At 43.4% G+C, this 72,089-nt stretch overlaps 3 protein-coding genes across 3 annotated transcripts; 1 reads left to right on the top strand and 2 right to left on the bottom strand.

Annotated features, from left to right (window-relative positions):
- Window positions 1–17,575: 17,575 nt before the first annotated feature.
- Window positions 17,576–18,374, bottom strand: LOC145804369 (uncharacterized). Its single transcript, XM_082898052.1, has 3 exons — window positions 18,058–18,374; window positions 17,875–17,967; window positions 17,576–17,782 (listed from the first exon to the last, which is right to left on the bottom strand). Exons 1-3 carry the CDS (start codon window positions 18,238–18,240, stop codon window positions 17,576–17,578), a joined length of 483 nt encoding a protein of 160 aa, XP_082754178.1. The 5' UTR covers window positions 18,241–18,374.
- Window positions 18,375–19,594: 1,220 nt separating this feature from the next.
- LOC145804370 (alpha-galactosidase 3-like) lies at window positions 19,595–21,484 on the top strand. The gene is made up of 4 exons (XM_082898053.1): window positions 19,595–19,670; window positions 19,755–19,885; window positions 20,137–20,196; window positions 21,341–21,484. Exons 1-4 carry the CDS (start codon window positions 19,595–19,597, stop codon window positions 21,482–21,484), a joined length of 411 nt encoding a protein of 136 aa, XP_082754179.1.
- An 843-nt stretch (window positions 21,485–22,327) lies between these two features.
- On the bottom strand, window positions 22,328–25,984 carry LOC145804371 (uncharacterized). The gene is made up of 4 exons (XM_082898054.1): window positions 23,658–25,984; window positions 23,306–23,563; window positions 23,106–23,211; window positions 22,328–23,011 (listed from the first exon to the last, which is right to left on the bottom strand). Exons 1-4 carry the CDS (start codon window positions 25,982–25,984, stop codon window positions 22,328–22,330), a joined length of 3,375 nt encoding a protein of 1,124 aa, XP_082754180.1.
- Window positions 25,985–72,089: the final 46,105 nt, after the last annotated feature.

Consider the following 72,089-nt stretch of genomic DNA (forward strand, 5'->3'; position numbering starts at 1 on the left):
CGAACACCTATATAGATTCTCCTGCACAGTGGCAGATATGTAAATACGAGGTTTAGATACCATTTCTTGCGCAATACGGTTCGAACACTCGAACAGCTATACGGATTCTCCTGCACAGTGGCAGATATGTAAATACGGGGTTTACATACCATTTCTTGCGCATTACGGTTCTAACACTCGAACACCTATACGGATTGTCCTGCACAGTGGCAGATATGTAAATACGGGGTTTCCGTACCATTTCTTGCGCAATACGGTTCGAACACTCGAACACCTATACGGATTCTCCTGCACAGTGGCAGATATGTAAATACGGGGTTTAGATACCATTTCTTGCGCATTACGGTTCGAACACTCGAACACCTATACGGATTCTCCTGCACAGTGGCAGATATGTAAATACGGGGTTTCCGTACCATTTCTTGCGCATTACGGTTCGAACACTCGAACACCGATACGGATTCCCCTGCACAGTGGCAGATATGTAAATACGGGGTTTCCGTACCATTTCTTGCGCAATACGGTTCGAACACTCGAACACCTATACGGATTCTCCTGCACAGTGGCAGATATGTAAATACGGGGTTTACATACCATTTCTTGCGCATTACGGTTCGAACACTCGAACACCTATACGAATTCCCCTGCACAGTGGCAGATATGTAAATACGGGGTTTCCGTACCATTTCTTGCGCAATACGGTTCGAACACTCGAACACCTATACGGATTCTCCTGCGCAGTGGCAGATATGTAAATACGGGGTTTACATACCATTTCTTGCGCATTACGGTTCGAACACTCGAACACCTATACGGATTCTCCTGCACAGTGGCAGATATGTAAATACGGGGTTTCCGTACCATTTCTTGCGCATTACGGTTCGAACACTCGAACACCTATACGGATTCTCCTGCACAGTGGCAGATATGTAAATACGGGGTTTCCGTACCATTTCTTGCGCAATACGGTTCGAACACTCGAACAGCTATACGGATTCTCCTGCACAGTGGCAGATATATAAATACGGGGTTTACATACCATTTCTTGCGCATTACGGTTCTAACACTCGAACACCTATACGGATTCTCCTGCACAGTGGCAGATATGTAAATACGGGGTTTCCGTACCATTTCTTGCGCATTACGGTTCGAACACTCGAACACCTATAAGGATTCTCCTGCACAGTGGGAGATATGTAAATACGGGGTTTACATACCATTTCTTGCGCATTACGGTTCTAACACTCGAACACCTATACGGATTGTCCTGCACAGTGGCAGATATGTAAATACGGGGTTTCCGTACCATTTCTTGCGCATTACGGTTCGAACACTAGAACACCTATACGGATTCTCCTGCACAGTGGCAGATATGTAAATACGGGGTTTACATACCATTTCTTGCGCATTACGGTTCGAACACTCGAACACCTATACGGATTCTCTTGCACAGGGGCAGATATGTAAATACGGGGTTTCCGTACCATTTCTTGCGCATTACGGTTCGAACACTCGAACACCTATACCGATTCTCCTGCACAGTGGCAGATATGTAAATACGGGGTTTAGATACCATTTCTTGCGCATTACGGTTCGAACACTCGAACACCTATACGGATTCTCCTGCACAGTGGCAGATATGTAAATACGGGGTTTCCGTACCATTTCTTGCGCATTACGGTTCGAACACTCGAACACCTATACGGATTCCCCTGCACAGTGGCAGATATGTAAATACGGGGTTTCCGTACCATTTCTTGCGCATTACGGTTCGAACACTCGAACACCTATACGGATTGTCCTGCACAGTGGCAGATATATAAATACGGGGTTTACATACCATTTCTTGCGCATTACGGTTCGAACACTCGAACACCTATACGGATTCTCCTGCATAGTGACAGATATGTAAATACGGGGTTTCGGGACCATTTCTTGCACATTACGGTTCGAATAATCGAACACCTATAAGGATTCTCCTGCACAGTGGCAGATATGTAAATACGGGGTTTAGATACCATTTCTTGCGCATTACGGTTCGAACACTCGAACACCTATACGGATTCTCCTGCACAGTGGCAGATATGTAAATACGGGGTTTCCGTACCATTTCTTGCGCATTACGGTTCGAACACTCGAACACCGATACGGATTCCCCTGCACAGTGGCAGATATGTAAATACGGGGTTTCCGTACCATTTCTTGCGCAATACGGTTCGAACACTCGAACACCTATACGGATTCTCCTGCACAGTGGCAGATATGTAAATACGGGGTTTACATACCATTTCTTGCGCATTACGGTTCGAACACTCGAACACCTATACGAATTCCCCTGCACAGTGGCAGATATGTAAATACGGGGTTTCCGTACCATTTCTTGCGCAATACGGTTCGAACACTCGAACACCTATACGGATTCTCCTGCACAGTGGCAGATATGTAAATACGGGGTTTACATACCATTTCTTGCGCATTACGGTTCGAACACTCGAACACCTATACGGATTCTCCTGCACAGTGGCAGATATGTAAATACGGGGTTTCCGTACCATTTCTTGCGCATTACGGTTCGAACACTCGAACACCTATACGGATTCTCCTACACAGTGGCAGATATGTAAATACGGGGTTTCCGTACCATTTCTTGCGCAATACGGTTCGAACACTCGAACAGCTATACGGATTCTCCTGCACAGTGGCAGATATGTAAATACGGGGTTTACATACCATTTCTTGCGCATTACGGTTCGAACACTCGAACACCTATAAGGATTCTCCTGCACAGTGGCAGATATGTAAATACGGGGTTTACATACCATTTCTTGCGCATTACGGTTCTAACACTCGAACACCTATACGGATTCTCCTGCACAGTGGCAGATATGTAAATACGGGGTTTTCGTACCATTTCTTGCGCATTACGGTTCGAACACTAGAACACCTATACGGATTCTCCTGCACAGTGGCAGATATGTAAATACGGGGTTTACATACCATTTCTTGCGCATTACGGTTCGAACACTCGAACACCTATACGGATTCTCCTGCACAGTGGCAGATATGTAAATACGGGGTTTACATTCCATTTCTTGCGCATTACGGTTCGAACACTCGAACACCTATTCGGATTCTCCTGCACAGTGGCAGATATGTAAATACGGGGTTTCCGTACCATTTCTTGCGCATTACGGTTCGAACACTCGAACACCTATACGGATTGTCCTGCACAGTGGCAGATATGTAAATACGGGGTTTCCGTACCATTTCTTGCGCAATACGGTTCGAACACTCGAACACCTATACGGATTCTCCTGCACAGTGGCAGATATGTAAATACGGGGTTTACATACCATTTCTTGCGCATTACGGTTCTAACACTCGAACACCTATACGGATTCTCCTGCACAGTGGCAGATATGTAAATATGGGGTTTCCGTACCATTTCTTGCGCATTACGGTTCGAACACTCGAACACCTATAAGGATTCTCCTGCACAGTGGGAGATATGTAAATACGGGGTTTACATACCATTTCTTGCGCATTACGGTTCTAACACTCGAACACCTATACGGATTGTCCTGCACAGTGGCAGATATGTAAATACGGGGTTTCCGTACCATTTCTTGCGCATTACGGTTCGAACACTAGAACACCTATACGGATTCTCCTGCACAGTGGCAGATATGTAAATACGGGGTTTACATACCATTTCTTGCGCATTACGGTTCGAACACTCGAACACCTATACGGATTCTCTTGCACAGGGGCAGATATGTAAATACGGGGTTTCCGTACCATTTCTTGCGCATTACGGTTCGAACACTCGAACACCTATACCGATTCTCCTGCACAGTGGCAGATATGTAAATACGGGGTTTAGATACCATTTCTTGCGCATTACGGTTCGAACACTCGAACACCTATACGGATTCTCCTGCACAGTGGCAGATATGTAAATACGGGGTTTCCGTACCATTTCTTGCGCATTACGGTTCGAACACTCGAACACCTATACGGATTCCCCTGCATAGTGGCAGATATGTAAATACGGGGTTTCCGTACCATTTCTTGCGCATTACGGTTCGAACACTCGAACACCTATACGGATTGTCCTGCACAGTGGCAGATATATAAATACGGGGTTTACATACCATTTCTTGCGCATTACGGTTCGAACACTCGAACACCTATACGGATTCTCCTGCATAGTGACAGATATGTAAATACGGGGTTTCGGGACCATTTCTTGCACATTACGGTTCGAATAATCGAACACCTATAAGGATTCTCCTGCACAGTGGCAGATATGTAAATACGGGGTTTAGATACCATTTCTTGCGCATTACGGTTCGAACACTCGAACACCTATACGGATTCTCCTGCACAGTGGCAGATATGTAAATACGGGGTTTCCGTACCATTTCTTGCGCATTACGGTTCGAACACTCGAACACCTATACGGATTGTCCTGCACAGTGGCAGATATGTAAATACGGGGTTTCCGTACCATTTCTTGCGCAATACGGTTCGAACACTCGAACACCTATACGGATTCTCCTGCACAGTGGCAGATATGTAAATACGGGGTTTACATACCATTTCTTGCGCATTACGGTTCGAACACTCGAACACCTATACGGATTCTCCTGCACAGTGGCAGATATGTAAATACGGGGTTTCCGTACCATTTCTTGCGCATTACGGTTCGAACACTCGAACACCTATACGGATTCTCCTGCACAGTGGCAGATATGTAAATACGGGGTTTCCGTACCATTTCTTGCGCAATACGGTTCGAACACTCGAACAGCTATACGGATTCTCCTGCACAGTGGCAGATATGTAAATACGGGGTTTACATACCATTTCTTGCGCATTACGGTTCGAACACTCGAACACCTATAAGGATTCTCCTGCACAGTGGCAGATATGTAAATACGGGGTTTACATACCATTTCTTGCGCATTACGGTTCTAACACTCGAACACCTATACGGATTCTCCTGCACAGTGGCAGATATGTAAATACGGGGTTTTCGTACCATTTCTTGCGCATTACGGTTCGAACACTAGAACACCTATACGGATTCTCCTGCACAGTGGCAGATATGTAAATACGGGGTTTACATACCATTTCTTGCGCATTACGGTTCGAACACTCGAACACCTATACGGATTCTCCTGCACAGTGGCAGATATGTAAATACGGGGTTTACATTCCATTTCTTGCGCATTACGGTTCGAACACTCGAACACCTATTCGGATTCTCCTGCACAGTGGCAGATATGTAAATACGGGGTTTCCGTACCATTTCTTGCGCATTACGGTTCGAACACTCGAACACCTATACGGATTGTCCTGCACAGTGGCAGATATGTAAATACGGGGTTTCCGTACCATTTCTTGCGCAATACGGTTCGAACACTCGAACACCTATACGGATTCTCCTGCACAGTGGCAGATATGTAAATACGGGGTTTACATACCATTTCTTGCGCATTACGGTTCTAACACTCGAACACCTATACGGATTCTCCTGCACAGTGGCAGATATGTAAATACGGGGTTTCCGTACCATTTCTTGCGCATTACGGTTCGAACACTCGAACACCTATAAGGATTCTCCTGCACAGTGGGAGATATGTAAATACGGGGTTTACATACCATTTCTTGCGCATTACGGTTCTAACACTCGAACACCTATACGGATTGTCCTGCACAGTGGCAGATATGTAAATACGGGGTTTCCGTACCATTTCTTGCGCATTACGGTTCGAACACTAGAACACCTATACGGATTCTCCTGCACAGTGGCAGATATGTAAATACGGGGTTTACATACCATTTCTTGCGCATTACGGTTCGAACACTCGAACACCTATACGGATTCTCTTGCACAGGGGCAGATATGTAAATACGGGGTTTCCGTACCATTTCTTGCGCATTACGGTTCGAACACTCGAACACCTATACCGATTCTCCTGCACAGTGGCAGATATGTAAATACGGGGTTTAGATACCATTTCTTGCGCATTACGGTTCGAACACTCGAACACCTATACGGATTCTCCTGCACAGTGGCAGATATGTAAATACGGGGTTTCCGTACCATTTCTTGCGTATTACGGTTCGAACACTCGAAGACCTATACGGATTCCCCTGCACAGTGGCAGATATGTAAATACGGGGTTTCCGTACCATTTCTTGCGCATTACGGTTCGAACACTCGAACACCTATACGGATTGTCCTGCACAGTGGCAGATATATAAATACGGGGTTTACATACCATTTCTTGCGCATTACGGTTCGAACACTCGAACACCTATACGGATTCTCCTGCATAGTGACAGATATGTAAATACGGGGTTTCGGGACCATTTCTTGCACATTACGGTTCGAATAATCGAACACCTATAAGGATTCTCCTGCACAGTGGCAGATATGTAAATACGGGGTTTAGATACCATTTCTTGCGCATTACGGTTCGAACACTCGAACACCTATACGGATTCTCCTGCACAGTGGCAGATATGTAAATACGGGGTTTCCGTACCATTTCTTGCGCATTACGGTTCGAACACTCGAACACCTATACGGATTGTCCTGCACAGTGGCAGATATGTAAATACGGGGTTTCCGTACCATTTCTTGCGCAATACGGTTCGAACACTCGAACACCTATACGGATTCTCCTGCACAGTGGCAGATATGTAAATACGGGGTTTACATACCATTTCTTGCGCATTACGGTTCGAACACTCGAACACCTATACGGATTCTCCTGCACAGTGGCAGATATGTAAATACGGGGTTTCCGTACCATTTCTTGCGCATTACGGTTCGAACACTCGAACACCTATACGGATTCTCCTGCACAGTGGCAGATATGTAAATACGGGGTTTACATACCATTTCTTGCGCATTACGGTTCGAACACTCGAACACCTATACAGATTCTCCTGCACAGTGGCAGATATGTAAATACGGGGTTTCGGGACCATTTCTTGCACATTACGGTTCGAACACTCGAACACCTATATGGATTCTCCTGCACAGTGGCAGATATGTAAATACGGGGTTTACATACCATTTCTTGCGCATTACGGTTCGAACACTCGAACACCTATACGGATTCCCCTGCACAGTGGCAGATATATAAATACGGGGTTTCCGTACCATTTCTTGCGCATTACGGTTCAAACACTCGAACACCTATACGGATTGTCCTGCACAGTGGCAGAAATTGTAAATATAGGGTTTCCGTACCATTTCTTGCGCAATACGGTTCGAACACTCGAACACCTATACGGATTCTCCTGCACAGTGGCAGATATGTAAATACGGGGTTTACATACCATTTCTTGCGCATTACGGTTCTAACACTTGAACACCTGTACGGATTCTCCTGCACAGTGGCAGATATGTAAATACGGGGTTTCCGTACCATTTCTTACGCATTACGGTTCGAACACTCGAACACCTATACGGATTCTCCTGCACAGTGGCAGATATGTAAATACGGGGTTTACATACCATTTCTTGCGCATTACGGTTCGAACACTCGAACACCTATACGGATTCTCCTGCAGAGTGGCAGATATGTAAATACGGGGTTTCCGTACCATTTCTTGCGCAATACGGTTTGAACACTCGAACACCTATACGGATTCTCCTGCACAGTGGCAGATATGTAAATACGGGGTTTAGATACCATTTCTTGCGCATTACGGTTCGAACACTCGAACACCTATACGGATTCTCCTGCACTGTGGCAGATATGTAAATACGGGGTTTCCGTGCCATTTCTTGCGCAATACGGTTCGAACACTCGAACACCTATACGGATTCTCCTGCACAGTGGCAGATATGTAAATACGGGATTTACATACCATTTCTTGCGCAATACGGTTCGAACACTCGAACACCTATACGGATTCTCCTGCACAGTGGCAGATATGTAAATACGGGGTTTCCGTACCATTTCTTGCGCATTACGGTTCGAACACTCGAACACCTATACGGATTCTCCTGCACAGTGGCAGATATGTAAATACGGGGTTTCCGTACCATTTCTTGCGCAATACGGTTCGAACACTCGAACACCTATAAGGATTCTCCTGCACAGTGGCAGATATGTAAATACGGGGTTTACATACCATTTCTTGCGCATTACGGTTCGAACACTCGAACACCTATACGGATTCCCCTGCACAGTGGCAGATATGTAAATACGGGGTTTCCGTACCATTTCTTGCGCAATACGGTTCGAACACTCGAACAGCTATACGGATTCTCCTGCACAGTGGCAGATATGTAAATACGGGGTTTACATACCATTTCTTGCGCATTACGGTTCGAACACTCGAACACCTATACGGATTCCCCTGCACAGTGGCAGATATGTAAATACGGGGTTTCCGTACCATTTCTTGCGCAATACGGTTCGAACACTCGAACACCTATACGGATTCTCCTGCATAGTGACAGATATGTAAATACGGGGTTTCGGGACCATTTCTTGCACATTACGGTTCGAATAATCGAACACCTATAAGGATTCTCCTGCACAGTGGCAGATATGTAAATACGGGGTTTAGATACCATTTCTTGCGCATTACGGTTCGAACACTCGAACACCTATACGGATTCTCCTGCACAGTGGCAGATATGTAAATACGGGGTTTCCGTACCATTTCTTGCGCATTACGGTTCGAACACTCGAACACCTATACGGATTGTCCTGCACAGTGGCAGATATGTAAATACGGGGTTTCCGTACCATTTCTTGCGCAATACGGTTCGAACACTCGAACACCTATACGGATTCTCCTGCACAGTGGCAGATATGTAAATACGGGGTTTACATACCATTTCTTGCGCATTACGGTTCGAACACTCGAACACCTATACGGATTCTCCTGCACAGTGGCAGATATGTAAATACGGGGTTTCCGTACCATTTCTTGCGCATTACGGTTCGAACACTCGAACACCTATACGGATTCTCCTGCACAGTGGCAGATATGTAAATACGGGGTTTACATACCATTTCTTGCGCATTACGGTTCGAACACTCGAACACCTATACAGATTCTCCTGCACAGTGGCAGATATGTAAATACGGGGTTTCGGGACCATTTCTTGCACATTACGGTTCGAACACTCGAACACCTATATGGATTCTCCTGCACAGTGGCAGATATGTAAATACGGGGTTTACATACCATTTCTTGCGCATTACGGTTCGAACACTCGAACACCTATACGGATTCCCCTGCACAGTGGCAGATATATAAATACGGGGTTTCCGTACCATTTCTTGCGCATTACGGTTCAAACACTCGAACACCTATACGGATTGTCCTGCACAGTGGCAGAAATTGTAAATATAGGGTTTCCGTACCATTTCTTGCGCAATACGGTTCGAACACTCGAACACCTATACGGATTCTCCTGCACAGTGGCAGATATGTAAATACGGGGTTTACATACCATTTCTTGCGCATTACGGTTCTAACACTTGAACACCTGTACGGATTCTCCTGCACAGTGGCAGATATGTAAATACGGGGTTTCCGTACCATTTCTTACGCATTACGGTTCGAACACTCGAACACCTATACGGATTCTCCTGCACAGTGGCAGATATGTAAATACGGGGTTTACATACCATTTCTTGCGCATTACGGTTCGAACACTCGAACACCTATACGGATTCTCCTGCAGAGTGGCAGATATGTAAATACGGGGTTTCCGTACCATTTCTTGCGCAATACGGTTTGAACACTCGAACACCTATACGGATTCTCCTGCACAGTGGCAGATATGTAAATACGGGGTTTAGATACCATTTCTTGCGCATTACGGTTCGAACACTCGAACACCTATACGGATTCTCCTGCACTGTGGCAGATATGTAAATACGGGGTTTCCGTGCCATTTCTTGCGCAATACGGTTCGAACACTCGAACACCTATACGGATTCTCCTGCACAGTGGCAGATATGTAAATACGGGATTTACATACCATTTCTTGCGCAATACGGTTCGAACACTCGAACACCTATACGGATTCTCCTGCACAGTGGCAGATATGTAAATACGGGGTTTCCGTACCATTTCTTGCGCATTACAGTTCGAACACTCGAACACCTATACGGATTCTCCTGCACAGTGGCAGATATGTAAATACGGGGTTTCCGTACCATTTCTTGCGCAATACGGTTCGAACACTCGAACACCTATAAGGATTCTCCTGCACAGTGGCAGATATGTAAATACGGGGTTTACATACCATTTCTTGCGCATTACGGTTCGAACACTCGAACACCTATACGGATTCCCCTGCACAGTGGCAGATATGTAAATACGGGGTTTCCGTACCATTTCTTGCGCAATACGGTTCGAACACTCGAACAGCTATACGGATTCTCCTGCACAGTGGCAGATATGTAAATACGGGGTTTACATACCATTTCTTGCGCATTACGGTTCGAACACTCGAACACCTATACGGATTCCCCTGCACAGTGGCAGATATGTAAATACGGGGTTTCCGTACCATTTCTTGCGCAATACGGTTCGAACACTCGAACACCTATACGGATTCTCCTGCATAGTGACAGATATGTAAATACGGGGTTTCGGGACCATTTCTTGCACATTACGGTTCGAATAATCGAACACCTATAAGGATTCTCCTGCACAGTGGCAGATATGTAAATACGGGGTTTAGATACCATTTCTTGCGCATTACGGTTCGAACACTCGAACACCTATACGGATTCTCCTGCACAGTGGCAGATATGTAAATACGGGGTTTCCGTACCATTTCTTGCGCATTACGGTTCGAACACTCGAACACCTATACGGATTGTCCTGCACAGTGGCAGATATGTAAATACGGGGTTTCCGTACCATTTCTTGCGCAATACGGTTCGAACACTCGAACACCTATACGGATTCTCCTGCACAGTGGCAGATATGTAAATACGGGGTTAACATACCATTTCTTGCGCATTACGGTTCGAACACTCGAACACCTATACGGATTCTCCTGCACAGTGGCAGATATGTAAATACGGGGTTTCCGTACCATTTCTTGCGCATTACGGTTCGAACACTCGAACACCTATACGGATTCTCCTGCACAGTGGCAGATATGTAAATACGGGGTTTACATACCATTTCTTGCGCATTACGGTTCGAACACTCGAACACCTATACAGATTCTCCTGCACAGTGGCAGATATGTAAATACGGGGTTTCGGGACCATTTCTTGCACATTACGGTTCGAACACTCGAACACCTATATGGATTCTCCTGCACAGTGGCAGATATGTAAATACGGGGTTTACATACCATTTCTTGCGCATTACGGTTCGAACACTCGAACACCTATACGGATTCCCCTGCACAGTGGCAGATATATAAATACGGGGTTTCCGTACCATTTCTTGCGCATTACGGTTCGAACACTCGAACACCTATACGGATTGTCCTGCACAGTGGCAGAAATTGTAAATATAGGGTTTCCGTACCATTTCTTGCGCAATACGGTTCGAACACTCGAACACCTATACGGATTCTCCTGCACAGTGGCAGATATGTAAATACGGGGTTTACATACCATTTCTTGCGCATTACGGTTCTAACACTTGAACACCTGTACGGATTCTCCTGCACAGTGGCAGATATGTAAATACGGGGTTTCCGTACCATTTCTTACGCATTACGGTTCGAACACTCGAACACCTATACGGATTCTCCTGCACAGTGGCAGATATGTAAATACGGGGTTTACATACCATTTCTTGCGCATTACGGTTCGAACACTCGAACACCTATACGGATTCTCCTGCAGAGTGGCAGATATGTAAATACGGGGTTTCCGTACCATTTCTTGCGCAATACGGTTTGAACACTCGAACACCTATACGGATTCTCCTGCACAGTGGCAGATATGTAAATACGGGGTTTAGATACCATTTCTTGCGCATTACGGTTCGAACACTCGAACACCTATACGGATTCTCCTGCACTGTGGCAGATATGTAAATACGGGGTTTCCGTGCCATTTCTTGCGCAATACGGTTCGAACACTCGAACACCTATACGGATTCTCCTGCACAGTGGCAGATATGTAAATACGGGATTTACATACCATTTCTTGCGCAATACGGTTCGAACACTCGAACACCTATACGGATTCTCCTGCACAGTGGCAGATATGTAAATACGGGGTTTCCGTACCATTTCTTGCGCATTACGGTTCGAACACTCGAACACCTATACGGATTCTCCTGCACAGTTGCAGATATGTAAATACGGGGTTTCCGTACCATTTCTTGCGCAATACGGTTCGAACACTCGAACACCTATAAGGATTCTCCTGCACAGTGGCAGATATGTAAATACGGGGTTTACATACCATTTCTTGCGCATTACGGTTCGAACACTCGAACACCTATACGGATTCCCCTGCACAGTGGCAGATATGTAAATACGGGGTTTCCGTACCATTTCTTGCGCAATACGGTTCGAACACTCGAACAGCTATACGGATTCTCCTGCACAGTGGCAGATATGTAAATACGGGGTTTACATACCATTTCTTGCGCATTACGGTTCGAACACTCGAACACCTATACGGATTCCCCTGCACAGTGGCAGATATGTAAATACGGGGTTTCCGTACCATTTCTTGCGCAATACGGTTCGAACACTCGAACACCTATACGGATTCTCCTGTACAGTGGCAGATATGTAAATACGGGGTTTACATACCATTTCTTGCGCATTACGGTTCTAACACTCGAACACCTATACGGATTCTCCTGCACAGTGGCAGATATGTAAATACGGGGTTTCCGTACCATTTCTTGCGCATTACGGTTCGAACACTAGAACACCTATACGGATTCTCCTGCACAGTGGGAGATATGTAAATACGGGGTTTACATACCATTTCTTGCGCATTACGGTTCGAACACTCGAACACCTATACGGATTCTCTTGCACAGGGGCAGATATGTAAATACGGGGTTTCCGTACCATTTCTTGCGCATTACGGTTCGAACACTCGAACACCTATACGGATTCTCCTGCACAGTGGCAGATATGTAAATACGGGGTTTCCGTACCATTTCTTGCGCATTACGGTTCGAACACTCGAACACCTATACGGATTCCCCTGCACAGTGGCAGATATGTAAATACGGGGTTTCCGTACCATTTCTTGCGCAATACGGTTCGAACACTCGAACACCTATACGGATTCTCCTGCACAGTGGCAGATATGTAAATACGGGGTTTACATACCATTTCTTGCGCATTACGGTTCGAACACTCGAACACCTATACGGATTCCCCTGCACAGTGGCAGATATGTAAATACGGGGTTTCCGTACCATTTCTTGCGCAATACGGTTCGAACACTCGAACACCTATACGGATTCTCCTGCACAGTGGCAGATATGTAAATACGGGATTTACATACCATTTCTTGCGCAATACGGTTCGAACACTCGAACACCTATACGGATTCTCCTGCACAGTGGCAGATATGTAAATACGGGGTTTCCGTACCATTTCTTGCGCATTACGGTTCGAACACTCGAACACCTATACGGATTCTCCTGCACAGTTGCAGATATGTAAATACGGGGTTTCCGTACCATTTCTTGCGCAATACGGTTCGAACACTCGAACACCTATAAGGATTCTCCTGCACAGTGGCAGATATGTAAATACGGGGTTTACATACCATTTCTTGCGCATTACGGTTCGAACACTCGAACACCTATACGGATTCCCCTGCACAGTGGCAGATATGTAAATACGGGGTTTCCGTACCATTTCTTGCGCAATACGGTTCGAACACTCGAACAGCTATACGGATTCTCCTGCACAGTGGCAGATATGTAAATACGGGGTTTACATACCATTTCTTGCGCATTACGGTTCGAACACTCGAACACCTATACGGATTCTCCTGCACAGTGGCAGATATGTAAATACGGGGTTTCCGTACCATTTCTTGCGCATTACGGTTCGAACACTAGAACACCTATACGGATTCTCCTGCACAGTGGGAGATATGTAAATACGGGGTTTACATACCATTTCTTGCGCATTACGGTTCGAACACTCGAACACCTATACGGATTCTCTTGCACAGGGGCAGATATGTAAATACGGGGTTTCCGTACCATTTCTTGCGCATTACGGTTCGAACACTCGAACACCTATACGGATTCTCCTGCACAGTGGCAGATATGTAAATACGGGGTTTCCGTACCATTTCTTGCGCATTACGGTTCGAACACTCGAACACCTATACGGATTCCCCTGCACAGTGGCAGATATGTAAATACGGGGTTTCCGTACCATTTCTTGCGCAATACGGTTCGAACACTCGAACACCTATACGGATTCTCCTGCACAGTGGCAGATATGTAAATACGGGGTTTACATACCATTTCTTGTGCATTACGGTTCGAACACTCGAACACCTATACGGATTCCCCTGCACAGTGGCAGATATGTAAATACGGGGTTTCCGTACCATTTCTTGCGCAATACGGTTCGAACACTCGAACACCTATACGGATTCTCCTGCACAGTGGCAGATATGTAAATACAGGGTTTACATACCATTTCTTGCGCATTACGGTTCGAACACTCGAACACCTATACGGATTCTCCTGCACAGTGGCAGATATGTAAATACGGGGTTTCCGTACCATTTCTTGCGCATTACGGTTCGAACACTCGAACACCTATACGGATTCTCCTGCACAGTGGCAGATATGTAAATACGGGGTTTCCGTACCATTTCTTGCGCAATACGGTTCGAACACTCGAACAGCTATACGGATTCTCCTGCACAGTGGCAGATATGTAAATACGGGGTTTACATACCATTTCCTGCGCATTACGGTTCGAACACTCGAACACCTATAAGGATTCTCCTGCACAGTGGCAGATATGTAAATACGGGGTTTACATACCATTTCTTGCGCATTACGGTTCGAACACTCGAACACCTATACGGATTCTCCTGCACAGTGGCAGATATGTAAATACGGGGTTTCCGTACCATTTCTTGCGCATTACGGTTCGAACACTAGAACACCTATACGGATTCTCCTGCACAGTGGCAGATATGTAAATACGGGGTTTACATACCATCACTACAGAAAAATTCACTTTTAGCAGCGGCCCAAAATGCCCTAAAAGCAGGAAAAAGCGTCGCTAAAAACTAGAAAACCTTTACCCGCGGTTGTAATAGCGACGGCCAAACCGCCGCAGTAGCCCCGTCGGGATATCCTTATAGTGACGTTTTCCTCAAACGCTGGTATAGTTATTTTTATTGCGACGGCCGATGTAGTGACAGTTATAAATGTCACTATATCTTAAATTTACTCATTACTTGCTAACTTTATAGTGACGTGTCGACCGCTACTATATCCTTCACTTTTGTGACATTTTCTGAACCGCTGCTATATTTTGACTCTATTCCATCAGTTTTACACCGTCGCTATAACCATAAAATTCTTTTTGAATTTTATTTGCAGTGGCGGTTATTAACCGCGGTTATATGCTATGTTTACAAATCAATTACCAATAATATACAGATTGAAATTTTCAATGATTTGCTAACCATTAATGGTTGTCTCTCACTTATCCCTGCTCACATTATATATCTATAAAAACACTATTTTATTCTAATGGCTCAATACTCAATAATTGTAAAAGGTAAAAGAATCTGCATTTTTATAATCCCAAAATTTCCAAAACACCTTAATTAAAAGGTTCATTACATAAGCCTGTAATACAAAAAAGATCCAATAATTCTAACAAACTAATAGCCCACACCATAATCTAAAAGGTATATATAAACTTGTCACAGGACAATAGTACTCAAAAGTATTACTCATGACGCCATTTTATAAAGACCTCCATAAAAAATGTTCAAATCGAGAAATGACGTCCATTGATTGATGCTTTCATATTGTCTTATTTCCTGCAATAAAAATGATTGAATGAGTATAAGTATCATTTTCCATTTCAAAATCTATAAAGAAAATTTAGACTACAAATAATTCTCGACAAGTCTTATATTTTTGGTAAGTATATGGTTTACATATCGAAAAATATCACTATACTCAAGTTGAAGATCATATTTACATATTAAGATAGATCAGCCATTAAGAGAGAAAATAGCAACAAATGAAAAGAAAAAATACAGTAATGCAGAACACTACAAGGTCTTTTAAGTTTGGATGTTGCTTTCAGCTTCTGTTTTCCCAAGTGGTCTCTTGCCTATAGGTAATCACTATAGCCTCATTACCTCACCCTACTCCCAATCTCTCATAGTCAGTGTATCACTCAAGAAGAGGATTATATTATGAAAGAACAACATTTTTGAAAATGGACTTTTATTCATATACCATAAACATAAACATTACAATTGAAAGACGCTTACAGACAAGTGTTCTTTTTTTTGTAGATGAAAAGAAGTTATTACTCATGCTATCTGTAATACTCTCTATTTTTTCAATGTGCCCTTGAATATAAGACTCTCTTTCCTTATATATCCTGAGGGCAGACTCCAAAGCTAGGATGTTAAAACATATCCAAATAAAAGATAAGATGCCAACATGTTGGCATTTGGACTAAATCAACCAATAAAGCCAAACATTAGTAACAACCACTAAATCAAGCAACCAATAGCAACATCCAAGGGTCTATTTTTTAATTGTATATTACAATTTGATCCATTGTTGATATTCAAATTTGTTCGATTGCCCAATTCTCTATTTCACTGGTTGGTTTGGTATTTTTACGGATGCTAGTAAAGGAAACAAAGTAGAAAGTCATCCTATCAAATCCCAATTTTTTCCAAACCAACTAACAATTTATTTGTAGAGAAGTCATTAACATTGGTTCTAAATTTGTGTCAATGTATGTGTATTGTAATGATGACTTACCCCGATTAAAAGGTTGCATTTTATGATTCCCAAAAGAGGATCTCTGATGTGTTTGTGGAGAAGCCTGGTCCGGAATGCCACTAGAGCCATCTGTCGCCTAATTTATACAATAAAGTTTAAATGAGTATGCATAAATTTAGAAAAGCATAACACATGATAAATACATCATTTAAATAAATATGTTTACTTGTAGTTATACCTGCAAACCACTAGAACACTGTCTCTGTCTCATCAAAAATGCTACTTGCTCTTTTAAAGAGTTTATTACAGCATCTTGAGCTTGCAACTGAATACCTTGAGTTTGCAGCTGATCACCTTGAGTTTTTACTTGTTCCTTCAACTCAATTATGGCCTCTTTGTCTCTCGTTCTCTCCTCATCTGAAACCATTCTTAAGTCACTATTACACATGAAGCCATGCTTGGAAGGAGTGGGCCCAAATCCTAAACCTCGAACACGACCATGACGCTCTTTACCCATCACTTGAGAATAAATATCATTTGGTGACCAACATATCCGTCCACTAACATTTCCTTCGGAGCTACTTGGTTGTGACCTCATCAAATCTTCTAGTTTTTCCTATAGCATAAATGGGGAAAAAAAATAAGAACGCAAAGAGCGAGAGTGATTGTTTGCCACAAACACATTAGAATTTTGAAAATGTAACTTATTAAGTGGACATACAATTTTTGCAGCTGCTGCTTCATTTACCGGTGTCCCATCCTTCCTTTTATGAAGCGGTATATATAATTTTGCTCGATCTAGTGCAATCTTATCTTTTTGCTCCTATATAACAATCATATCATACGAGAATAAAATCATAATACAACGTGCCGACCAAATTCAAAATATAAAACAAGAAATGAAGTTTGAAATACCATATCATATGCATGTTGTGCATAAGTTTTAGATCCTCCTGTATGTGCACTTGTTTGCTCTTGCCGGCTTCCTTTATTGGTCATACTAAGCTCCTTCACTCATAAATGCATAACAGTAGGTTAAAAAAGAAAATGATATAATGACATTGCATTATTTGATAGAAAACATACATCTATGCATACCTGTCCTTCTTTTGAAAACCAATACGCAACAAGGTCAGCATAGTGCTCACGGTTAACCGTTAAAGGCGCAGTAGCTACTATCTGTGCTGCTGTCTTTGTCTCATCATAGTATTTTGCTTTTAAACTACATTTCCAATTTCTCCATTTTTCTCCCATTGACTTCAATGTTCGATGCCTAATCATATCCCTTCTCTCATCTTGAGGAATGGCAAACTTGGACTACAATTGTATGTTTTTTCATGTTATGAACATTCTTAAAATTATCAATACAATAATATAAACTGCATTTGTGAATTTCTTTGCCTAATTCTCATATTATGCTTTTTACTTCAACTATAATAGTATGAAAGATTGTCTTTTTCACATGCATATACCCATCTCTCTTATAGTAGAATAATCACAAAATACTTGTAGTTAGAAAATTACCTCGATGATATTCCAACAATCTTCTTTATACTGATCTGGCACTTCATGCCAATTCTTGTACTTAATTGGGCATAAGTGTGGCTTCCTAGCAATGGTGCCTATGAAGCGACTGAATATACCACCCTCTGTAGAAACAACCTGCAAATCCTTGTTGAAGGTGAGCACAATGCGTTCTTCTGGAGTTAGATTCCACACTTCCACCATACGTGTAATTCCCCGCGTGTTTCGCTTGGTCAATTCATCTATTACAATACAACAATGAAATATAGTATGGAAATGAAGATTGACTTGTAATTTGTACCTCAACTAAAAACATAATAATACCTGTACGTTGCATTTCTTCTTCCCTTAACCAGTCCTCATCTAAATCATCTTCAAACTGAGGGTTAATCTCTGATTCTTGAGGTTGAGGATGTGGAACATGTGACGGAGCATGTGAGGAGGGATGTGACCAACTAGAGTGTGAAGAGCCATTTGATCGACTAGGCTGTGAAGTTCCATTTGGCTGATTAAGTTGTAAAGAATCATTTGAACGACTAGGTTGTGAAGTTCTATTTGGCAAGTTCAGCTGTGGAGACCCAGTTGAGTGACTAGGTTGTGAAATTCCACTTGGTGCGTTAAGTTGTGAATGGTTTTTTGGCTGGTTAGGCTGTGAAGAGGCATTTGATCGCTTGTGCTGTGACTCATTCTCAATATTACAAGTTCTAAATCGTTTCTTTGCCATATCTGCTAGACAAATAATAGATATAATTAATCAGAAACAAAGATATTAATCAAATTAAATGAGCATTTATCATAGTATACTAAAAGATATTAAAGAACATAAGCCATAGGAAAAGCTCATATACACCTCACAAGATTATTTTCTTTGTCTACTTCAGTAACTCTATATATCAGAGGGTCTCTGATTTGAGGGTCTTTGAGGGTTGAGGCATTATTTACACAAAACAGAGGCCCCTGAAAACTTGCACATGAGAACCCAACCACTTATTATTGCCCAAGCAAAAGCCCCTATGGACTGTCAAAAGTAATTAAAATTTGAATGTGTGAATAGAAATATGTCCTTTCATTTATCATATTTTCAAAAACTCAATGTCACAAATACCAACATATGTTCTCCTCTTTGAAAGCTGATGCACGTATCACAATTGGTTTGGCTGATTTAGGTTATGTTTATGTTAACATAGGTATTCATCCACATGATCTATTTGTTTTGTTCCTCTTCACAACTTGGTTCTGTTTCATACAAAATAATTGTTTTTTCAAATCAGATGATTGCTGCTCGGCTGAAGAACGAAATTCAGAGGTCAATTTAAATCCTACTACATTTATGCCATGTTTTCCATCTAGTTTAATTGGTAAAGTCTTTTGGTGGTGGTACTGGAGACTTGGGATTGGAATTGTCAGTCCCACTTTAATAGCTACCCTCTCATTGTGTCCATCACCATTGGACTAAAAAAAGAATTGAACAATATACCTTGCAGTCTATTAGGAAAATATTGTTTCTTTCTTTAAAACATAGTAATGTTTACTTTGGATCTAAAGGCCACTTTTGACATAAATATATTGATTGTTAAGCTCAAAAATAGTAGAAACTGAACTTTAAAGCCAGGTATGCAATAAATTTATTTTCATTGTAAATTGGTCTTGCAGGGTCAACTAGTCCCCGAATCAGAAAATTTTCCATTGGGATTGGAATCTCTGGCTGACTATGTACATGATAAAGGCCTCAAGCTTGGAATTTATTCTGATGCTGGGTAAAATTAATTTCCTAATATTGTGTTGAAGGATTATAAATTAGATCACAATTAAATTATTATCTAGTTTTTATTTCTGAAGTGTTCTATACTGCTGTCATAATCTAATTTCTCTCTTCTGACTTATTCAACTCGATTTGTGGGATGTATACATGTCGAGTTCAACCTGGATCAATCTACCATGAAAATGATGATGTAGAGCTTTTTGCCTCTTGGGTTAGTTTGTGAGATATCTTATCAAATATAAGAAGAAGAAAAAGTCAAGTGTTTTCCTTAGCACCTGTGGATTAAGGATGCCTTATAATTAAATGTCATGGGTTTGGAATGGTCAAGGGTTTGGAAATTGGATTGAGGATTTGAGCATAGATAGTGGTCAGAATGATTGAGCTTTGATGCCGTTTTGAATTGGAAATTTAAGGAGATAAGTTGCTGGATTTTCTGGGCTGTAGGGTGCATCTGGAATTTTCTGGACAACAGAGAAATCTTAGAGTTAGAATATAAAGGTTAGGGTTTGGATCAAGGTCTAAGGGTTTTACGGACTCAGTTAAGGTGACTGAAAAGATAGATGTGGTTGTTATTTATGCAGAGGCTTTCTGGAATTTAAATATATAAGAAGAACCTTTGAATCTCATTGAGATTTTCTAGGAATCTCATCTAGAAGGATTCAATGAAGTCTCACCACCACTAAAAATGTAAGAGAAATTTCCAGAAATTTCTTTATCTAAACTTGTATCGTTGTCTCTGCAAGCTAACTTTATATAGAAGTATAAGACTATCTTGCTAGACTAAGAATTTCCAGAAATTCCAACAAGTATTTCAAAGACAAACAAGAACTTGAAGGTATTCCAAATAAGGGAAGGGCGCAATAATTCTCATAAACAACCACCTAAATAGTTCATTCTCTAAATTAAAAAGAAAGTTACCAAATTACCTCCAAATCTGAAAAAAAAAAATAACAATAATAATAAATAAAAAAATACCAAGATAAATGTGCCTTAAAATTAGTCAAGAATTCATGAATTTAGATGAAATTTCTGCCACTTTACCACATTATCTATCCATGAGCTTCATTAATTGATATTTTGTGATGTGTTATTCAGGGTGTGGATTTTTTGAAGTATGACAACTGTTACAATCTAGGAATCAAACCACAGGTGCGGACATACATGACTATACTCACCTCTCTTAGACGGGTGTGGACTTCTTCCTTCTTGAGATATGATATACCTACATTCGCAAACTAAAAGTTAAAACCAGAGAGAGCATAAAAATAAGAATGTCAAGATGCTGATTTTCCAGTCCACGTTTTTAATAGCTATATTTAACAACAAACATTTAAAAAAAAAAATCAGTTATCTATTAGAAGAAATATAGATGTCCTCATTAATAACCCATACAATATACTTCAATGGCAACAAGACAAGTGTCCTGACAAACCCACACAAATTTCAAATCGGATACAAAGTAGAAAATTGATGCAAACACAATGATAAAGAAGAAAACAGATAATTTACATGGTTTGGCTTAGGCTGTCAACTCTTACAAAATTGATGCAACTCTTATTCACACACAGAATTCTATAACAAGAAAGACAAGCGGTATCTACAATGCATAAGAGATCAACATAGCACTATCAACATGGAGAAAATGAAGCCAAATCATTGAAAATGCATGCTCAACTCATTCACACATGAGACAGAGAAGAATTATAAAGACGAGTGGAATATAAGATCTCTAAACAGGGTTACTGCAAATAGGAATCTGTGTGATTCATAAGATAGTAACACTTTTTTCAGCAGCTGCTAAATGGTTGAGTTTAAACAGAGTTTAATTTCAGATTTTCATTCAAATGCCTATTTAAGAGTTCCTATGGCTAAAATTGTTGCTTAAGTAAATAGACATTAGAAACTAGTTTTTCCTCAAAGCAAGACAAAAATCCAAAAAAGAAAGAAAAAAAATTTGCAAAACATGGGTTGCCATACATATATGAAACTAAGAAATTTGAAATTTATATTCAAAATCAAATAATGTTTCAAAGATTAACATGAGAATAAATAAATTAAAATCAAACTAGTTCAACTGAACAACTAAACATCCTCATCTAAATCATCTTCATCAATCAGTTGATTATCAAGTGGAAGTGGTATATTGATTGTCGTTCCATCTGCATCATTTCTAGCCCAATTGAGGTTTTCATTCGCATCCACATGAGTGTCTTCAACTATCACATTATACGGCTCGTTATCATAGTAAGTGTCAACATCATCATCACACAATTCACTAGTACCAACATCAAACACATCTCTCGCTTTTGTTTTAACAACAACCAACCAATTTTCATGCCTTACATCTCCCACATAATAAACTTGTGAAGCTTGAGATGACAAGACAAATGGTTCATCATTTAACCGTTCTCCAGTATGTATCAAATGCGAAAAATTCACAAGGTTAAAACCATATTCATCTATCTTGTAGCCTCTGCCTGTGTTCACATCAGCCCAATTGCATTTGAATAGTACATATTTCAACTTGTCAAAATAATTCAGCTCAATGATATCTAATAAAACACCATAATACATGGTGCCTCCTTCAGTGGCGACACAAACCCCACTATTCTGAGTTTTTTTGGCCTCCTCGTAATTTTTAATTCGGAACTTAAAACCATTAACAACATAACGTTTGAATCGTCTAGCTACAGTGTTTGGGCCTTGAGCAAGCCACTTGATTTCATCAGTAAGTTGTTGCTTCCTTGTGTCATCCATAGCTACAACCTGATATATTATAGTATCCATTAAAATGATTACATTAATCCCTACACTAAAAGTTGTATATGATAATAGTATTATTTAATAGCTACATACTTACATATGATCGAAACCATTCACAAAAATTTTCCATATGCATCTTATTAAGAACTTCATCAGTTAGACGACGCGGACGACTTTGTCTCTTTATATGCTCCTTGTGTTCTCTGTATATACAAACCTAACTTGTGTTACTATTGGAAGTATTAAAATGGGAAACTCAAACTTATCTATATAGCATAACTCATAAATATTGCTTACATCCGAAATGGTTGAATTTCATCATTGTTAAATAACACATAACGATGTGCTTGTATCCATGACTTTTGATCAAGTTCAATATTCATTATTGCCCCTGTAGAATCTTCAACATTTCTTAAGGGTCGATTGAATATGGTTTCAACAGATTCCAAATACCGTGAACAAAATATTAAGCACTCTTCAGCTATGTATCCTTCTGCAATAGAGCCCTCTGGATGGGCTTTGTTACGAACATAAGATTTTAGTCGTTGGAGATACCTACATGAAAAACCATTTAATTATAGATCGATTAATTTGGATGTCAATGTGATATAAGTTAAAAACAAAATTAATACAAGTCGTCATGCCTAACCTCTCAATAGGATACATCCATCTATAGTGAACTGGGCCAGCAATTTTAGCTTCAATGGCCAAATGGACGACTAAATGCACCATTATAGTAAAAAATGAAGGAGGGAAGATTATCTCCAAATTGCATAAAGTCACTACAATTCGAGATGCAAGTCGATCAAGCTCTTCCACTTGCAATACTTTGGAACACAGTTCTCTAAAGAAACAAGATAACTCAATTAGAGGTGAAGCAACTTTTTTTGGTAATGCACCTCGTAATGCGATAGGAAGAAGTTGTTGCATAAAAATGTGACCATCATGACTCTTCAAACCTATAATCTTACGTTGTCTAAGTTGGATACAACGTGAAATATTTGAAGCATAACCATCTGGGACTTTTACCCCTTTCAAAACTTTCAAGAAGTCATCTTTCTCTTTTAAAATCATTGAGAAACAAGCTGGAGGCAAATATGTCTTATTGGAACTGATCTTTTGTGGGTGAAGTTCGCGTCTTATACCCATCTCTTGTAAGTCAAGACGTGCCTTCAAGTTATCCTTTGTCTTCCCATCCAAATTCAATAATGTTCCATATACATTATCAATCACATTTTTCTCTATATGCATCACATCAAGATTGTGACGCAATTTTTGATTTGCCCAATACGGCAATGTAAAAAATATACTTCTTTTCTTCCATGGTTGTATCTCATCATCATTCGCTTGTTTCTTTCTTTTTTTGTTTTTTTCATTTGCCTTTGTCTTCCCAAATTTGTAATCAAGGTCTTCTGTTTGCATCATGATCTCAAAGCCAGATAGCATATTGGGAGCTGGTTCTGTTTCTTGTTTGCCATCAAATGATGCTCTGTCTTTACGAAATCTATGATCTTTATCCAAGAAACGCCTATGGCCCATAAAACAATATTTTCCTCCATGTTTTAACCATCGCGAATGAGTCTCATAATTACAAGAAGGACATGCAAGAGCACCCTTGGTATTCCAACCAGACAAATCACCATATGCGGGAAAGTCATTTATAGTCCACATTAGAGCTGCACGCATTTGAAAGTTCTCTTTGGAAGAAATATCGTAAGTTTGTACTCCAACATCCCATAATTCCTTCAATTCTTCAACTAAAGGCTGCATATACACATCAATGTCATTCGAAGGGGAGCTTGGACCAGGAATAAGTAATGATAGGATGAAAGAAGATCTTTTCATGCACATCCATGGAGGCAAATTATATGGGACCAATATGACCGGCCATATACTATAACTAGTACTCATATTCCCGTAAGGGTTAAATCCATCAGATGCCAACCCCAACCTCACATTGCGGGAATCAAAGGAAAAATCTACATATTGAGAGTCGAATGTTTTCCAAGCTATGGAATCGGCAGGGTGCCTCATTATGCCATCATTTGTACGACCTTCAGCATGCCATTTCATAGAAGCAGCAGTTTTTGAAGACATGAACAATCTCTGCAATCGAGGCTTCAAGGGAAACCACCGTAAAACTTTTGCAGCCTTTTTCTTTCTCTTTTTAGATGAAGTACTCATATTATGCTCCAAATCATTCTCATTTGTTGCCCACCTTGAAGCACCACAATGACACACTTCATCATTTGCATGTTCCTTCCAAAATAACATACAATCATTAGGACAAGCGTGAATCTTTTCATAACCGAGACCCAAATCTTTAATAATCTTCTTGGCATCATAAGAGTCTTTCGGCAAATTTGCATCTGAAGGAAGCATATCTTTCAAAATTTGAAGCAACATTGTGAATGAGTGGTTGCTCCATCCATTAAGACATTTCAAGTGATACAGATGCACAATCGCTGACAACTTGCTAAAATTCTTGCACCCTTCATACAAATGCTTCTCAGCATCTTCGAGTAAGTCGTAAAATTTTTGTGCATCTTCATTAGGATCTTCTTGAGCTCGTTGCACGCTTGGACCTTGATCAGATGGTTCTGGTAAATTACTTTCTTTTGCATATTCATCCATAGTTCGAGTGTGCATGGGAAACACGTCCCGTAACATGTCACGTATATCACCATACTCAGGTCGTATTTCTTCAACATGGCTTTGACTAGTTCTACTAGAAGTCGTTGCAGACATAATTTCCCCGTGATGATACCAACAATTATAACCTGGACTAATTCCATAGGATACCAAGTGATCATGTACAACTTCTACAGTCAACATGTATGAATTCACACATTTCATACATGGACATGGAATTGTTCCATCATTAGATACATTGCGAGAAGCAAACTCCAAAAATTCTTTAATCCCTTGCACATAATCTCTTGACAATCTACTCTTCTTCATCCAACTCTTATCCATTGATTGATAATTAACTAAATTGAAGTACCATGAAACAAAATAAAAAGTCAAATATATTATATAAAAAGTTATCTATACTAACATAAAAAACACTACACAACTTAGGGTAGGTGCACATAGTAGAATTATTTTTATATGACTTTCTTTATATATCTTTTCCTAAAATTGAACTATTTTATATTTATACGTTTCATTTTATTTTTATTGTTTTCTTGGATTTCATTTTCACAATTTATGTAACATTTTAATTTTTATGAGTTATGATTTTTTCCTATGCCGACCCCATTTCATAGGACTTAGGACTTAGTTTGGGTATTTGCTTTATGGTTGCTAAACTAATTAAAAGGGTGGAATATTTCAAAGTTTTTATGTTGATGATAAATCTTCTTTAATGGTCTTTGTATTCAACAAACAAAAGGGCATACATGAATGTTGAATTTCCTTAAATCACATTATTAGGCGAGCAAAACATTACAAGTATACTATGCATTAAATTCATGGACAACAATTTTCTCGAAAAAAAAAAAAAAAAAAAGCAATGAAGGAATGCATTAGTCAAAGAAGCATGAGGTTCAGTTGTGAACCTAAAGACAATACTATGATTGGCTAATTCAGAACCATTGAAACAAGCTAATTAGATAAGGGAATATGCTCAAATTTTATTTTGGTCTTGCAGGTATGCAATAATTTTATTTTGGTTGGCTTATTTTGGAAGCATAGGACCGACTGGGTTTTTATAGCTTCTTGATAATTACCAAAACTTATGGGAACATGTAATACGTGACTGTTGATTAATAATAACTAAACTTTATGTTAGCATCCAGCTGACCACTTTATGAGGAAGAAGAACCTGCATGATCCTTTTCCTTATATTTACCCCCTTCCAGTGTAACTTTTGTGAGATTGGGTGATATGGTAGATGAGCAAATGGATTTATGATTGGGGTTGATCACACTTTTTATTTTTCTTACTTCCCTCCCCCCCCCCTTCACTCCTACAATAGCATTTCCATTTTTCTGATTTGTCTTCTTTCTTTCTTTTTTTAAATATATATTTTATTTTTAAATGTATTATTCTAGATACAGAATCTGCTAAAGCAGCTAGAAGGAAGCTAAAAGAAACCATTTCCTCAGTTCTGTTTGACATGAATGTCCCTACTATTTGTGCTATCAATCAGGTAGAGTATTTGTGTATTTTATTTTCCGCATATTTTGATGGTTTTTATAAGGTAGAAAAGAAAACAGGTCATCAAACTTGGATTCCTTAGTTTATTTCTGCATAGAATGACCAATAAAACTGTTTTGTTGTTGTTCTCTCTTACCCCCTAATGCAATTATTGTAATACATGTGTAGGCAACTTTAGCTTTGTATGCAACAAGACGAACTTCAGGAATTGTTGTTAACATTGGTTTCCACCAGACCTCTGTTGTTCCAAGTAAAGCTATAGGATCTCATTTTAATTTCAAATTTAATATTTGAGCAATTTCCCGCAGTTGTACAGTGCAAGTGGACCTAAGCTTTACGAAACTTTCTAAATGCAATTGATTACTTATAGTTGCACAGAATGCTTATACTTTCCCTTCACTGCTGTCATTATTACATCAATTTTACAAATCATGCATTTTCTACCCGTTGCTTTAATTTTTTTCAGCAATCTCATTAATTTCTTTCTTTCTGTTCTTTTTTTGTTTATGCATAAAAAATGGCTAGGTGTTCACTAATGTTTTCTTATTCTCTATTACATGATTTCTGTTAAGTTTCTCTTTTCCTAATTGTGCATGGTCACCTGCGACTCAATTTTCTAAGTTTTGGATTCTATTCTGCAATTTTACATGGTCAAGTCATGTGCAAGGTGGGTGTTAAAATTGTGGGAATGGGAGCATTGAAGCTTACAGGATTCCTTAGGGAACAAATGCAGTAGAAAAATATACATTTTGAGTCACTGTACACTGTGCGCACATTAAAAGAGGTATTGACAGTGCCCTTTGCTCTATGGACTCTGATATTTGTCTTTCCTCTCATTAATGAGGAAAAGTTTGGCCAAAAGTGTGGCTGGCTTGTCAGCATGTAGAGTAAATGTGACATTCACCAATTGATTGTTCTAGTCAGCTGGATGGCTCTAGAAGTCATGAATTCCACCCTAGAATCCAAGAAGAAATAGCAGTAAGTGATATTGGAAACATAGGGTTTTGTTCTATACTTGGGATTTCGTATGTGTAGACATCCGTAAGCTTCCCTCCTCCGGATGTTTTCTCCTGTAGCTCTTCAAACAGGCAGGGATATGGTATGGTTTTACAATCGAAATGTATTGCCCTTGCCCAACTGAAAGTTAAGAAAAGGGATGCCTACAACTCTATGAGTTCTAGGAGCCTCAAGTCTATGCAAGACACCCATATGGTTAGCTCTCTTTCTAGGGACAACCTTTTTTATTGTCTAATTGATGAAAGCCGATTGATAATTCAAAGCCCCGGTCTCTATTAGATATTGCATTTACAGCTAATGCTAATCCATGAAAATCTCACTTCTTAGTGCTTTTGGGTATATTCAATTACTGATTTTAGCTTTTATAAACTTTTTTGGATGATATAATTAGTTCATTTTGTCCCCCAATAGCCAGTTTGACAGCTCATAAGACCACAAAAACCTTCTAAAACACCAACTATTTTCTAGCTGTTAATTTGATTTGATGAGGACATATTTTGGCAGCAGAGTCTCAAATGCTGGGAGGGTTTTGCTCAATCCCCTCACTGAAGTATATGAATCCTGCTAATAAGATTTTTAAGTGGATTTTCCACACTTGAACAGTTAAGATCATGCCAGAGGGTCCTCCACAAAATAACAACTGAACCCTAGTATAATGTTTATTACTTCTTTTCTGCATATGTTTGACTTCACTTTGGTAATTGTACAATACTTTCCTGCTTTATCACACACTATACATATTGCCTGATTTTGTTTGGGTTTAATGCACTCATAGAACCTATGTTATGTTGCTCTTGATTATGATGCTGAACTATCTAAAGATACAGAAGGGTCATTTGAAGTTGTTGCAGAAGGTTGGTTTACTCTTTCGAAAGAACGATTTCAGACAGGGGAGATTCTATTTCAGCCACGCATTGCAGGAATGTAAGTCTAAGTTTTCTTATATCTTGTTATAATATGTGATGATTTGATCAATGGCAGATATTGTTTGCCTATACTTTACTGTGTTATAATATGTGATGATTTGATCAATGTGAAGTAAATTTCAAAAACAGATAAATTTTGTAATTGGAATGATTCCCAGGAAGTCAACCCAAAAAAAAAAAAAAACAGAACAACAGAACAAACAAATAAACTAAAAGGTAGGCACTATTACTCCATTGTGGCATTTCATCAAATATCTGGCATACACAATGATTCCTCAAGCAGGAACTTTTACTGTGTATCATCAACAACAATCCATTCACTTCATTAATTATATTGGTTAAAATATGATGCTCATAGATGATCAAATATGTGTGTGTGTGTGTGAATATCATAATCAAAATACATATTATGTTAATCAATCTATTTTCCAAATTATTTTCCCAAACTAAAATCATTCAAGATGTTTCTAAAATCCTTCAAAGTAGAGAAGTTTTGGAGATATTAGAAGCCATGCATGGATGGCAAGTATCTCATCTTAACAATGAATTCCATGGACCCAATCTTGTTCGAAAACAGTAGAAGAAACAGAGAGGGGTAGAGACAGAAATTGAGAGACCAGAAGAAAGAGGGGATAAAGAAGGAGAAACAGAGAGAGGAGGCTAACCTTGAAATCACAGTGGTTCTCTAGCTTGATGTCGTCAACGTATGCCGCGATGGAGGATGAACGAAGACTCTGATACTTGCAGGAGAGAAGTGTTGATAGACTAGGGCACAAATTGTAATCAAGGATGGTTGAACGGTTTTTGTTTTTGTTTTTTTTTTTTTATTGAAATTCTGATATGTTATTTTCGGAAAAAAAAATCTGATTTGGCGCGAAATTTTCGTTTTATTTGGCGGCTTCATTTTGCTTGGTTTTTGTAACGCCTGAGGTCAAACCGTTGCTAAAAAAATATATATAGCAACGTTTTAAGAAAAAAATGCTACTAAAAATTTTATATTTAGTTGTGGTCAATAACAGCTACAATAGCTCATCTATAGCAGCATTTTTCAGACCGCTACAATAAAAAACGCTGCTAAAAGTGAATTTTTTTGTAGTGCATTTCTTGCGCATTACGGTTCGAACACTCGAACACCTATACGGATTCTCTAGCACAGGGGCAGATATGTAAATACGGGGTTTAGATACCATTTCTTGCGCATTACGGTTCGAACACTCGAACACCTATACGGATTCTCCTGCACAGTGGTAGATATGTAAATACGGGGTTTCCGTACCATTTCTTGCGCATTACGGTTCGAACACTCGAACACCGATACGGATTCTCCTGCACAGTGGCAGATATGTAAATACGGGGTTTACATACCATTTCTTGCGCATTACGGTTCGAACACTCGAACACCTATACAGATTCTCCTGCACAGTGGCAGATATGTAAATACGGGGTTTCGGGACCATTTCTTGCACATTACGGTTCGAACACTCGAACACCTATATGGATTCTCCTGCACAGTGGCAGATATGTAAATACGGGGTTTACATACCATTTCTTGCGCATTACGGTTCGAACACTCGAACACCTATACGGATTCCCCTGCACAGTGGCAGATATATAAATACGGGGTTTCCGTACCATTTCTTGCGCATTACGGTTCGAACACTCGAACACCTATACGGATTGTCCTGCACAGTGGCAGATATGTAAATACGGGGTTTCCGTACCATTTCTTGCGCAATACGGTTCGAACACTCGAACACCTATACGGATTCTCCTGCACAGTGGCAGATATGTAAATACGGGGTTTACATACCATTTCTTGCGCATTACGGTTCTAACACTTGAACACCTATACGGATTCTCCTGCACAGTGGCAGATATGTAAATACGGGGTTTCCGTACCATTTCTTGCGCATTACGGTTCGAACACTCGAACACCTATACGGATTCTCCTGCACAGTGGCAGATATGTAAATACGGGGTTTACATACCATTTCTTGCGCATTACGGTTCGAACACTCGAACACCTATACGGATTCTCCTGCACAGTGGCAGATATGTAAATACGGGGTTTCCGTACCATTTCTTGCGCAATACGGTTCGAACACTCGAACACCTATACGGATTCTCCTGCACAGTGGCAGATATGTAAATACGGGGTTTAGATACCATTTCTTGCGCATTACGGTTCGAACACTCGAACACCTATACGGATTCTCCTGCACTGTGGCAGATATGTAAATCCGGGGTTTCCGTACCATTTCTTGCGCAATACGGTTCGAACACTCGAACACCTATACGGATTCTCCTGCACAGTGGCAGATATGTAAATACGGGGTTTACATACCATTTCTTGCGCAATACGGTTCGAACACTCGAACACCTATACGGATTCTCCTGCACAGTGGCAGATATGTAAATACGGGGTTTCCGTACCATTTCTTGCGCATTACGGTTCGAACACTCGAACACCTATACGGATTCTCCTGCACAGTGGCAGATATGTAAATACGGGGTTTCCGTACCATTTCTTGTGCAATACGGTTCGAACACTCGAACACCTATACGGATTCTCCTGCACAGTGGCAGATATGTAAATACGGGGTTTACATACCATTTCTTGCGCAATACGCTTCGAACACTCGAACACCTATACGGATTCTCCTGCACAGTGGCAGATATGTAAATACGGGGTTTCCGTACCATTTCTTGCGCATTACGGTTCGAACACTCGAACACCTATACGGATTCTCCTGCACAGTGGCAGATATGTAAATACGGGGTTTCCGTACCATTTCTTGCGCAATACGGTTCGAACACTCGAACAGCTATACGGATTCTCCTGCACAGTGGTAGATATGTAAATACGGGGTTTACATACCATTTCTTGCGCATTACGGTTCAAACACTCGAACACCTATACGGATTCTCCTGCACAGTGGCAGATATGTAAATACGGGGTTTCCCTACCATTTCTTGCGCATTACGGTTCGAACACTCGAACACCTATACGGATTATCCTGCATAGTGGCAGATATGTAAATACGGGGTTTCGGGACCATTTCTTGCACATTACGGTTCGAACAATCGAACACCTATATGGATTCTCCTGCACAGTGGCAGATATGTAAATACGGGGTTTAGATACCATTTCTTGCGCATTACGGTTCGAACACTCGAACACCTATACGGATTCTGCTGCACAGTGGCAGATATGTAAATACGGGGTTTCCGTACCATTTCTTGCGCATTACGGTTCGAACACTCGAACACCTATACGGATTGTCCTGCACAGTGGCAGATATGTAAATACGGGGTTTCCGTACCATTTCTTGCGCAATACGGTTCGAACACTCGAACACCTATACGGATTCTCCTGCACAGTGGCAGATATGTAAATACGGGGTTTACATACCATTTCTTGCGCATTACGGTCCTAACACTCGAACACCTATACGGATTCTCCTGCACAGTGGCAGATATGTAAATACGGGGTTTCCGTACCATTTCTTGCGCAATACGGTTCGAACACTCGAACACCTATACGGATTCTCCTGCACAGTGGCAGATATGTAAATACGGGGTTTACATACCATTTCTTGCGCATTACGGTTTGAACACTCGAACACCTATACGGATTCTCTTGCACAGTGGCAGATATGTAAATACGGGGTTTCCGTACCATTTCTTGCGCAATACGGTTCGAACACTCGAACACCTATACGGATTCTCCTGCACAGTGGCAGATATGTAAATTCGGGGTTTACATACCATTTCTTGCGCATTACGGTTCGAACACTCGAACACGAATACGGATTCTCCTGCACAGTGGTAGATATGTAAATACGGGGTTTCCGTACCATTTCTTGCGCATTACGGTTCGAACACTCGAACACCTATACGGATTCTCCTGCACAGTGGCAGATATGTAAATACGGGGTTTCCGTACCATTTCTTGCGCAATACGGTTCGAACACTCGAACACCTATACGGATTCTCCTGCACAGTGGCAGATATGTAAATACGGGGTTTACATACCATTTCTTGCGCATTACGGTTCGAACACTCGAACACCTATACGGATTCTCCTGCACAGTGGCAGATATGTAAATACGGGGTTTCCGTACCATTTCTTGCGCATTACGGTTCGTACACTCGAACACCTATACGGATTCTCCTGCACAGTGGCAGATATGTAAATACGGGGTTTCCGTACCATTTCTTGCGCAATACGGTTCGAACACTCGAACACCTATACGGATTCTCCTGCACAGTGGCAGATATGTAAATACGGGGTTTACATACCATTTCTTGCGCATTACGGTTCGAACACTCGAACACCTATACGGATTCTCCTGCACAGTGGCAGATATGTAAATACGGGGTTTACATACCATTTCTTGCGCATTACGGTTCGAACACTCGAACACCTATACGGATTCTCCTGCACAGTGGCAGATATGTAAATACGGGGTTTCCGTACCATTTCTTGCAAAATACGGTTCGAACACTAGAACACCTATACGGATTCTCCTGCACAGTGGCAGATATGTAAATACGGGGTTTACATACCATTTCTTGCGCATTACGGTTCGAACACTCGAACACCTATAAGGATTTTTCTGCACAGTGGCAGATATGTAAATACGGGGTTTACATACCATTTCTTGCGCATTACGGTTCTAACACTCGAACACCTATACGGATTCTCCTGCACAGTGGCAGATATGTAAATACGGGGTTTCCATACCATTTCTTGCGCATTACGGTTCGAACACTAGAACACCTATACGGATTCTCCTGCACAGTGGCAGATATGTAAATACGGGGTTTACATACCATTTCTTGCGCATTACGGTTCGAACACTCGAACACCTATAAGGATTCTCTTGCACAGGGGCAGATATGTAAATACGGGGTTTACATACCATTTCTTGCGCATTACGGTTCGAACACTCGAACACCTATACGGATTCTCCTGCACAGTGGCAGATATGTAAATACGGGGTTTCCGTACCATTTCTTGCGCAATACAGTTCGAACACTCGAACACCTATACGGATTCTCCTGCACAGTGGCAGATATGTAAATACGGGGTTTACATATCATTTCTTGCGCATTACGGTTCGAACACTCGAACACCTATACGGATTCTCCTGCACAGTGGTAGATATGTAAATACGGGGTTTCCGTACCATTTCTTGCGCATTACGGTTCGAACACTCGAACACCTATACGGATTCTCCTGCACAGTGGCAGATATGTAAATACGGGGTTTCCGTACCATTTCTTGCGCAATACGGTTCGAACACTCGAACACCTATACGGATTCTCCAGCACAGTGGCAGATATGTAAATACGGGGTTTACATACCATTTCTTGCGCATTACGGTTCGAACACTCGAACACCTATACGGATTCTCCTGCACAGTGGCAGATATGTAAATACGGGGTTTCCGTACCATTTCTTGCGCATTACGGTTCGAACACTCGAACACCTATACGGATTCCCCTGCACAGTGGCAGATATGTAAATACGGGGTTTCCGTACCATTTCTTGCGCAATACGGTTCGAACACTCGAACACCTATACGGATTCTCCTGCACAGTGGCAGATATGTTAATACGGGGTTTACATACCATTTCTTGCGCATTACGGTTCGAACACTCGAACACCTATACGGATTCTCCTGCACAGTGGCAGATATGTAAATACGGGGTTTACATACCATTTCTTGCGCATTACGGTTCGAACACTCGAACACCTATACGGATTCTCCTGCACAGTGGCAGATATGTAAATACGGGGTTTCCATACCATTTCTTGCGCATTACGGTTCGAACACTAGAACACCTATACGGATTCTCCTGCACAGTGGCAGATATGTAAATACGGGGTTTACATACCATTTCTTGCGCATTACGGTTCGAACACTCGAACACCTATAAGGATTCTCTTGCACAGGGGCAGATATGTAAATACGGGGTTTACATTCCATTTCTTGCGCAATACGGTTCGAACACTAGAACACCTATACGGATTCTCCTGCACAGTGGCAGATATGTAAATACGGGGTTTACATACCATTTCTTGCGCATTACGGTTCGAACACTCGAACACCTATAAGGATTTTCCTGCACAGTGGCAAATATGTAAATACGGGGTTGACATACCATTTCTTGCGCATTACGGTTCGAACACTCGAACACCTATACGGATTCTCCTGCACAATGGCAGATATGTAAATACGGGGTTTACATACCATTTCTTGCGCATTACGGTTCGAACACTCGAACACCTATACGGATTCTCCTGCACAGTGGCAGATATGTAAATACGGGGTTTCCGTACCATTTCTTGCGCATTACGGTTCGAACACTCGAACACCTATACGGATTGTCCTGCACAGTGGCAGATATATAAATACGGGGTTTACATACCATTTCTTGCGCATTACGGTTCGAACACTCGAACACCTATACGGATTCTCCTGCATAGTGGCAGATACGTAAATACGGGGTTTCGGGACCATTTCTTGCACATTACGGTTCGAACAATCGAACACCTATATGGATTCTCCTGCACGGAGGCAGATATGTAAATACGGGGTTTAGATACCATTTCTTGCGCATTACGGTTCGAACACTCGAACACCTATACGGATTCTCCTGCACAGTGGCAGATATGTAAATACGGGGTTTCCGTACCATTTCTTGCGCATTACGGTTCGAACACTCGAACACCTATACGGATTCTCCTGCACAGTGGCAGATATGTAAATACGGGGTTTCCGTACCATTTCTTGCGCAATACGGTTCGAACACTCGAACACCTATACGGATTCTCCTGCACGGTGGCAGATATGTAAATACGGGGTTTCGGGACCATTTCTTGCGCATTACGGTTCGAACACTCGAACACCTATACGGATTCTCCTGCACAGTGGTAGATATGTAAATACGGGGTTTCCGTACCATTTCTTGCGCATTACGGTTCGAACACTCGAACACCTATACGGATTCTCCTGCACAGTGGCAGATATGTAAATACGGGGTTTACATACCATTTCTTGCGCATTACGGTTCGAACACTCGAATACCTATACAGATTCTCCTGCACAGTGGCAGATATGTAAATACGGGGTTTCCGTACCATTTCTTGCACATTACGGTTCGAACACTCGAACACCTATATGGATTCTGCTGCACAGTGGCAGATATGTAAATACGGGGTTTACATACCATTTCTTGCGCATTATGGTTCTAACACTTGAACACCTATACGGATTCTCCTGCACAGTGGCAGATATGTAAATACGGGGTTTCCGTACCATTTCTTGCGCATTACGGTTCGAACACTCGAACACCTATACGGATTCTCCTGCACAGTGGCAGATATGTAAATACGGGGTTTCCGTACCATTTCTTGCGCAATACGGTTCGAACACTCGAACACCTATACGGATTCTCCTGCACAGTGGCAGATATGTAAATACGGGGTTTCCGTACCATTTCTTGCGCATTACGGTTCGAACACTTGAACACCTATACGGATTCTCCTGCACAGTGGCAGATATGTAAATACGGGGTTTCCGTACCATTTCTTGCGCATTACGGTTCGAACACTCGAACACCTATACGGATTCTCCTGCACAGTGGCAGATATGTAAATACGGGGTTTCCGTACCATTTCTTGCGCATTACGGTTCGAACACTCGAACACCTATACGGATTCTCCTGCACAGTGGCAGATATGTAAATACGGGGTTTCCGTACCATTTCTTGCGCAATACGGTTCGAACACTCGAACACCTATACGGATTCTCCTGCACAGTGGCAGATATGTAAACACGGGGTTTAGATACCATTTCTTGCGCATTACGGTTCGAACACTCGAACACCTATACGGATTCTCCTGCACAGTGGCAGATATGTAAATACGGGGTTTCCGTACCATTTCTTGTGCAATACGGTTCGAAAACTCGAACACCTATACGGATTCTCCTGCAGAGTGGCAGATATGTAAATACGGGGTTTACATACCATTTCTTGCGCAATACGGTTCGAACACTCGAACACCTATACGGATTCTCCTGCACAGTGGCAGATATGTAAATACGGGGTTTCCATACCATTTCTTGCGCATTACGGTTCGAACACTCGAACACCTATACGGATTCTCCTGCACAGTGGCAGATATGTAAATACGGGGTTTCCGTACCATTTCTTGTGCAATACGGTTCGAACACTCGAACACCTATACGGATTCTCCTGCACAGTGGCAAATATGTAAATACGGGGTTTACATACCATTTCTTGCGCAATACGGTTCGAACACTCGAACACCTATACGGATTCTCCTGCACAGTGGCAGATATGTAAATACGGGGTTTCCGTACCATTTCTTGCGCATTACGGTTCGAACACTCGAACACCTATACGGATTCTCCTGCACAGTGGCAGATATGTAAATACGGGGTTTCCGGACCATTTCTTGCGCAATACGGTTCGAACACTCGAACAGCTATACGGATTCTCCTGCACAGTGGCAGATATGTAAATACGGGGTTTACATACCATTTCTTGCGCATTACGGTTCGAACACTCGAACACCTATATGGATTCTCCTGCACAGTGGCAGATATGTAAATACGGGGTTTCCGTACCATTTCTTGCGCATTACGGTTTGAACACTCGAACACCTATACGGATTATCCTGCACAGTGGCAGATATGTAAATACGGGGTTTCCGTACCATTTCTTGCGCAATACGGTTCGAACACTCGAACACCTATACGGATTCTCCTGCACAGTGGCAGATATGTAAATACGGGGTTTACAAACCATTTCTTGCGCATTACGGTCCTAACACTCGAACACCTATACGGATTCTCCTACACATTGGCAGATATGTAAATACGGGGTTTCCGTACCATTTCTTGCGCAATACGGTTCGAACACTCGAACACCTATACGGATTCTCCTGCGCAGTGGCAGATATGTAAATACGGGGTTTACATACCATTTCTTGCGCATTACGGTTCGAACACTCGAACACCTATACGGATTCTCCTGCACAGTGGCAGATATGTAAATACGGGGTTTCCGTACCATTTCTTGCGCAATACGGTTCGAACACTCGAACACCTATATGGATTCTCCTGCACAGTGGCAGATATGTAAATACGGGGTTTCCATACCATTTCTTGCGCATTACGGTTCGAACACTCGCACACCTATACGGATTCTCCTGCACAGTGGCAGATATATAAATACGGGGTTTCCGTACCATTTCTTGCGCATTACGGTTCGAACACTCGAACACCTATACGGATTCTCCTGCACAGTGGCAGATATGTAAATACGGGGTTTCCGTACCATTTCTTGCGCAATACGGTTCGAACACTCGAACACCTATACGGATTCTCCTGCACAGTGGCAGATATGTAAATACGGGGTTTACATACCATTTCTTGCGCATTACGGTTCTAACACTCGAACACCTATACGGATTCTCCTGCACAGTGGCAGATATATAAATACGGGGTTTCCGTACCATTTCTTGCGCATTACGGTTCGAACACTCGAACACCTATACGGATTCTCCAGCACAGTGGCAGATATGTAAATACGGGGTTTACATACCATTTCTTGCGCATTACGGTTCGAACACTCGAACACCTATACGGATTCTCCTGCACAGTGGCAGATATGTAAATACGGGGTTTCCCTACCATTTCTTGCGCATTACGGTTCGAACACTAGAACACCTATACGGATTCTCCTGCACAGTGGCAGATATGTAAATACGGGGTTTACATACCATTTCTTGCGCATTACGGTTCGAACACTCGAACACCTATAAGGATTCTCTTGCACAGGGGCAGATATGTAAATACGGGGTTTACATTCCATTTCTTGCGCAATACGGTTCGAACACTAGAACACCTATACGGATTCTCCTGCACAGTGGCAGATATGTAAATACGGGGTTTACATACCATTTCTTGCGCATTACGGTTCGAACACTCGAACACCTATAAGGATTTTCCTGCACAGTGGCAAATATGTAAATACGGGGTTGACATACCATTTCTTGCGCATTACGGTTCGAACACTCGAACACCTATACGGATTCTCCTGCACAGTGGCAGATATGTAAATACGGGGTTTACATACCATTTCTTGCGCATTACGGTTCGAACACTCGAACACCTATACGGATTCTCCTGCACAGTGGCAGATATGTAAATACGGGGTTTCCGTACCATTTCTTGCGCATTACGGTTCGAACACTCGAACACCTATACGGATTGTCCTGCACAGTGGCAGATATATAAATACGGGGTTTACATACCATTTCTTGCGCATTACGGTTCGAACACTCGAACACCTATACGGATTCTCCTGCATAGTGGCAGATACGTAAATACGGGGTTTCGGGACCATTTCTTGCACATTACGGTTCGAACAATCGAACACCTATATGGATTCTCCTGCACGGAGGCAGATATGTAAATACGGGGTTTAGATACCATTTCTTGCGCATTACGGTTCGAACACTCGAACACCTATACGGATTCTCCTGCACAGTGGCAGATATGTAAATACGGGGTTTCCGTACCATTTCTTGCGCATTACGGTTCGAACACTCGAACACCTATACGGATTCTCCTGCACAGTGGCAGATATGTAAATACGGGGTTTCCGTACCATTTCTTGCGCAATACGGTTCGAACACTCGAACACCTATACGGATTCTCCTGCACGGTGGCAGATATGTAAATACGGGGTTTCGGGACCATTTCTTGCGCATTACGGTTCGAACACTCGAACACCTATACGGATTCTCCTGCACAGTGGTAGATATGTAAATACGGGGTTTCCGTACCATTTCTTGCGCATTACGGTTCGAACACTCGAACACCTATACGGATTCTCCTGCACAGTGGCAGATATGTAAATACGGGGTTTACATACCATTTCTTGCGCATTACGGTTCGAACACTCGAACACCTATACAGATTCTCCTGCACAGTGGCAGATATGTAAATACGGGGTTTCCGTACCATTTCTTGCACATTACGGTTCGAACACTCGAACACCTATATGGATTCTCCTGCACAGTGGCAGATATGTAAATACGGGGTTTACATACCATTTCTTGCGCATTATGGTTCTAACACTTGAACACCTATACGGATTCTCCTGCACAGTGGCAGATATGTAAATACGGGGTTTCCGTACCATTTCTTGCGCATTACGGTTCGAACACTCGAACACCTATACGGATTCTCCTGCACAGTGGCAGATATGTAAATACGGGGTTTCCGTACCATTTCTTGCGCAATACGGTTCGAACACTCGAACACCTATACGGATTCTCCTGCACAGTGGCAGATATGTAAATACGGGGTTTCCGTACCATTTCTTGCGCATTACGGTTCGAACACTTGAACACCTATACGGATTCTCCTGCACAGTGGCAGATATGTAAATACGGGGTTTCCGTACCATTTCTTGCGCATTACGGTTCGAACACTCGAACACCTATACGGATTCTCCTGCACAGTGGCAGATATGTAAATACGGGGTTTCCGTACCATTTCTTGCGCATTACGGTTCGAACACTCGAACACCTATACGGATTCTCCTGCACAGTGGCAGATATGTAAATACGGGGTTTCCGTACCATTTCTTGCGCAATACGGTTCGAACACTCGAACACCTATACGGATTCTCCTGCCCAGTGGCAGATATGTAAACACGGGGTTTAGATACCATTTCTTGCGCATTACGGTTCGAACACTCGAACACCTATACGGATTCTCCTGCACAGTGGCAGATATGTAAATACGGGGTTTCCGTACCATTTCTTGTGCAATACGGTTCGAAAACTCGAACACCTATACGGATTCTCCTGCAGAGTGGCAGATATGTAAATACGGGGTTTACATACCATTTCTTGCGCAATACGGTTCGAACACTCGAACACCTATACGGATTCTCCTGCACAGTGGCAGATATGTAAATACGGGGTTTCCATACCATTTCTTGCGCATTACGGTTCGAACACTCGAACACCTATACGGATTCTCCTGCACAGTGGCAGATATGTAAATACGGGGTTTCCGTACCATTTCTTGTGCAATACGGTTCGAACACTCGAACACCTATACGGATTCTCCTGCACAGTGGCAAATATGTAAATACGGGGTTTACATACCATTTCTTGCGCAATACGGTTCGAACACTCGAACACCTATACGGATTCTCCTGCACAGTGGCAGATATGTAAATACGGGGTTTCCGTACCATTTCTTGCGCATTACGGTTCGAACACTCGAACACCTATACGGATTCTCCTGCACAGTGGCAGATATGTAAATACGGGGTTTCCGGACCATTTCTTGCGCAATACGGTTCGAACACTCGAACAGCTATACGGATTCTCCTGCACAGTGGCAGATATGTAAATACGGGGTTTACATACCATTTCTTGCGCATTACGGTTCGAACACTCGAACACCTATATGGATTCTCCTGCACAGTGGCAGATATGTAAATACGGGGTTTCCGTACCATTTCTTGCGCATTACGGTTTGAACACTCGAACACCTATACGGATTATCCTGCACAGTGGCAGATATGTAAATACGGGGTTTCCGTACCATTTCTTGCGCAATACGGTTCGAACACTCGAACACCTATACGGATTCTCCTGCACAGTGGCAGATATGTAAATACGGGGTTTACAAACCATTTCTTGCGCATTACGGTCCTAACACTCGAACACCTATACGGATTCTCCTACACATTGGCAGATATGTAAATACGGGGTTTCCGTACCATTTCTTGCGCAATACGGTTCGAACACTCGAACACCTATACGGATTCTCCTGCGCAGTGGCAGATATGTAAATACGGGGTTTACATACCATTTCTTGCGCATTACGGTTCGAACACTCGAACACCTATACGGATTCTCCTGCACAGTGGCAGATATGTAAATACGGGGTTTCCGTACCATTTCTTGCGCAATACGGTTCGAACACTCGAACACCTATACGGATTCTCCTGCACAGTGGCAGATATGTAAATACGGGGTTTCCATACCATTTCTTGCGCATTACGGTTCGAACACTCGAACACCTATACGGATTCTCCTGCACAGTGGCAGATATATAAATACGGGGTTTCCGTACCATTTCTTGCGCATTACGGTTCGAACACTCGAACACCTATACGGATTCTCCTGCACAGTGGCAGATATGTAAATACGGGGTTTCCGTACCATTTCTTGCGCAATACGGTTCGAACACTCGAACACCTATACGGATTCTCCTGCACAGTGGCAGATATGTAAATACGGGGTTTACATACCATTTCTTGCGCATTACGGTTCTAACACTCGAACACCTATACGGATTCTCCTGCACAGTGGCAGATATATAAATACGGGGTTTCCGTACCATTTCTTGCGCATTACGGTTCGAACACTCGAACACCTATACGGATTGTCCTGCACAGTGGCAGATATGTAAATACGGGGTTTACATACCATTTCTTGCGCATTACAGTTCGAACACTCGAACACCTATACGGATTCTCCTGCACAGTGGCAGATATGTAAATACGGGGTTTCCGTACCATTTCTTGCGCAATACGGTTCTAACACTTGAACACCTATACGGATTCTCCTGCACAGTGGCAGATATGTAAATACGGGGTTTCCGTACCATTTCTTGCGCATTACGGTTCGAACACTCGAACACCTATACGGATTCTCCTGCACAGTGGCAGATATGTAAATACGGGGTTTCCGTACCATTTCTTGCGCAATACGGTTCGAACACTCGAACACCTATACGGATTCTCCTGCACAGTGGCAGATATGTAAATACGGGGTTTCCGTACCATTTCTTGCGCAATACGGTTCGAACACTCGAACACCTATACGGATTCTCCGGCACAGTGGCAGATATGTAAATACGGGGTTTAGATACCATTTCTTGCGCATTACGGTTCGAACACTCGAACACCTATACGGATTCTCCTGCACTGTGGCAGATATGTAAACCCGGGGTTTCCGTACCATTTCTTGTGCAATACGGTTCGAACACTCGAACACCTATACGGATTCTCCTGCACAGTGGCAGATATGTAAATACGGGGTTTACATACCATTTCTTGCGCAATACGGTTCGAACACTCGAACACCTATACGGATTCTCCTGCACAGTGGCAGATATGTAAATACGGGGTTTCCGTACCATTTCTTGCGCATTACGGTTCGAACACTCGAACACCTATACGGATTCTCCTGCACAGTGGCAGATATGTAAATACGGGGTTTCCGTACCATTTCTTGCGCAATACGGTTCGAACACTCGAACAGCTATACGGATTCTCCTGCACAGTGGCAGATATGTAAATACGGGGTTTACATACCATTTCTTGCGTATTACGGTTCGAACACTCGAACACATATACGGATTCTCCTGCACAGTGGCAGATATGTAAATACGGGGTTTCCGTACCATTTCTTGCGCATTACGGTTCGAACACTCGAACACCTATACGGATTCTCCTGCACAGTGGCAGATATGTAAATACGGGGTTTCCGTACCATTTCTTGCGCAATACGGTTCGAACACTCGAACAGCTATACGGATTCTCCTGCACAGTGGCAGATATGTAAATACGGGGTTTACATACCATTTCTTGCGCATTACGGTTCGAACACTCGAACACCTATACGGATTCTCCTGCACAGTGGTAGATATGTAAATACGGGGTTTCCGTACCATTTCTTGCGCATTACGGTTCGAACACTCGAACACCTATACGGATTCTCCTGCACAGTGGCAGATATGTAAATACGGGGTTTCCGTACCATTTCTTGCGCAATACGGTTCGAACACTCGAACACCTATACGGATTCTCCAGCACAGTGGCAGATTTGTAAATACGGGGTTTACATACCATTTCTTGCGCATTACGGTTCGAACACTCGAACACCTATACGGATTCTCCTGCACAGTGGCAGATATGTAAATACGGGGTTTCCGTACCATTTCTTGCGCATTACGGTTCGAACACTCGAACACCTATACGGATTCCCCTGCACAGTGGCAGATATGTAAATACGGGGTTTCCGTACCATTTCTTGCGCAATACGGTTCGAACACTCGAACACCTATACGGATTCTCCTGCACAGTGGCAGATATGTAAATACGGGGTTTCCGTACCATTTCTTGCGCAATACGGTTCGAACACTCGAACAGCTATACGGATTCTCCTGCACAGTGGCAGATATGTAAATACGGGGTTTACATACCATTTCTTGCGCATTACGGTTCGAACACTCGAACACCTATACGGATTCTCCTGCACAGTGGTAGATATGTAAATACGGGGTTTCCGTACCATTTCTTGCGCATTACGGTTCGAACACTCGAACACCTATACGGATTCTCCTGCACAGTGGCAGATATGTAAATACGGGGTTTCCGTACCATTTCTTGCGCAATACGGTTCGAACACTCGAACACCTATACGGATTCTCCAGCACAGTGGCAGATATGTAAATACGGGGTTTACATACCATTTCTTGCGCATTACGGTTCGAACACTCGAACACCTATACGGATTCTCCTGCACAGTGGCAGATATGTAAATACGGGGTTTCCGTACCATTTCTTGCGCATTACGGTTCGAACACTCGAACACCTATACGGATTCCCCTGCACAGTGGCAGATATGTAAATACGGGGTTTCCGTACCATTTCTTGCGCAATACGGTTCGAACACTCGAACACCTATACGGATTCTCCTGCACAGTGGCAGATATGTTAATACGGGGTTTACATACCATTTCTTGCGCATTACGGTTCGAACACTCGAACACCTATACGGATTCTCCTGCACAGTGGCAGATATGTAAATACGGGGTTTCCATACCATTTCTTGCGCATTACGGTTCGAACACTAGAACACCTATACGGATTCTCCTGCACAGTGGCAGATATGTAAATACGGGGTTTACATACCATTTCTTGCGCATTACGGTTCGAACACTCGAACACCTATAAGGATTCTCTTGCACAGGGGCAGATATGTAAATACGGGGTTTACATTCCATTTCTTGCGCAATACGGTTCGAACACTAGAACACCTATACGGATTCTCCTGCACAGTGGCAGATATGTAAATACGGGGTTTACATACCATTTCTTGCGTATTACGGTTCGAACACTCGAACACATATACGGATTCTCCTGCACAGTGGCAGATATGTAAATACGGGGTTTCCGTACCATTTCTTGCGCATTACGGTTCGAACACTCGAACACCTATACGGATTCTCCTGCACAGTGGCAGATATGTAAATACGGGGTTTCCGTACCATTTCTTGCGCAATACGGTTCTAACACTCGAACAGCTATACGGATTCTCCTGCACAGTGGCAGATATGTAAATACGGGGTTTACATACCATTTCTTGCGCATTACGGTTCGAACACTCGAACACCTATAAGGATTCTCTTGCACAGGGGCAGATATGTAAATACGGGGTTTACATTCCATTTCTTGCGCAATACGGTTCGAACACTAGAACACCTATACGGATTCTCCTGCACAGTGGCAGATATGTAAATACGGGGTTTACATACCATTTCTTGCGTATTACGGTTCGAACACTCGAACACATATACGGATTCTCCTGCACAGTGGCAGATATGTAAATACGGGGTTTCCGTACCATTTCTTGCGCATTACGGTTCGAACACTCGAACACCTATACGGATTCTCCTGCACAGTGGCAGATATGTAAATACGGGGTTTCCGTACCATTTCTTGCGCAATACGGTTCTAACACTCGAACAGCTATACGGATTCTCCTGCACAGTGGCAGATATGTAAATACGGGGTTTACATACCATTTCTTGCGCATTACGGTTCGAACACTCGAACACCTATACGGATTCTCCTGCACAGTGGTAGATATGTAAATACGGGGTTTCCGTACCATTTCTTGCGCATTACGGTTCGAACACTCGAACACCTATACGGATTCTCCTGCACAGTGGCAGATATGTAAATACGGGGTTTCCGTACCATTTCTTGCGCAATACGGTTCGAACACTCGAACACCTATACGGATTCTCCAGCACAGTGGCAGATATGTAAATACGGGGTTTACATACCATTTCTTGCGCATTACGGTTCGAACACTCGAACACCTATACGGATTCTCCTGCACAGTGGCAGATATGTAAATACGGGGTTTCCGTACCATTTCTTGCGCATTACGGTTCGAACACTCGAACACCTATACGGATTCCCCTGCACAGTGGCAGATATGTAAATACGGGGTTTCCGTACCATTTCTTGCGCAATACGGTTCGAACACTCGAACACCTATACGGATTCTCCTGCACAGTGGCAGATATGTTAATACGGGGTTTACATACCATTTCTTGCGCATTACGGTTCGAACACTCGAACACCTATACGGATTCTCCTGCACAGTGGCAGATATGTAAATACGGGGTTTACATACCATTTCTTGCGCATTACGGTTCGAACACTCGAACACCTATACGGATTCTCCTGCACAGTGGCAGATATGTAAATACGGGGTTTCCATACCATTTCTTGCGCATTACGGTTCGAACACTAGAACACCTATACGGATTCTCCGGCACAGTGGCAGATATGTAAATACGGGGTTTACATACCATTTCTTGCGCATTACGGTTCGAACACTCGAACACCTATAAGGATTCTCTTGCACAGGGGCAGATATGTAAATACGGGGTTTACATTCCATTTCTTGCGCAATACGGTTCGAACACTAGAACACCTATACGGATTCTCCTGCACAGTGGCAGATATGTAAATACGGGGTTTACATACCATTTCTTGCGCATTACGGTTCGAACACTCGAACACCTATAAGGATTTTCCTGCACAGTGGCAAATATGTAAATACGGGGTTGACATACCATTTCTTGCGCATTACGGTTCGAACACTCGAACACCTATACGGATTCTCCTGCACAGTGGCAGATATGTAAATACGGGGTTTACATACCATTTCTTGCGCATTACGGTTCGAACACTCGAACACCTATACGGATTCTCCTGCACAGTGGCAGATATGTAAATACGGGGTTTCCGTACCATTTCTTGCGCATTACGGTTCGAACACTCGAACACCTATACGGATTGTCCTGCACAGTGGCAGATATATAAATACGGGGTTTACATACCATTTCTTGCGCATTACGGTTCGAACACTCGAACACCTATACGGATTCTCCTGCACAGTGGCAGATATGTAAATACGGGGTTTCCATACCATTTCTTGCGCATTACGGTTCGAACAATCGAACACCTATATGGATTCTCCTGCACGGAGGCAGATATGTAAATACGGGGTTTAGATACCATTTCTTGCGCATTACGGTTCGAACACTCGAACACCTATACGGATTCTCCTGCACAGTGGCAGATATGTAAATACGGGGTTTCCGTACCATTTCTTGCGCATTACGGTTCGAACACTCGAACACCTATACGGATTCTCCTGCACAGTGGCAGATATGTAAATACGGGGTTTCCGTACCATTTCTTGCGCAATACGGTTCGAACACTCGAACACCTATACGGATTCTCCTGCACGGTGGCAGATATGTAAATACGGGGTTTCGGGACCATTTCTTGCGCATTACGGTTCGAACACTCGAACACCTATACGGATTCTCCTGCACAGTGGTAGATATGTAAATACGGGGTTTCCGTACCATTTCTTGCGCATTACGGTTCGAACACTCGAACACCTATACGGATTCTCCTGCACAGTGGCAGATATGTAAATACGGGGTTTACATACCATTTCTTGCGCATTACGGTTCGAACACTCGAACACCTATACAGATTCTCCTGCACAGTGGCAGATATGTAAATACGGGGTTTCCGTACCATTTCTTGCACATTACGGTTCGAACACTCGAACACCTATATGGATTCTCCTGCACAGTGGCAGATATGTAAATACGGGGTTTACATACCATTTCTTGCGCATTACGGTTCTAACACTTGAACACCTATACGGATTCTCCTGCACAGTGGCAGATATGTAAATACGGGGTTTCCGTACCATTTCTTGCGCATTACGGTTCGAACACTCGAACACCTATACGGATTCTCCTGCACAGTGGCAGATATGTAAATACGGGGTTTCCGTACCATTTCTTGCGCAATACGGTTTGAACACTCGAACACCTATACGGATTCTCCTGCACAGTGGCAGATATGTAAATACGGGGTTTCCGTACCATTTCTTGCGCATTACGGTTCGAACACTTGAACACCTATACGGATTCTCCTGCACAGTGGCAGATATGTAAATACGGGGTTTCCGTACCATTTCTTGCGCATTACAGTTCGAACACTCGAACACCTATACGGATTCTCCTGCACAGTGGCAGATATGTAAATACGGGGTTTCCGTACCATTTCTTGCGCATTACGGTTCGAACACTCGAACACCTATACGGATTCTCCTGCACAGTGGCAGATATGTAAATACGGGGTTTCCGTACCATTTCTTGCGCAATACGGTTCGAACACTCGAACACCTATACGGATTCTCCTGCACAGTGGCAGATATGTAAACACGGGGTTTAGATACCATTTCTTGCGCATTACGGTTCGAACACTCGAACACCTATACGGATTCTCCTGCACAGTGGCAGATATGTAAATACGGGGTTTCCGTACCATTTCTTGTGCAATACGGTTCGAAAACTCGAACACCTATACGGATTCTCCTGCAGAGTGGCAGATATGTAAATACGGGGTTTACATACCATTTCTTGCGCAATACGGTTCGAACACTCGAACACCTATACGGATTCTCCTGCACAGTGGCAGATATGTAAATACGGGGTTTCCATACCATTTCTTGCGCATTACGGTTCGAACACTCGAACACCTATACGGATTCTCCTGCACAGTGGCAGATATGTAAATACGGGGTTTCCGTACCATTTCTTGTGCAATACGGTTCGAACACTCGAACACCTATACGGATTCTCCTGCACAGTGGCAAATATGTAAATACGGGGTTTACATACCATTTCTTGCGCAATACGGTTCGAACACTCGAACACCTATACGGATTCTCCTGCACAGTGGCAGATATGTAAATACGGGGTTTCCGTACCATTTCTTGCGCATTACGGTTCGAACACTCGAACACCTATACGGATTCTCCTGCACAGTGGCAGATATGTAAATACGGGGTTTCCGGACCATTTCTTGCGCAATACGGTTCGAACACTCGAACAGCTATACGGATTCTCCTGCACAGTGGCAGATATGTAAATACGGGGTTTACATACCATTTCTTGCGCATTACGGTTCGAACACTCGAACACCTATATGGATTCTCCTGCACAGTGGCAGATATGTAAATACGGGGTTTCCGTACCATTTCTTGCGCATTACGGTTTGAACACTCGAACACCTATACGGATTCTCCTGCACAGTGGCAGATATGTAAATACGGGGTTTACATACCATTTCTTGCGCATTACGGTTCGAACACTCGAACACCTATACGGATTCTCCTGCACAGTGGCAGATATGTAAATACGGGGTTTCCGTACCATTTCTTGCGCAATACGGTTCTAACACTTGAACACCTATACGGATTCTCCTGCACAGTGGCAGATATGTAAATACGGGGTTTCCGTACCATTTCTTGCGCATTACGGTTCGAACACTCGAACACCTATACGGATTCTCCTGCACAGTGGCAGATATGTAAATACGGGGTTTCCGTACCATTTCTTGCGCAATACGGTTCGAACACTCGAACACCTATACGGATTCTCCTGCACAGTGGCAGATATGTAAATACGGGGTTTCCGTACCATTTCTTGCGCAATACGGTTCGAACACTCGAACACCTATACGGATTCTCCGGCACAGTGGCAGATATGTAAATACGGGGTTTAGATACCATTTCTTGCGCATTACGGTTCGAACACTCGAACACCTATACGGATTCTCCTGCACTGTGGCAGATATGTAAACCCGGGGTTTCCGTACCATTTCTTGTGCAATACGGTTCGAACACTCGAACACCTATACGGATTCTCCTGCACAGTGGCAGATATGTAAATACGGGGTTTACATACCATTTCTTGCGCAATACGGTTCGAACACTCGAACACCTATACGGATTCTCCTGCACAGTGGCAGATATGTAAATACGGGGTTTCCGTACCATTTCTTGCGCATTACGGTTCGAACACTCGAACACCTATACGGATTCTCCTGCACAGTGGCAGATATGTAAATACGGGGTTTTCGTACCATTTCTTGCGCAATACGGTTCGAACACTCGAACAGCTATACGGATTCTCCTGCACAGTGGCAGATATGTAAATACGGGGTTTACATACCATTTCTTGCGTATTACGGTTCGAACACTCGAACACATATACGGATTCTCCTGCACAGTGGCAGATATGTAAATACGGGGTTTCCGTACCATTTCTTGCGCATTACGGTTCGAACACTCGAACACCTATACGGATTCTCCTGCATAGTGGCAGATATGTAAATACGGGGTTTCCGTACCATTTCTTGCGCAATACGGTTCGAACACTCGAACAGCTATACGGATTCTCCTGCACAGTGGCAGATATGTAAATACGGGGTTTAGATACCATTTCTTGCGCATTATGGTTCGAACACTCGAACACCTATACGGATTCTCCTGCACAGTGGCAGATATGTAAATACGGGGTTTCCGTACCATTTCTTGCGCATTACGGTTCGAACACTCGAACACCTATATGGATTGTCCTGCACAGTGGCAGATATGTAAATACGGGGTTTCCGTACCATTTCTTGCGCAATACGGTTCGAACACTCGAACACCTATATGGATTCTCCTGCACAGTGGCAGATATGTAAATACGGGGTTTACATACCATTTCTTGCGCATTACGGTCCTAACACTCGAACACCTATACGGATTCTCCTGCACAGTGGCAGATATGTAAATACGGGGTTTCCGTACCATTTCTTGCGCATTACGGTTCGAACACTCGAACACCTATACGGATTCTCCTGCACAGTGGCAGATATGTAAATACGGGGTTTCCGTACCATTTCTTGCGCAATACGGTTCGAACACTCGAACACCTATACGGATTCTCCTGCACAGTGGCAAATATGTAAATACGGGGTTTCCGTACCATTTCTTCCGCATTACGGTTCGAACACTTGAACACCTATACGGATTCTCCTGCACAGTGGCAGATATGTAAATACGGAGTTTCCGTACCATTTCTTGCGCATTACGGTTCGAACACTCGAACACCTATACGGATTCTCCTGCACAGTGGCAGATATGTAAATACGGGGTTTCCGTACCATTTCTTGCGCATTACGGTTCGAACACTCGAACACCTATACGGATTCTCCTGCACAGTGGCAGATATGTAAATACGGGGTTTCCGGACCATTTCTTGCGCAATACGGTTCGAACACTCGAACACCTATACGGATTCTCCTGCACAGTGGCAGATATGTAAATACGGGGTTTACATACCATTTCTTGCGCATTACGGTTCGAACACTCGAACACCTATATGGATTCTCCTGCACAGTGGCAGATATGTAAATACGGGGTTTCCGTACCATTTCTTGCGCATTACGGTTTGAACACTCGAACACCTATACGGATTATCCTGCACAGTGGCAGATATGTAAATACGGGGTTTCCGTACCATTTCTTGCGCAATACGGTTCGAACACTCGAACACCTATACGGATTCTCTTGCACAGTGGCAGATATGTAAATACGGGGTTTACAAACCATTTCTTGCGCATTACGGTCCTAACACTCGAACACCTATACGGATTCTCCTACACAGTGGCAGATATGTAAATACGGGGTTTCCGTACCATTTCTTGCGCAATACGGTTCGAACACTCGAACACCTATACGGATTCTCCTGGACAGTGGCAGATATGTAAATACGGGGTTTACATACCATTTCTTGCGCATTACGGTTCGAACACTCGAACACCTATACGGATTCTCCTGCACAGTGGCAGATATGTAAATACGGGGTTTCCGTACCATTTCTTGCGCAATACGGTTCGAACACTCGAACACCTATACGGATTCTCCTGCACAGTGGCAGATATGTAAATACGGGGTTTCCATACCATTTCTTGCGCATTACGGTTCGAACACTCGAACACCTATACGGATTCTCCTGCACAGTGGCAGATATATAAATACGGGGTTTCCGTACCATTTCTTGCGCATTACGGTTCGAACACTCGAACACCTATACGGATTCTCCTGCACAGTGGCAGATATGTAAATACGGGGTTTCCGGACCGTTTCTTGCGCAATACGGTTTGAACACTCGAACAGCTATACGGATTCTCCTGCACAGTGGCAGATATGTAAATACGGGGTTTACATACCATTTCTTGCGCATTACGGTTCGAACACTCGAACACCTATATGGATTCTCCTGCACAGTGGCAGATATGTAAATACGGGGTTTCCGTACCATTTCTTGCGCATTACGGTTTGAACACTCGAACACCTATACGGATTATCCTGCACAGTGGCAGATATGTAAATATGGGGTTTCCGTACCATTTCTTGCGCAATACGGTTCGAACACTCGAACACCTATACGGATTCTCCTGCACAGTGGCAGATATGTAAATACGGGGTTTACAAACCATTTCTTGCGCATTACGGTCCTAACACTCGAACACCTATACAGATTCTCCTACACAGTGGCAGATATGTAAATACGGGGTTTCCGTACCATTTCTTGCGCAATACGGTTCGAACACTCGAACACCTATACGGATTCTCCTGCACAGTGGCAGATATGTAAATACGGGGTTTACATACCATTTCATGCGAATTACGGTTCGAACACTCGAACACCTATACGGATTCTCCTGCACAGTGGCAGATATGTAAATACGGGGTTTCCGTACCATTTCTTGCGCAATACGGTTCGAACACTCGAACACCTATATGGATTCTCCTGCACAGTGGCAGATATGTAAATACGGGGTTTCCGTACCATTTCTTGCGCAATACGGTTCGAACACTCGAACACCTATACGGATTCTCCTACACAGTGGCAGATATGTAAATACGGGGTTTCCGTACCATTTCTTGCGCAATACGGTTCGAACACTCGAACACCTATACGGATTCTCCTGCACAGTGGCAGATATGTAAATACGGGGTTTACATACCATTTCTTGCGCATTACGGTTCGAACACTCGAACACCTATACGGATTCTCCTGCACAGTGGCAGATATGTAAATACGGGGTTTCCGTACCATTTCTTGCGCATTACGGTTCGAACACTCGAACACCTATACGGATTCTCCTGCACAGTGGCAGATATGTAAATACGGGGTTTCCGGACCATTTCTTGCGCAATACGGTTCGAACACTCGAACACCTATACGGATTCTCCTGCACAGTGGCAGATATGTAAATACGGGGTTTACATACCATTTCTTGCGCATTTCGGTTCGAACACTCGAACACCTATATGGATTCTCCTGCACAGTGGCAGATATGTAAATACGGGGTTTCCGTACCATTTCTTGCGCATTACGGTTTGAACACTCGAACACCTATACGGATTATCCTGCACAGTGGCAGATATGTAAATACGGGGTTTCCGTACCATTTCTTGCGCAATACGGTTCGAACACTCGAACACCTATACGGATTCTCTTGCACAGTGGCAGATATGTAAATACGGGGTTTACAAACCATTTCTTGCGCATTACGGTCCTAACACTCGAACACCTATACGGATTCTCCTACACAGTGGCAGATATGTAAATACGGGGTTTCCGTACCATTTCTTGCGCAATACGGTTCGAACACTCGAACACCTATACGGATTCTCCTGGACAGTGGCAGATATGTAAATACGGGGTTTACATACCATTTCTTGCGCATTACGGTTCGAACACTCGAACACCTATACGGATTCTCCTGCACAGTGGCAGATATGTAAATACGGGGTTTCCGTACCATTTCTTGCGCAATACGGTTCGAACACTCGAACACCTATACGGATTCTCCTGCACAGTGGCAGATATGTAAATACGGGGTTTCCATACCATTTCTTGCGCATTACGGTTCGAACACTCGAACACCTATACGGATTCTCCTGCACAGTGGCAGATATATAAATACGGGGTTTCCGTACCATTTCTTGCGCATTACGGTTCGAACACTCGAACACCTATACGGATTCTCCTGCACAGTGGCAGATATGTAAATACGGGGTTTCCGGACCGTTTCTTGCGCAATACGGTTCGAACACTCGAACAGCTATACGGATTCTCCTGCACAGTGGCAGATATGTAAATACGGGGTTTACATACCATTTCTTGCGCATTACGGTTCGAACACTCGAACACCTATATGGATTCTCCTGCACAGTGGCAGATATGTAAATACGGGGTTTCCGTACCATTTCTTGCGCATTACGGTTTGAACACTCGAACACCTATACGGATTATCCTGCACAGTGGCAGATATGTAAATATGGGGTTTCCGTACCATTTCTTGCGCAATACGGTTCGAACACTCGAACACCTATACGGATTCTCCTGCACAGTGGCAGATATGTAAATACGGGGTTTACAAACCATTTCTTGCGCATTACGGTCCTAACACTCGAACACCTATACAGATTCTCCTACACAGTGGCAGATATGTAAATACGGGGTTTCCGTACCATTTCTTGCGCAATACGGTTCGAACACTCGAACACCTATACGGATTCTCCTGCACAGTGGCAGATATGTAAATACGGGGTTTACATACCATTTCATGCGAATTACGGTTCGAACACTCGAACACCTATACGGATTCTCCTGCACAGTGGCAGATATGTAAATACGGGGTTTCCGTACCATTTCTTGCGCAATACGGTTCGAACACTCGAACACCTATATGGATTCTCCTGCACAGTGGCAGATATGTAAATACGGGGTTTCCGTACCATTTCTTGCGCAATACGGTTCGAACACTCGAACACCTATACGGATTCTCCTACACAGTGGCAGATATGTAAATACGGGGTTTCCGTACCATTTCTTGCGCAATACGGTTCGAACACTCGAACACCTATACGGATTCTCCTGCACAGTGGCAGATATGTAAATACGGGGTTTACATACCATTTCTTGCGCATTACGGTTCGAACACTCGAACACCTATACGGATTCTCCTGCACAGTGGCAGATATGTAAATACGGGGTTTCCGTACCTTTTCTTGCGCAATACGGTTCGAACACTCGAACACCTATACGGATTCTCCTGCACAGTGGCAGATATGTAAATACGGGGTTTCCATACCATTTCTTGCGCATTACGGTTCGAACACTCGAACACCTATACGGATTCTCCTGCACAGTGGCAGATATCTAAATACGGGGTTTCCGTACCATTTCTTGCGCATTACGGTTCGAACACTCGAACACCTATACGGATTCTCCTGCACAGTAGCAGATATGTAAATACGGGGTTTCCGTACCATTTCTTGCGCAATACGGTTCGAACACTCGAACACCTATACGGATTCTCCTGCACAGTGGCAGATATGTAAATACGGGGTTTCCGTACCATTTCTTGCGCAATACGGTTCGAACACTCGAACAACTATACGGATTCTCCGGCACAGTGGCAGATATGTAAATACGGGGTTTAGATACCATTTCTTGCGCATTACGGTTCGAACACTCGAACACCTATACGGATTCTCCTGCACTGTGGCAGATATGTAAACCCGGGGTTTCCGTACCATTTCTTGTGCAATACGGTTCGAACACTCGAACACCTATACGGATTCTCCTGCACAGTGGCAGATATGTAAATACGGGGTTTACATACCATTTCTTGCGCAATACGGTTCGAACACTCGAACACCTATACGGATTCTCCTGCACAGTGGCAGATATGTAAATACGGGGTTTCCGTACCATTTCTTGCGCATTACGGTTCGAACACTCGAACACCTATACGGATTCTCCTGCACAGTGGCAGATATGTAAATACGGGGTTTTCGTACCATTTCTTGCGCAATACGGTTCGAACACTCGAACAGCTATACGGATTCTCCTGCACAGTGGCAGATATGTAAATACGGGGTTTACATACCATTTCTTGCGTATTACGGTTCGAACACTCGAACACATATACGGATTCTCCTGCACAGTGGCAGATATGTAAATACGGGGTTTCCGTACCATTTCTTGCGCATTACGGTTCGAACACTCGAACACCTATACGGATTCTCCTGCACAGTGGCAGATATGTAAATACGGGGTTTCCGTACCATTTCTTGCGCAATACGGTTCGAACACTCGAACAGCTATACGGATTCTCCTGCACAGTGGCAGATATGTAAATACTGGGTTTAGATACCATTTCTTGCGCATTATGGTTCGAACACTCGAACACCTATACGGATTCTCCTGCACAGTGGCAGATATGTAAATACGGGGTTTCCGTACCATTTCTTGCGCATTACGGTTCGAACACTCGAACACCTATATGGATTGTCCTGCACAGTGGCAGATATGTAAATACGGGGTTTCCGTACCATTTCTTGCGCAATACGGTTCGAACACTCGAACACCTATATGGATTCTCCTGCACAGTGGCAGATATGTAAATACGGGGTTTACATACCATTTCTTGCGCATTACGGTCCTAACACTCGAACACCTATACGGATTCTCCTGCACAGTGGCAGATATGTAAATACGGGGTTTCCGTACCATTTCTTGCGCATTACGGTTCGAACACTCGAACACCTATACGGATTCTCCTGCACAGTGGCAGATATGTAAATACGGGGTTTCCGTACCATTTCTTGCGCAATACGGTTCGAACACTCGAACACCTATACGGATTCTCCTGCACAGTGGCAAATATGTAAATACGGGGTTTCCGTACCATTTCTTCCGCATTACGGTTCGAACACTTGAACACCTATACGGATTCTCCTGCACAGTGGCAGATATGTAAATACGGGGTTTCCGTACCATTTCTTGCGCATTACGGTTCGAACACTCGAACACCTATACGGATTCTCCTGCACAGTGGCAGATATGTAAATACGGGGTTTCCGTACCATTTCTTGCGCATTACGGTTCGAACACTCGAACACCTATACGGATTCTCCTGCACAGTGGCAGATATGTAAATACGGGGTTTCCGGACCATTTCTTGCGCAATACGGTTCGAACACTCGAACACCTATACGGATTCTCCTGCACAGTGGCAGATATGTAAATACGGGGTTTACATACCATTTCTTGCGCATTACGGTTCGAACACTCGAACACCTATATGGATTCTCCTGCACAGTGGCAGATATGTAAATACGGGGTTTCCGTACCATTTCTTGCGCATTACGGTTTGAACACTCGAACACCTATACGGATTATCCTGCACAGTGGCAGATATGTAAATACGGGGTTTCCGTACCATTTCTTGCGCAATACGGTTCGAACACTCGAACACCTATACGGATTCTCTTGCACAGTGGCAGATATGTAAATACGGGGTTTACAAACCATTTCTTGCGCATTACGGTCCTAACACTCGAACACCTATACGGATTCTCCTACACAGTGGCAGATATGTAAATACGGGGTTTCCGTACCATTTCTTGCGCAATACGGTTCGAACACTCGAACACCTATACGGATTCTCCTGCACAGTGGCAGATATGTAAATACGGGGTTTACATACCATTTCTTGCGCATTACGGTTCGAACACTCGAACACCTATACGGATTCTCCTGCACAGTGGCAGATATCTAAATACGGGGTTTCCGTACCATTTCTTGCGCATTACGGTTCGAACACTCGAACACCTATACGGATTCTCCTGCACAGTAGCAGATATGTAAATACGGGGTTTCCGTACCATTTCTTGCGCAATACGGTTCGAACACTCGAACACCTATACGGATTCTCCTGCACAGTGGCAGATATGTAAATACGGGGTTTCCGTACCATTTCTTGCGCAATACGGTTCGAACACTCGAACAACTATACGGATTCTCCGGCACAGTGGCAGATATGTAAATACGGGGTTTAGATACCATTTCTTGCGCATTACGGTTCGAACACTCGAACACCTATACGGATTCTCCTGCACTGTGGCAGATATGTAAACCCGGGGTTTCCGTACCATTTCTTGTGCAATACGGTTCGAACACTCGAACACCTATACGGATTCTCCTGCACAGTGGCAGATATGTAAATACGGGGTTTACATACCATTTCTTGCGCAATACGGTTCGAACACTCGAACACCTATACGGATTCTCCTGCACAGTGGCAGATATGTAAATACGGGGTTTCCGTACCATTTCTTGCGCATTACGGTTCGAACACTCGAACACCTATACGGATTCTCCTGCACAGTGGCAGATATGTAAATACGGGGTTTTCGTACCATTTCTTGCGCAATACGGTTCGAACACTCGAACAGCTATACGGATTCTCCTGCACAGTGGCAGATATGTAAATACGGGGTTTACATACCATTTCTTGCGTATTACGGTTCGAACACTCGAACACATATACGGATTCTCCTGCACAGTGGCAGATATGTAAATACGGGGTTTCCGTACCATTTCTTGCGCATTACGGTTCGAACACTCGAACACCTATACGGATTCTCCTGCACAGTGGCAGATATGTAAATACGGGGTTTCCGTACCATTTCTTGCGCAATACGGTTCGAACACTCGAACAGCTATACGGATTCTCCTGCACAGTGGCAGATATGTAAATACTGGGTTTAGATACCATTTCTTGCGCATTATGGTTCGAACACTCGAACACCTATACGGATTCTCCTGCACAGTGGCAGATATGTAAATACGGGGTTTCCGTACCATTTCTTGCGCATTACGGTTCGAACACTCGAACACCTATATGGATTGTCCTGCACAGTGGCAGATATGTAAATACGGGGTTTCCGTACCATTTCTTGCGCAATACGGTTCGAACACTCGAACACCTATATGGATTCTCCTGCACAGTGGCAGATATGTAAATACGGGGTTTACATACCATTTCTTGCGCATTACGGTCCTAACACTCGAACACCTATACGGATTCTCCTGCACAGTGGCAGATATGTAAATACGGGGTTTCCGTACCATTTCTTGCGCATTACGGTTCGAACACTCGAACACCTATACGGATTCTCCTGCACAGTGGCAGATATGTAAATACGGGGTTTCCGTACCATTTCTTGCGCAATACGGTTCGAACACTCGAACACCTATACGGATTCTCCTGCACAGTGGCAAATATGTAAATACGGGGTTTCCGTACCATTTCTTCCGCATTACGGTTCGAACACTTGAACACCTATACGGATTCTCCTGCACAGTGGCAGATATGTAAATACGGGGTTTCCGTACCATTTCTTGCGCATTACGGTTCGAACACTCGAACACCTATACGGATTCTCCTGCACAGTGGCAGATATGTAAATACGGGGTTTCCGTACCATTTCTTGCGCATTACGGTTCGAACACTCGAACACCTATACGGATTCTCCTGCACAGTGGCAGATATGTAAATACGGGGTTTCCGGACCATTTCTTGCGCAATACGGTTCGAACACTCGAACACCTATACGGATTCTCCTGCACAGTGGCAGATATGTAAATACGGGGTTTACATACCATTTCTTGCGCATTACGGTTCGAACACTCGAACACCTATATGGATTCTCCTGCACAGTGGCAGATATGTAAATACGGGGTTTCCGTACCATTTCTTGCGCATTACGGTTTGAACACTCGAACACCTATACGGATTATCCTGCACAGTGGCAGATATGTAAATACGGGGTTTCCGTACCATTTCTTGCGCAATACGGTTCGAACACTCGAACACCTATACGGATTCTCTTGCACAGTGGCAGATATGTAAATACGGGGTTTACAAACCATTTCTTGCGCATTACGGTCCTAACACTCGAACACCTATACGGATTCTCCTACACAGTGGCAGATATGTAAATACGGGGTTTCCGTACCATTTCTTGCGCAATACGGTTCGAACACTCGAACACCTATACGGATTCTCCTGCACAGTGGCAGATATGTAAATACGGGGTTTACATACCATTTCTTGCGCATTACGGTTCGAACACTCGAACACCTATACGGATTCTCCTGCACAGTGGCAGATATGTAAATACGGGGTTTCCGTACCATTTCTTGCGCAATACGGTTCGAACACTCGAACACCTATACGGATTCTCCTGCACAGTGGCAGATATGTAAATACGGGGTTTCCATACCATTTCTTGCGCATTACGGTTCGAACACTCGAACACCTATACGGATTCTCCTGCACAGTGGCAGATATATAAATACGGGGTTTCCGTACCATTTCTTGCGCATTACGGTTCGAACACTCGAACACCTATACGGATTCTCCTGCACAGTGGCAGATATGTAAATACGGGGTTTCCGGACCGTTTCTTGCGCAATACGGTTCGAACACTCGAACAGCTATACGGATTCTCCTGCACAGTGGCAGATATGTAAATACGGGGTTTACATACCATTTCTTGCGCATTACGGTTCGAACACTCGAACACCTATATGGATTCTCCTGCACAGTGGCAGATATGTAAATACGGGGTTTCCGTACCATTTCTTGCGCATTACGGTTTGAACACTCGAACACCTATACGGATTATCTTGCACAGTGGCAGATATGTAAATATGGGGTTTCCGTACCATTTCTTGCGCAATACGGTTCGAACACTCGAACACCTATACGGATTCTCCTGCACAGTGGCAGATATGTAAATACGGGGTTTACAAACCATTTCTTGCGCATTACGGTCCTAACACTCGAACACCTATACGGATTCTCCTACACAGTGGCAGATATGTAAATACGGGGTTTCCGTACCATTTCTTGCGCAATACGGTTCGAACACTCGAACACCTATACGGATTCTCCTGCACAGTGGCAGATATGTAAATACGGGGTTTACATACCATTTCTTGCGCATTACGGTTCGAACACTCGAACACCTATACGGATTCTCCTGCACAGTGGCAGATATGTAAATACGGGGTTTCCGTACCATTTCTTGCGCGATACGGTTCGAACACTCGAACACCTATATGGATTCTCCTGCACAGTGGCAGATATGTAAATACGGGGTTTCCGTACCATTTCTTGCGCAATACGGTTCGAACACTCGAACACCTATACGGATTCTCCTACACAGTGGCAGATATGTAAATACGGGGTTTCCGTACCATTTCTTGCGCAATACGGTTCGAACACTCGAACACCTATACGGATTCTCCTGCACAGTGGCAGATATGTAAATACGGGGTTTACATACCATTTCTTGCGCATTACGGTTCGAACACTCGAACACCTATACGGATTCTCCTGCACAGTGGCAGATATGTAAATACGGGGTTTCCGTACCATTTCTTGCGCAATACGGTTCGAACACTCGAACACCTATACGGATTCTCCTGCACAGTGGCAGATATGTAAATACGGGGTTTCCATACCATTTCTTGCGCATTACGGTTCGAACACTCGAACACCTATACGGATTCTCCTGCACAGTGGCAGATATCTAAATACGGGGTTTCCGTACCATTTCTTGCGCATTACGGTTCGAACACTCGAACACCTATACGGATTCTCCTGCACAGTGGCAGATATGTAAATACGGGGTTTCCGTACCATTTCTTGCGCAATACGGTTCGAACACTCGAACACCTATACGGATTCTCCTGCACAGTGGCAGATATGTAAATACGGGGTTTACATACCATTTCTTGCGCATTACGGTTCGAACACTCGAACACCTATACGGATTCTCCTGCACAGTGGCAGATATGTAAATACGGGGTTTACATACCATTTCTTGCGCATTACGGTTCGAACACTCGAACACCTATACGGATTCTCCTGCACAGTGGCAGATATGTAAATACGGGGTTTTCGTACCATTTCTTGCGCAATACGGTTCGAACACTCGAACACCTATACGGATTCTCCTGTACAGTGGCAGATATGTAAATACGGGGTTTCCATACCATTTCTTGCGCATTACGGTTCGAACACTCGAACACGTATACGGATTCTCCTGCACAGTGGCAGATATATAAATACGGGGTTTCCGTACCATTTCTTGCGCATTACGGTTCGAACACTCGAACACCTATACGGATTCTCCTGCACAGTGGCAGATATGTAAATACGGGGTTTCCGTACCATTTCTTGCGCAATACGGTTCGAACACTCGAACACCAATACGGATTCTCCTGCACAGTGGCAGATATGTAAATACGGGGTTTACATACCATTTCTTGCGCATTACGGTTCGAACACTCGAACACCTATACGGATTCTCCTGCACAGTGGCAGATATGTAAATACGGGGTTTCCGTACCATTTCTTGCGCATTACGGTTCGAACACTCGAACACCTATACGGATTCTCCTGCACAGTGGCAGATATGTAAATACGGGGTTTCCGTACCATTTCTTGCGCAATACGGTTCGAACACTCGAACACCTATACGGATTCTCCTGCACAGTGGCAGATATGTAAATACGGGGTTTACATACCATTTCTTGCGCATTACGGTTCGAACACTCGAACACCTATACGGATTCTCCTGCACAGTGGTAGATATGTAAATACGGGGTTTCCGTACCATTTCTTGCGCAATACGGTTCGAACACTCGAACACCTATATGGATTCTCCTGCACAGTGGCAGATATGTAAATACGGGGTTTAGATACCATTTCTTGCGCAATACGGTTCGAACACTCGAACACCTATACGGATTCTCCTGCACTGTGGCAGATATGTAAATACGGGGTTTCCGTACCATTTCTTGCGCATTACGGTTCGAACACTCGAACACCTATACGGATTCTCCTGCACAGTGGCAGATATGTAAATACGGGGTTTCCGTACCATTTCTTGCGCAATACGGTTCGAACACTCGAACACCTATACGGATTCTCCTGCACAGTGGCAGATATGTAAATACGGGGTTTCCGTACCATTTCTTGCGCATTACGGTTCGAACACTCGAACACCTATACGGATTCTCCTGCACAGTGGCAGATATGTAAATCCGGAGTTTCCGTACCATTTCTTGTGCAATACGGTTCGAACACTCGAACACCTATACGGATTCTCCTGCACAGTGGCAGATATGTAAATACGGGGTTTACATACCATTTCTTGCGCAATACGGTTCGAACACTCGAACACCTATACGGATTCTCCTGCACAGTGGCAGATATGTAAATACGGGGTTTCCGTACCATTTCTTGCGCATTACGGTTCGAACACTCGAACACCTATACGGATTCTCCTGCACAGTGGCAGATATGTAAATACGGGGTTTCCGTACCATTTCTTGCGCATTACGGTTTGAACACTCGAACACCTATACGGATTATCTTGCACAGTGGCAGATATGTAAATATGGGGTTTCCGTACCATTTCTTGCGCAATACGGTTCGAACACTCGAACACCTATACGGATTCTCCTGCACAGTGGCAGATATGTAAATACGGGGTTTACAAACCATTTCTTGCGCATTACGGTCCTAACACTCGAACACCTATACGGATTCTCCTACACAGTGGCAGATATGTAAATACGGGGTTTCCGTACCATTTCTTGCGCAATACGGTTCGAACACTCGAACACCTATACGGATTCTCCTGCACAGTGGCAGATATGTAAATACGGGGTTTACATACCATTTCTTGCGCATTACGGTTCGAACACTCGAACACCTATACGGATTCTCCTGCACAGTGGCAGATATGTAAATACGGGGTTTCCGTACCATTTCTTGCGCATTACGGTTTGAACACTCGAACACCTATACGGATTATCTTGCACAGTGGCAGATATGTAAATATGGGGTTTCCGTACCATTTCTTGCGCAATACGGTTCGAACACTCGAACACCTATACGGATTCTCCTGCACAGTGGCAGATATGTAAATACGGGGTTTACAAACCATTTCTTGCGCATTACGGTCCTAACACTCGAACACCTATACGGATTCTCCTACACAGTGGCAGATATGTAAATACGGGGTTTCCGTACCATTTCTTGCGCAATACGGTTCGAACACTCGAACACCTATACGGATTCTCCTGCACAGTGGCAGATATGTAAATACGGGGTTTACATACCATTTCTTGCGCATTACGGTTCGAACACTCGAACACCTATACGGATTCTCCTGCACAGTGGCAGATATGTAAATACGGGGTTTCCGTACCATTTCTTGCGCGATACGGTTCGAACACTCGAACACCTATATGGATTCTCCTGCACAGTGGCAGATATGTAAATACGGGGTTTCCGTACCATTTCTTGCGCAATACGGTTCGAACACTCGAACACCTATACGGATTCTCCTACACAGTGGCAGATATGTAAATACGGGGTTTCCGTACCATTTCTTGCGCAATACGGTTCGAACACTCGAACACCTATACGGATTCTCCTGCACAGTGGCAGATATGTAAATACGGGGTTTACATACCATTTCTTGCGCATTACGGTTCGAACACTCGAACACCTATACGGATTCTCCTGCACAGTGGCAGATATGTAAATACGGGGTTTCCGTACCATTTCTTGCGCAATACGGTTCGAACACTCGAACACCTATACGGATTCTCCTGCACAGTGGCAGATATGTAAATACGGGGTTTCCATACCATTTCTTGCGCATTACGGTTCGAACACTCGAACACCTATACGGATTCTCCTGCACAGTGGCAGATATGTAAATACGGGGTTTTCGTACCATTTCTTGCGCAATACGGTTCGAACACTCGAACACCTATACGGATTCTCCTGTACAGTGGCAGATATGTAAATACGGGGTTTCCATACCATTTCTTGCGCATTACGGTTCGAACACTCGAACACGTATACGGATTCTCCTGCACAGTGGCAGATATATAAATACGGGGTTTCCGTACCATTTCTTGCGCATTACGGTTCGAACACTCGAACACCTATACGGATTCTCCTGCACAGTGGCAGATATGTAAATACGGGGTTTCCGTACCATTTCTTGCGCAATACGGTTCGAACACTCGAACACCAATACGGATTCTCCTGCACAGTGGCAGATATGTAAATACGGGGTTTACATACCATTTCTTGCGCATTACGGTTCGAACACTCGAACACCTATACGGATTCTCCTGCACAGTGGCAGATATGTAAATACGGGGTTTCCGTACCATTTCTTGCGCATTACGGTTCGAACACTCGAACACCTATACGGATTCTCCTGCACAGTGGCAGATATGTAAATACGGGGTTTCCGTACCATTTCTTGCGCAATACGGTTCGAACACTCGAACACCTATACGGATTCTCCTGCACAGTGGCAGATATGTAAATACGGGGTTTACATACCATTTCTTGCGCATTACGGTTCGAACACTCGAACACCTATACGGATTCTCCTGCACAGTGGTAGATATGTAAATACGGGGTTTCCGTACCATTTCTTGCGCAATACGGTTCGAACACTCGAACACCTATATGGATTCTCCTGCACAGTGGCAGATATGTAAATACGGGGTTTAGATACCATTTCTTGCGCAATACGGTTCGAACACTCGAACACCTATACGGATTCTCCTGCACTGTGGCAGATATGTAAATACGGGGTTTCCGTACCATTTCTTGCGCATTACGGTTCGAACACTCGAACACCTATACGGATTCTCCTGCACAGTGGCAGATATGTAAATACGGGGTTTCCGTACCATTTCTTGCGCAATACGGTTCGAACACTCGAACACCTATACGGATTCTCCTGCACAGTGGCAGATATGTAAATACGGGGTTTCCGTACCATTTCTTGCGCATTACGGTTCGAACACTCGAACACCTATACGGATTCTCCTGCACAGTGGCAGATATGTAAATCCGGAGTTTCCGTACCATTTCTTGTGCAATACGGTTCGAACACTCGAACACCTATACGGATTCTCCTGCACAGTGGCAGATATGTAAATACGGGGTTTACATACCATTTCTTGCGCAATACGGTTCGAACACTCGAACACCTATACGGATTCTCCTGCACAGTGGCAGATATGTAAATACGGGGTTTCCGTACCATTTCTTGCGCATTACGGTTCGAACACTCGAACACCTATACGGATTCTCCTGCACAGTGGCAGATATGTAAATACGGGGTTTCCGTACCATTTCTTGCGCATTACGGTTTGAACACTCGAACACCTATACGGATTATCTTGCACAGTGGCAGATATGTAAATATGGGGTTTCCGTACCATTTCTTGCGCAATACGGTTCGAACACTCGAACACCTATACGGATTCTCCTGCACAGTGGCAGATATGTAAATACGGGGTTTACAAACCATTTCTTGCGCATTACGGTCCTAACACTCGAACACCTATACGGATTCTCCTACACAGTGGCAGATATGTAAATACGGGGTTTCCGTACCATTTCTTGCGCAATACGGTTCGAACACTCGAACACCTATACGGATTCTCCTGCACAGTGGCAGATATGTAAATACGGGGTTTACATACCATTTCTTGCGCATTACGGTTCGAACACTCGAACACCTATACGGATTCTCCTGCACAGTGGCAGATATGTAAATACGGGGTTTCCGTACCATTTCTTGCGCATTACGGTTTGAACACTCGAACACCTATACGGATTATCTTGCACAGTGGCAGATATGTAAATATGGGGTTTCCGTACCATTTCTTGCGCAATACGGTTCGAACACTCGAACACCTATACGGATTCTCCTGCACAGTGGCAGATATGTAAATACGGGGTTTACAAACCATTTCTTGCGCATTACGGTCCTAACACTCGAACACCTATACGGATTCTCCTACACAGTGGCAGATATGTAAATACGGGGTTTCCGTACCATTTCTTGCGCAATACGGTTCGAACACTCGAACACCTATACGGATTCTCCTGCACAGTGGCAGATATGTAAATACGGGGTTTACATACCATTTCTTGCGCATTACGGTTCGAACACTCGAACACCTATACGGATTCTCCTGCACAGTGGCAGATATGTAAATACGGGGTTTCCGTACCATTTCTTGCGCGATACGGTTCGAACACTCGAACACCTATATGGATTCTCCTGCACAGTGGCAGATATGTAAATACGGGGTTTCCGTACCATTTCTTGCGCAATACGGTTCGAACACTCGAACACCTATACGGATTCTCCTACACAGTGGCAGATATGTAAATACGGGGTTTCCGTACCATTTCTTGCGCAATACGGTTCGAACACTCGAACACCTATACGGATTCTCCTGCACAGTGGCAGATATGTAAATACGGGGTTTACATACCATTTCTTGCGCATTACGGTTCGAACACTCGAACACCTATACGGATTCTCCTGCACAGTGGCAGATATGTAAATACGGGGTTTCCGTACCATTTCTTGCGCAATACGGTTCGAACACTCGAACACCTATACGGATTCTCCTGCACAGTGGCAGATATGTAAATACGGGGTTTCCATACCATTTCTTGCGCATTACGGTTCGAACACTCGAACACCTATACGGATTCTCCTGCACAGTGGCAGATATCTAAATACGGGGTTTCCGTACCATTTCTTGCGCATTACGGTTCGAACACTCGAACACCTATACGGATTCTCCTGCACAGTGGCAGATATGTAAATACGGGGTTTCCGTACCATTTCTTGCGCAATACGGTTCGAACACTCGAACACCTATACGGATTCTCCTGCACAGTGGCAGATATGTAAATACGGGGTTTACATACCATTTCTTGCGCATTACGGTTCGAACACTCGAACACCTATACGGATTCTCCTGCACAGTGGCAGATATGTAAATACGGGGTTTACATACCATTTCTTGCGCATTACGGTTCGAACACTCGAACACCTATACAGATTCTCCTGCACAGTGGCAGATATGTAAATACGGGGTTTTCGTACCATTTCTTGCGCAATACGGTTCGAACACTCGAACACCTATACGGATTCTCCTGTACAGTGGCAGATATGTAAATACGGGGTTTCCATACCATTTCTTGCGCATTACGGTTCGAACACTCGAACACGTATACGGATTCTCCTGCACAGTGGCAGATATATAAATACGGGGTTTCCGTACCATTTCTTGCGCATTACGGTTCGAACACTCGAACACCTATACGGATTCTCCTGCACAGTGGCAGATATGTAAATACGGGGTTTCCGTACCATTTCTTGCGCAATACGGTTCGAACACTCGAACACCAATACGGATTCTCCTGCACAGTGGCAGATATGTAAATACGGGGTTTACATACCATTTCTTGCGCATTACGGTTCGAACACTCGAACACCTATACGGATTCTCCTGCACAGTGGCAGATATGTAAATACGGGGTTTCCGTACCATTTCTTGCGCATTACGGTTCGAACACTCGAACACCTATACGGATTCTCCTGCACAGTGGCAGATATGTAAATACGGGGTTTCCGTACCATTTCTTGCGCAATACGGTTCGAACACTCGAACACCTATACGGATTCTCCTGCACAGTGGCAGATATGTAAATACGGGGTTTACATACCATTTCTTGCGCATTACGGTTCGAACACTCGAACACCTATACGGATTCTCCTGCACAGTGGTAGATATGTAAATACGGGGTTTCCGTACCATTTCTTGCGCAATACGGTTCGAACACTCGAACACCTATATGGATTCTCCTGCACAGTGGCAGATATGTAAATACGGGGTTTAGATACCATTTCTTGCGCAATACGGTTCGAACACTCGAACACCTATACGGATTCTCCTGCACTGTGGCAGATATGTAAATACGGGGTTTCCGTACCATTTCTTGCGCATTACGGTTCGAACACTCGAACACCTATACGGATTCTCCTGCACAGTGGCAGATATGTAAATACGGGGTTTCCGTACCATTTCTTGCGCAATACGGTTCGAACACTCGAACACCTATACGGATTCTCCTGCACAGTGGCAGATATGTAAATACGGGGTTTCCGTACCATTTCTTGCGCATTACGGTTCGAACACTCGAACACCTATACGGATTCTCCTGCACAGTGGCAGATATGTAAATCCGGAGTTTCCGTACCATTTCTTGTGCAATACGGTTCGAACACTCGAACACCTATACGGATTCTCCTGCACAGTGGCAGATATGTAAATACGGGGTTTACATACCATTTCTTGCGCAATACGGTTCGAACACTCGAACACCTATACGGATTCTCCTGCACAGTGGCAGATATGTAAATACGGGGTTTCCGTACCATTTCTTGCGCATTACGGTTCGAACACTCGAACACCTATACGGATTCTCCTGCACAGTGGCAGATATGTAAATACGGGGTTTCCGTACCATTTCTTGCGCAATACGGTTCGAACACTCGAACAGCTATACGGATTCTCCTGCACAGTGGCAGATATGTAAATACGGGGTTTACATACCATTTCTTGCGCAATACGGTTCGAACACTCGAACACCTATACGGATTCTCCTGCACAGTGGCAGATATGTAAATACGGGGTTTCCGTACCATTTCTTGCGCATTACGGTTCGAACACTCGAACACCTATACGGATTATCCGGCATAGTGGCAGATATGTAAATACGGGGTTTCGGGACCATTTCTTGCACATTACGGTTCGAACAATCGAACACCTATACGGATTCTCCTGCACAGTGGCAGATATGTAAATACGGGGTTTAGATACCATTTCTTGCGCATTACGGTTCGAACACTCGAACACCTATACGGATTCTCCTGCACAGTGGCAGATATGTAAATACGGGGTTTCCGTACCATTTCTTGCGCATTACGGTTCGAACACTCGAACACCTATACGGATTGTCCTGCACAGTGGCAGATATGTAAATACGGGGTTTCCGTACCATTTCTTGCGCAATACGGTTCGAACACTCGAACACCTATACGGATTCTCCTACACAGTGGCAGATATGTAAATACGGGGTTTACATACCATTTCTTGCGCATTACGGTCCTAACACTCGAACACCTATACGGATTCTCCTGCACAGTGGCAGATATGTAAATACGGGGTTTCCGTACCATTTCTTGCGCATTACGGTTCGAACACTCGAACACCTATACGGATTCTCCTGCACAGTGGCAGATATGTAAATACGGGGTTTCCGTACCATTTCTTGCGCAATACGGTTCGAACACTCGAACACCGATACGGATTCTCCTGCACAGTGGCAGATATGTAAATACGGGGTTTACATACCATTTCTTGCGCATTACGGTTCGAACACTCGAACACCTATACGGATTCTCCTGCACAGTGGTAGATATGTAAATACGGGGTTTCCGTACCATTTCTTTCGCAATACGGTTCGAACACTCGAACACCTATACGGATTCTCCTCCACAGTGGCAGATATGTAAATACGGGGTTTAGATACCATTTCTTGCGCAATACGGTTCGAACACTCGAACACCTATACGGATTCTCCTGCACTGTGGCAGATATGTAAATACGGGGTTTCCGTACCATTTCTTGCGCATTACGGTTCGAACACTCGAACACCTATACGGATTCTCCTGCACAGTGGCAGATATGTAAATACGGGGTTTCCGTACCATTTCTTGCGCAATACGGTTCGAACACTCGAACACCTATACGGATTCACCTGCACAGTGGCAGATATGTAAATACGGGGTTTCCGTACCATTTCTTGCGCATTACGGTTCGAACACTCGAACACCTATACGGATTCTCCTGCACAGTGGCAGATATGTAAATCCGGGGTTTCCGTACCATTTCTTGTGCAATACGGTTCGAACACTCGAACACCTATACGGATTCTCCTGCACAGTGGCAGATATGTAAATACGGGGTTTACATACCATTTCTTGCGCAATACGGTTCGAACACTCGAACACCTATACGGATTCTCCTGCACAGTGGCAGATATGTAAATACGGGGTTTCCGTACCATTTCTTGTGCATTACGGTTCGAACAATCGAACACCTATACGGATTCTCCTGCACAGTGGCAGATATGTAAATACGGGGTTTCCGTACCATTTCTTGCGCAATACGGTTCGAACACTCGAACAGCTATACGGATTCTCCTGCACAGTGGCAGATATGTAAATACGGGGTTTACAAACCATTTCTTGCGCAATACGGTTCGAACACTCGAACACCTATACGGATTCTCCTACACAGTGGCAGATATGTAAATACGGGGTTTCCGTACCATTTCTTGCGCATTACGGTTCGAACACTCGAACACCTATACGGATTATCCTGCATAGTGGCAGATATGTAAATACGGGGTTTCGGGACCATTTCTTGCACATTACGGTTCGAACAATCGAACACCAATACGGATTCTCCTGCACAGTGGCAGATATGTAAATACGGGGTTTAGATACCATTTCTTGCGCATTACGGTTCGAACACTCGAACACCTATACGGATTCTCCTGCACAGTGGCAAATATGTAAATACGGGGTTTCCGTACCATTTCTTGCGCATTACGGTTCGAACACTCGAACACCTATACGGATTGTCCAGCACAGTGGCAGATATGTAAATACGGGGTTTCCGTACCATTTCTTGCGCAATACGGTTCGAACACTCGAACACCTATACGGATTCTCCTGCACAGTGGCAGATATGTAAATACGGGGTTTACATACCATTTCTTGCGCATTACGGTCCTAACACTCGAACACCTATACGGATTCT

The sequence above is a fragment of the Camellia sinensis genome, chromosome 12 (assembly GCF_055761805.1).
Source record: "Camellia sinensis isolate YWXY chromosome 12, ASM5576180v1, whole genome shotgun sequence".
In the NCBI taxonomy this organism is placed as follows: domain Eukaryota; kingdom Viridiplantae; phylum Streptophyta; class Magnoliopsida; order Ericales; family Theaceae; genus Camellia; species Camellia sinensis.

What these genes read in the sequence shown, in the direction of transcription:
- LOC145804371 (XM_082898054.1), bottom strand. Translation starts at nt 25,984, where the DNA reads ATGGATAAGAGTTGGATGAAGAAGAGTAGATTGTCAAGAGATTATGTG. An exon ending in TGGATGTATCCTATTGAGAG is followed by an intron (nt 23,564 to 23,657) that starts GTTAGGCATGAC and finishes TTTTTCATGTAG; the next exon opens with GTATCTCCAACGACTAAAAT. An exon ending in GAAATTCAACCATTTCGGAT is followed by an intron (nt 23,212 to 23,305) that starts GTAAGCAATATT and finishes TTGTATATACAG; the next exon opens with AGAACACAAGGAGCATATAA.
- LOC145804369 (XM_082898052.1), bottom strand. Translation starts at nt 18,240, where the DNA reads ATGATTAGGCATCGAACATTGAAGTCAATGGGAGAAAAATGGAGAAAT. An exon ending in GGTTTTCAAAAGAAGGACAG is followed by an intron (nt 17,968 to 18,057) that starts GTATGCATAGAT and finishes TTATGAGTGAAG; the next exon opens with GAGCTTAGTATGACCAATAA. An exon ending in CACAACATGCATATGATATG is followed by an intron (nt 17,783 to 17,874) that starts GTATTTCAAACT and finishes ATTGTTATATAG; the next exon opens with GAGCAAAAAGATAAGATTGC.
- LOC145804370 (XM_082898053.1), top strand. Translation starts at nt 19,595, where the DNA reads ATGTTCTCCTCTTTGAAAGCTGATGCACGTATCACAATTGGTTTGGCT. An exon ending in GGAGACTTGGGATTGGAATT is followed by an intron (nt 19,886 to 20,136) that starts GTCAGTCCCACT and finishes TTGGTCTTGCAG; the next exon opens with GGTCAACTAGTCCCCGAATC. An exon ending in TGGAATCTCTGGCTGACTAT is followed by an intron (nt 20,197 to 21,340) that starts GTACATGATAAA and finishes TGTGTTATTCAG; the next exon opens with GGTGTGGATTTTTTGAAGTA.